This window comes from Alligator mississippiensis, chromosome 1 (assembly GCF_030867095.1).
Source record: "Alligator mississippiensis isolate rAllMis1 chromosome 1, rAllMis1, whole genome shotgun sequence".
Taxonomy (NCBI): Eukaryota; Metazoa; Chordata; order Crocodylia; family Alligatoridae; genus Alligator; species Alligator mississippiensis.
Window position 1 is genome coordinate 459,187,007 of NC_081824.1, and position 72,089 is coordinate 459,259,095.

The 72,089-nt window shown below is 43.5% G+C and overlaps 2 protein-coding genes across 11 annotated transcripts in view; one reads left to right on the forward strand and one right to left on the reverse strand.

Annotated features, from left to right (window-relative positions):
• Positions 1-378: 378 nt before the first annotated feature.
• CCDC83 (coiled-coil domain containing 83) lies at positions 379-36,577 on the reverse strand. 4 transcript variants are annotated; one of them, XM_014605885.3, is made up of 12 exons: positions 36,493-36,577; positions 27,622-27,744; positions 19,805-19,889; positions 18,636-18,804; positions 17,031-17,198; positions 13,121-13,212; positions 10,971-11,039; positions 7,944-8,065; positions 6,542-6,633; positions 4,836-5,017; positions 2,391-2,571; positions 379-713 (listed from the first exon to the last, which is right to left on the reverse strand). In XM_014605885.3, exons 2-11 carry the CDS (start codon positions 27,705-27,707, stop codon positions 2,401-2,403), a joined length of 1,236 nt encoding a protein of 411 aa, XP_014461371.1. In that variant the 5' UTR covers positions 27,708-27,744; positions 36,493-36,577; the 3' UTR covers positions 379-713; positions 2,391-2,400. The 4 variants fall into 4 exon arrangements, with proteins under 4 accessions (XP_014461371.1, XP_014461372.1, XP_006267568.1 ...); XM_014605886.3 differs by lacking the exon at positions 36,493-36,577 and adding an exon at positions 36,207-36,416; XM_006267506.4 differs by lacking the exon at positions 36,493-36,577 and adding an exon at positions 36,192-36,416.
• Positions 36,578-52,442: 15,865 nt separating this feature from the next.
• Positions 52,443-72,089, forward strand: part of SYTL2 (synaptotagmin like 2) — an 84,665-nt gene continuing 65,018 nt past the window's right edge. For 2 of the 7 annotated variants that reach the window (XM_019488277.2, XM_006267505.4), the window contains exon 1: positions 52,444-52,538. The gene's annotated coding sequence lies outside the window, so the exon portion shown is untranslated. Of the gene's footprint in view, positions 52,539-52,611; positions 52,718-60,009; positions 60,048-72,000 lie in introns of those variants that run through there. The other 5 variants (XM_059721981.1, XM_059721984.1, XM_059721961.1 and 2 more) reach the window with 5 other exon arrangements.

Genomic DNA, 72,089 nt, shown 5'->3' on the forward strand with positions numbered 1-72,089 from the left:
TCATAAATGAGAATAGAACACAGCTCTTGGTCCCAGAGCTGTGCTGGTTCTCTGAAGCACACAAGTTGGAAGTAACATTAGTTTTCCTTGCTAATGTGAGTGTGGCTATGCTAATATGCATAAACAAATAACCACCACAAGTGGGGAAGGTGAGTAGGTGTTCTGGTCACCAAAAGCAGAATTGTACCCCCAGAGCAAAGTTTATCTGTTCTAAACTTAGAGCTGGATTCACATGCTGTGACTGGGGTGATGTAGTATATACTCCATTTAGTTTAATGGACATGCTGTCACAAAATTGCAGTCATAGTGATGAATTGTGTCCCTGACTGGTTCACTTCCTCATGGCAGCTGCTAACTGCTCCAAAATTAAACCACACATTTGCAGTTTCCATGTATGACTTTATTTTCTGGAAAGATTAAACTGGTTGAGCACAGGGAGGAGGATTTTCAGAACTAAATTTGCCTGTAGGTCTTCCTCAGACTTGGTAGTTTCTTCCTAATTCCAGTTGTCTTGAATTAAATGTTTGGTGAGGACTATTAGTAGAGTCTGTTGGTGGTTTCCATGTATTATGCCTTCAGCACAGAGTTTGAACTTGCCATTGCTGTGATGAGGATAGCAAAGATGGACTGAGGATAGCTAAGATGGTCAGGAACAGGTCAAGTTGATGTTCTGGGAGGAAAAAGAGCTGTACCAGCTGGCAGAAGGATTCACTCTGGAAAGGAAAGGGCAAGAGCAGTGAGGAGAAAGGCTTCCTTTCTTCCCACTGGGTTCCTACTAGTCCAGAGAGAGCTCAAGAAGTAGCACCCCTATATAGCACAATTCCAAAGGTGCCAGATGCAAGCTTTCACAGAGGTAACAAATATTAGCTATAGAATTAGAATTTATGATTAAACATAAAAATGAGTAAAAACAAATTTTTTGGAAATGCATTGGGTAAAAAAGTACCCAAAAGCCTCTTAACTCTGACCACCAACTACAGAGGAATCTATCAAAAACCAAGAGAAAATCCAGTCCTAAACAATGACCATATTCAACACAGCAGTAACTCAAAATGGAGAAATAACATAAATAAGCCACATTATTTCCAGTGACAGTCTCAATACTGCAGCTTTGAAACTGGTTGGCTTTTCTCTCTTAAATCATTTGGCAAACGCACTCCCCTTCCAGTACCAGGCAAAACCACCAGAAAGAAAGAATATTTATTTTTCCTCCCACAACTCTCAAGAGTAGCTACAATTACAGCACAGGGAAGTAGTTAGCCATATTAGTCTGAAGTCAGGTAGGGTGAAATTCTACTCTGCTTTCTGTCTATAATTAGAACAATCATTTTGTTCAATTACCTAAAATTATACAGGGCTGGATGGGTGCAAGTATTATCACTGTTGCACAGTACCAGCTATCTTACCTGAGATTTAACAGTTCTCAAAGGACAGACCAAAAATGAAGGCATTATACTTCTACCAGGAGAATTGTTGCTCTCCTGGTAGAAACTAGAAGTGTACAAACATTTTTCAATAATATTTTGGCCAGTAACTAAATATGATTTGGTCACTGCTCTCATAGGCTTTTGAAGGAAGGAAATGCAAAAGCCACAAGCCTGATCAAGTGGTTGGTGTCTGAAGCAGCATATCTCACTCTTGGTCTAAGGGTGGAAGTAATAACAGGATTTTGCCTTGCAAGTGTCAAGGGCAAGAGGCTAAACCTCTGCTGGGGCATGCCTAGAGTCAGAAAAGGGCACTGACATAGATAAGTGCATGACAATGGTATGTAAATGCAGTATGCATGGCTCACTTTTAGAATCCTTCTCTTGAAGGCTGAATCTACATTTTCAAGTGCATTTGCTGGTTTTGTGATTTTTTTTTTTTTTTAATTTAAATTTCTGTCACTTTCAGTATCCAGGTGCACATTTGGTGCATAGAAGTTATAACCATTCAAGTTTAAATATTTTAGCCATTTATGTGTGAATTATGCTCAACAGTGATCTGCATTAGCTAAGTGGTAAGTACTTAAACTTAGGCTGACACACAGAAGATGTTTTCTGTTCAGTCTCTTGCCATTAAAGAGAGAACACAGAATTTGGACCTGGACTTATAGTTATGTATGCATCTACTTCAGTGGGAGTCTAAGATGCTCAAGAATTGTGCCCACAGTCTCCAGTACTAACAAGAACAGTCTTTATATTAGCAATCTAGACACTCCTATTTAACCCGTCCAGCTGTTTAAGTCTTCTAATAATTGCATCTAATGCTATAGGCACATGGAGAAGACCTTTTCTTAAAGACTTGTGCTACAGATTGCCTGGAAAAGGGAACAAAGGCTGAATGAACTGAGTCTTACATTTCTGCGTAAGCAACAGAAGTTGTAACATCTGCATTTAACTGACCAGTACCTTTTTGCTCTCAACTAAACACTGATTTGATCATCCGGTATGTGATGTGACTTTCTGGCTGAGTGATACCAAAACAGCCTTCCAAGTGGCTTTTGCTTGGAGTCTCTTTCAAATGAATAGGCATTGCTTTTCCCACAGCACTCATCAGTTTTATCTCCAGTGGGCCCAATTTTAGGTATTCCTTAAAAAGAGAGAATATTATTTTTCATCAGCAACTGCATACTAAGAGGCAGAGTTGTTTTATAAGATGACTGGTTTTCCTTCAAGTCAGCTCTGTCAAAATACTATTATGGAGCTCCATAATTTCCATATCAGTGTGTCTGGTTTACAAGTAAAGAGGTTTTTCCTCACACCACCAGCTTTGTTGACTCAGCCTGGGACTGTGGAGTCCAGCTGTGGGATTTCATGGTCACAGTTAAGCTGTTTCTGCAAAGCCATTTAAATGATGGCTGCAGTTACACCCATGCAACTCCACTGGTGCCAGTGGGTTTAAGGAGCTGTAATAGTTTGAAACGTAACCAGAGTTAATGAAGCACAAGCAACTTGCTGGATTGCCTTCTCCCCTGTGTGTGCTCTGCACGACTGACAGGAGTAACAAGAAAAATCTATTTTGTCACTTCGGTGACTCAATGAAGCTCTGACAGAAACAGGTCTATCAAGCAGGCATCTTTCCTATGCTTTTCAGAGTAGAACCACTCCTGACAGTCTTGGCAGATCAGTCTTTTTGGAATTGTTTTTGGCTAAACTTCCCTTATGCTGTTGGGAAGTGTTGCTCTTACAGCCCTGACCCAATACCTTCTTACATTTTGAACATTTTTCAGTAGAACAGTCTGAGAAAAACAAAATTGCTAAGGAATATCTTTCATGTGGAGACCAGATATTGGGGACTGCACCAGCTGTATCTGAGCTCCCTGACTCCTGCTACTTAGTTATGCTTGTCTGTTAGGGTGTTTCTACACGGCAAAAGACAGAGATGCTTTGAGCTATCTCAGGACTATCCAACCTTTTCTTTGGTGTGTGTACAGTGAGTGAAGCCTGGCTCTTCCCTTTACCCTCTTTTCCCAGCGAGACATGTTGTATGGGTAGCTCCCTCGCCTGCTGCCATGTGCACAACCCAGCACCTCCCTTGCTATGTGCACAGCATGCAAAGCCTAGCTCCTTTCTTTGCTATGTGCACATCATGCACAGCAGAGGCACCCTGGTGCCCCTGCCATGTGCACCGTACAGGCAGCCCAGTCCCCCTACTGCGCTGCCCTGCTCCCAGGAGCAGAGGCCAAAAGCTGGAGAAAGGAGCTCAGAAAACCCTGTCCTCACTGCAGTGGGAACAAGGGGGAAGGAGGGGAAGCGCGGTTAGGTAGCAGCTTGCAAGCCATATGTGACCTGTGGACTGCCAACAGAAGAGCCCTGAGCTAGCTCAGGCCAAGCTAGATTCTGTGCCAGAAGCAGTAGAGCTGCATTAGCACAGGACTGTGGCAGTCCCTTCTGACTCTATAACCTAGTCAGACGATGCTGATGCTGTTGTACTGCCTCAGCTATAGATGAAGTGCCTGCAGGCCTGGGTAGAGTATCTCTCTGCACTAACATACAGATAATCTCTTGCTGAGCAGAAGCAGTTCTTGGAACCTTGCATGGCAGTTTCCCGCTTGGAAAAGAAATCCATGATGCAGCCAGGAATGTTCTGAGGTCACTTGTTTCCACTATGTGCTCAACCCCATTTCTTCATACTGGGGACAAGATTAACAGACAGTGCACATCCCTGCAGACTATTTTTAGCCCTGCCCATGCCTGCTTTTCCTTCAGGCCTGGAGAAGAAGGCACTGCATTTGAAAACTTGTCTAATGTATTAAAATAGGATGGCATAATAGCATCAACCTTCTGACCTGTTACACTGCATCTTTGCAGCAGTAGAATTGCCCTATTATTTTTCTGCAGTCAAGAAATGAGTGAAAGTTAAGCTGGCATTTTCTGAAGGGTACCATGAGTCAAGAGAGAGAGAGAGAGCCATCCCTCTAAGATTTCTCTTCTCTGCACTTCATAAAAACCAACTGCTGAAATACATCTGAATCTGCTTTCCTCCTTCAGCCCTTCACAAGGAAAACTGTAGCTCAAGCTTCTTCTCAGGCAGCATGTTCTGGAAATGGCATGCTGACCATTTGCTTTCCTTTCAGCAGCTGCTGTATTATGCACGATAGTCAAAAAGGACTGGGGCTCAGACAAAAGAGAACCTGCACTATTCACTTCATGATAATTCCCTATTGGCACCTGTGATTGTGAGGATAGTCATCCTTGGTGCTTATACATTGTGAACAATAAGGTGCAAGCCATTAACGCTTTAGACTGAACTACTGAAAGCTGAACCAGTCCTGATGGTGGTTTGCTTCCCTGATTACAATATGCTAATGTCATGCTGAATAAAAGAAGCCCCACTGATTTTGAAACCTATACCTGGAAATCCTTTTCATCCTCGTACAACAAGCTATCGAGAGTCGGAGGCATTGGTATTCCACACAGAAACTCGTAACTGTCTTCCATCTCGGACTGGGTATCTGACATTGCTGCCTTCTCCATGCTCCATGCTCCAGGGAGTTCCATGCTCTTGGGACATTCATTTTTATCATCTTTCATTCCTTTACAGAAAAGTACAATGATATGTAAGGGGTTATACTTTGAAAAAGTCAAAATTAGAACTTATAAATGGACATGATCTTTATCATTTGGGTGGCTAGAGACCCCAAAATATGTATCATGAATAAAAAAGAACTAGTTCTATCCCATAGTGCAAAGGTGGCCAACCTGCAGCCTGAGTGCCACAAGTAGCACATGGCAGACTGGGGAGAGGACAAGCAGCACAGTGGCAGTTAGGGCAGGGAGCAAAAGCTGAGCAGCAGACTGGATAAGAGAGAGGGATCATAGTGGCATGTGGAAAGGGTGCAGCATTAATTTGGGGCACACTGTCCATCAAGGTTGGCCTCCACTGTTCTAGCTTACGAGTCCCTTTGCACAAGCACAGAGGCTCCTCAAATGCTCTGTAACTATAGTGCGTTGGAGCAGACTCAATTAATCAGTAATTACTGCACTCCAGCAGACTCCTGTGTCTCGTGTCAAACAAGCTTTAGTTCAAGTATCCTGCTGCCATTTTGAAGCATAGGGACGCTGATACATGAGACACTGCAGCCAGCACTTTAATTAGAGCAGCTCTTGGAGCCACTCTAATTAAAGCACTGCCCCCCACCCCCCGAGCACGTGTAAAAGTGCCCTATGAGCCAAGCCACTGAGGTACTGCTACCCTGAACACAGCATATCTGTATCATACACTAAAACTGAGTAACTCCCGAGCTGATGGTTAATTTGGTACCTTTTCTTGGAAAATTATTTAGTTTCCCTGGAGGGTCACCTGGCCAGTGAGAGCTGTTCTCTTCTTTTGCTGAGACAGCTCCACAAAGGAGCCAGAGCAGGAGATGGATGGCTAATGGAAAATACAAGTGGTGCTAGGGGGCCACCTTGACTTGCCTGACTGCAGGTGTTCTAGGGCCTACTTCCTTCTCTGACTGGCCAAAACTTCCACTGCATTTGGCTATATAACTCAATGTGTTCATGATTTCCAGGCTTTTTTATTATAACTCATTTCTTCTGCTTCTCTATTTCTCTTGGTTTACTTTTTCTCTTACTCACACACAGAATTGGATTAAATTGAATACTTGACTATTTGACTATAGACTTGGAAGGAAAGAGGGGAGATATTGTTCAGATTTCTGGGTTTTTTATTTACTGCTTAAGACGTTTTGTTCCCTGTGCGACTGTCACCATGGTTGACACATGCCAAGGATATGTCTGCGTTGCAGTGACATCAGTTGGTGTAGACATACATGAGCTAGCTCAGGCACTACTAGCAATGCAGCCTGGCCAACTGCCCAAATAACACCCTGCTTCTTGGGTGGAATTTGCTAACTAAGATGAGCTTTGTGCTACTGTAGCCATGCTGCTAGCAGTACCTGAGCTAGCTAATTTAAAAAGCTAGCTTGGGCATGTCTATATGTGCTGCATTTTGTTACATTAAGAGATTATTGTTGCAGCAAATTCTTCACATTGCGAAGACCACTGTAATGCCTCATTACTCATAATGTTCTATGGAGTTTTGGCACAGGTAGTACCTGAATGCTCTCCACATGCTAGTCCTTCCAAGTTTGCACTAAGCAGTTCATCTTCACCCTGCAGGCCCGCTCCCTGGGTAAGAAATAAAGGCCTGTGGAATTAAAACACAAACAACAGAAAATTCATATTAAGAGTTCTGAACTTTAATCTAGCAACTAGACTGGGGACTCCGCTGTCCTTCCTGAAGAGACAGTCTAAAAACTGTTTGACATTTAACCACAAGCTCAGAATAGTGTAGAGGTTTAAAATGCAATGGAGCAGCCAGCTAGATCAGTGGCTAATGCACTGCTTTTTTTTCCCTTAGGGCTTTTGTTCAAGTCTGTCCATAAGACCAAAAGAAAACAAATGTTTAGTCTCAAATGACTTCACAATCCAAACCACAGCTGGCAGCCTTTACTGAGAAGCAGTCCAGGTCTCTTAACACAAAATGAGCTTGTCATCCCTTGTGTGGCTAAAATCAAGAAGGTGGTGCACAACAGCTTGCTGGTCACAGCACTTGCAAAGGAAGTTGGAGACCTAAGTTTTAGGCTTTCCTGAGCCACAGATGACTCAAACCCACACCTGTCTCCCAGATGAGTGCTCTAACCACCAGGTTAAAGCCTAGCCTGGTGGAAACACCTGCCACCCTTCCTGTTGAAGTTGAACCATTGTGCAAGAGTGCAAGAGTGATGGGAACCAGGACTGCACCAAGCAAGAGGGAACCTGCCTCTAGCAGTCAGAACACAGCTGGGAGCAGAGGAAGCCCTGGGTTACAGTCCCTGCTCCAAGGCCTGTTTAGGAATTTTACATTAGACCAGTGGTTCTCAACTTTTTTTAGACTTGAGGGACCCCTTGGAAAATGCCAGCTTAGTTCTTACTTGTTTCTTTAACTACAAAAAAATACTAGAGTAATTCTTCTGTTGCAAAGAATCCAGGAAGAACACAACAGGACAGAATGTTTTTAACACTATGGATTCGTTTTTGAAATCTCTGGTTTCATCTTGTGAATCATTTTTGTACACCTACCAGTGCTAACATTGTGTGGCACTCTGTAGCACCTCAGTTGCAAATCGCAACATGAGACAGCCATTAGTCAAAAAACAGAAATAACACTAGCAGCAGGGACCCAAAACCCAAGCCTCCCATCTCAACAGCCACCATGTCAGTTGGGTATCTACCTCAAAAAAGAACTGGGTGCTGTGGATCCTGAGTGGATGGAAGCAGGGCACCAAAGCTCTGGAGAGAGGCAGGAGCTCGTATACACCCTTGTGCTATTAGCTAATTGCAGGCAGCTCCCCACTCACCTTCTGGGCTCTTTGAACCACCCTCTGAAGTCCCCATTGCCACAATGGGGTGCTTAGATGCCTACCCCAGTGTCTTTTAACTATCTTTCTGCGGCTAGTTCCATGGAGCCATTTTTACCTGGATATTCTAAGATTTTGCAGTCTGCGGTCAGACAGTATCTGTATCATATATATATTTTCTTCTTCTAGCAGCTGAGCAGAGGCTTCCAAATCGCTTACTTCCTTTTTGTAAACTTCAACCTGTTAGAGATGAGAAACTAAGAGGCGTAGGTGCCAACCTTTATTTTTGCTGGGGGGGAGGGGCTCTAAGATGATGGACATGTAACCCCTGCCCACAGTGTGTGGGGAACAGGGTGGGTGTGTGGGGAAGGGAGGTGGGCACAGGCAATGTGTGGGGGGTGGGCAGGTGATGTGGTGGGGGAGCATGTGCACTTGTACATGGCACCCCCCCCACCGCCTCCAATCGCCCTCCCTGCTCCCCCCAACCCCAAGCAGCTCCTTGCAGGCTGTAACACTGCCAGCCTGCATGGGGAGACCCCCAGTTTCCCATGGTTTTTTCTCTGTTAAAGGAGAAAATCCACCTTTTTCTACAGTGAATGGAAAACCCGGATCCCTGACCTCAGTCATCATTCCTAAGAAACATTACATAATTTTTCTCAGGTTTGGGCCCTGACATCCCTCTCTCTGAGGAGGGCCAGGGGCTTGGACCCCCATGTACTTGGCGCCTATGCTATGAGGTAATCTAGGAAAGAGAGAATGAGAGAGATGAGGTAATCTGGGAGGGAGACAAAGAAAGAGAGGGAAGGGTTGAGCTGTATACACCAACAGGTTTTGCTATCCTATCAAACTGGTCCTTGCACAGATGCCACTATCCTGGCAAGATTGCTTTCACCAATACAGTTTACACCAGATCCCTGGTGTTTACAAAACACCTTTCACAGATAAGCCTATGAACTTCACAAATCTACTGGATACAAAAAATCATGGACTAAATACAGACATTGGATTTATGACACATTATAACCTGCCTGCCATCCAATAACCCCAGGTGACCTGTCTGCATTTTACCCACTACATTCTCTCACCAGATCAACCTTCCCATTTCCCGCCCCCCCAACTACCTGTCTCACATATATCATCTCCCATCCCCACTGATCTTCACTGCCATGCATTTGCATTTTTACAGACCTGCATTTTGCATATTGATGTAAGCTTCTCTTCTACCCAGAAAAGCACACAAACTCTCCCTAAGCCTGAAGAAGGTTGTTTGTGCCCGAACACTTGCAAAAAACAAACTGTCCAACTATTTAGTTGGTTTAATAAAAGATATCACATTTACCCAAAGAACTTTTTCTGCCAAAGGTGTATAGTTCTCCACCTTGGGAGGAAAAACCTGCAGCATGCTTATAGGCTTGGTAGTGCTAAGCTGGTTAGCACTACAGATGAAAGGGACTTGGGGGTCATGGTTGGCCACAAAATGAACATGAGCCTTCAGTGTGATGCTGCGGCTAGTAAAGCAAGCAAAACGCTGGCTTGCATCCATAGATGTTTCTCAAGCAAATCCTGGGACATCATTCTCCCCTTGTACTCGGCCTTGGTGAGGCCACGGCTGGTGTACTGCATCCAGTTTTGGGCTCCACAATTCATGAGGGATGTGGAGAAGCTTGAGAGGGTGCAGAGGAGAGTCATGCGCATGATCAGGTCAGGAAAACAGACCTTATGATGAGAGGCTGAGAGCCATGGGGCTCTTCAGCCTGGAAAAGCGCAGGCTCAGGGGTGATCTGGTGGCCACCTATAAGGTTATCAGGGGTGCTCATCAGGATCTGGGGGAATGTCTGTTCACCAGAGCCCCCCAAGGGATGACAAGATCGAACGGTCACAGACTCCACTGCGACCCATTCAGGCTGGACATAAGAAAGAACTTCACTGTCCAAGCCCTCAAGGTTTGGAATAGACTTCCACTGGAGGCGGTTCAAGCACCCACTCTGAATGCCTTCAAGACACATTTGGATGCTTTTCTTGCTGGGATTCTATGATCCCTGCTGTGACTTCCTGCCTCTGGGGCACGGGGCTGGACTCGATGATCCTCTGGGGTCCCTTCCAGCCCAAATGTCTAAAAAATGTCTATGAAATCAGAGAAAACCACGATTCCTGGTCATTTTGAAGCCTAATCCTACCCTTCAGAGGACCTGCTATTTCACACAGTTTAGTGTAGTATTAGGTCAAATGGAATGACACCACGGCCACCTTCTCCTCCAGAATCTACCACTGAAAAAATGCAAAGAGTTAACTATTAAAATGTGTTCAACCCTTAAACCAAACCAACTCATAAACCTGCAGGAAGGAGCACGCCTGCTACACTTCATCTCTGTTTTTATCAATGTCCTTGTTCAGTCCTGAATGGGATAGAGAATCGGTGTTGAGCAGAACAAACAAAAACAAGGGCTGGGAGTCTTTCACCCTGGAAAATTCAATCTCCGCACTTAGGTCAGAAAAAAATTAAACACAATTTATGTAGGCTTCAACTGTAACCTGCCAGAGCTTAGTTATAGTCCATTAAGATACGAGCTAGCAAGCACCAAAGCCACAAAGTAACTAATAAAACTACCAGATAACACTCTGGGTTTCTGTTCTCCTGTACACTAAATTACAGTTTTTCTACTCATCTCCCATGTAAAACTAAGATTCTTAAGACCCTTTTTCCAAAACCACATCTGACATCCATGTCTAACATTAATACGTTTTCTTATAGCAGTCAACATTTTACATACTTTAAAATTACTCTGTAGATGTTTGCTAGATGATTTGCTAGATGTTTGTAGATGAACCCCTTAATTATATCTTTGAAGAGAACATGTTATTACTTATTTTTTAAAAACCTGATGTATGGAGTGCCACAGTCTGTAGTAAAAACTGAAATTAAGGCAGAAAGGTAGGTAGTACAACTGTGAGTAAGAATGTTCACCTTGAGATCTTAATGCCAAATATACAAAACGTATTTTTCTCTTCACAGCTTGTAATTAAAGCAAAATTCTCTTCACCTTTTTATTCATCCTTAGTGGTCTACCTTAGATAGCAAACATCTACAACCTACCACTAAGTCAAATGCATCTTGTCATGGAGTAAAAAATTGGGTGACTCTTACCTCTTCTTTTAGCCATTCATTTTCTTTAATTTCCCTGCAACTGCTTTTGTCAATGTGTTGAACAGCATTCTAAGAAAACAAACATCAGAGAACTCCTCTGAAGATAGGATTTTGCCAATAGTAGATACTTGTAGAAGACATTTCCAATAGGCAGTTTAGTTCCCTAGCCAAAAAACATCAACCCAAGGAAACATACCGATCTCTTGCGGACACAAAGATACTTCACCACGAACGAGTAGGAGGTTTAGTTCCAAAAATCAGCCATCCTTCCCAGATCATCCCAACCAAGGCACATTATCTGATTCCTCTTTTTCTGTATCTTATTTTTCCTCCCCAGCTTTCCTTTGACTTCTGAAGGTGGGGTAGAGTGGTACCTTCAAGACTAACTCATTCAGAAACCTTCCCTACCATCTGCTTGACTTCAAACTAACATGTCTAACTATCTCTTTCTACTCCTGAGGTACCCTGCACTGATGTAATAATCTTGTATTTGTAAAATCAGACTTCTGCAATGAGAATGAAGCAACACTACAAATACTGCATTATAACTTGATCCAGTGAAGCTCCTCACTTATGCAGAGGCCCATGCTAGTTAATTTGCTGGCAGAAGCTACAACTTCATTTCTGATTCAAGTAAGAGGAGATGGAGACAGGAAGGAGCAAGCCATTGTTTAGAACAGGGATGTCAAAGATACAGCTTACAGGCTGGATCTCAGCCATGGAACTGTCTCATCAGACCCATGGGGCTAGAAATTTGGCAACAGTGTTACTGACCCACGGGCTAGATCTGGAGTTCAGAGCTATGTCATCTGGTCCGTAAGGCTGCCCATGGGTTAGAACTTTGGTGACGGGATGAGCGGGGGGGGGGGCTGCTGTAGCTCCCAAAGCCGCAGCAATTAGCACTGCCACTACTTGCCCCACCACCACATTTCTGGCCCTACAAACAGCCCCATGGGCCAGATGATGTCTCTATGCTCTAGATCTGGCCCTATTCTTTGGATTCACCAGTGGACCACACTGCACTACTCATCCAGCCCACAGAAATGGATGAGTTTGACACCCCCTGTTTAGAATTGTAAGTACATAAGCTATTAGTCTGATTCTCTTCTTGTACCACTGAAAATGAAGAGTGACCTTCTGAAGTCAGCGAAGTAAATCCCTGATTGCTAAAGGGATTCAATGACAAATAGCATTCCAATGATAAATGTGCATAGATCTCTGCAAAATGCTTTCTGAAAACTGATATAAATGAGAACAATTTGGGTTCAAATATGAATGAAATGTATGTTTGTCTTTAGATTACAGAAAAGGTAAATGCTTTTTCCTATCTTTAATCACTTTTGTCCACATTCTAGTCAATATTCATTTTTGAAGGAAAAATTAATGTATAATAAAACTTTAAAATAAAACACACTAAAGCCTCAATCTTGCAAACAGTGTTCACTTGTTTAATGGCAGTTGGAATCCTCCCATATTTTTAAGTAAAGAAAACGTGTCAGTGTTTGTGCAACAAGACTTGTATCAATCACTACCAGTTTTGTTTCTCCAGACACTGGCCTTGCAGAAATTTAAAGATTTTTCTTTTTTAAATGCAAAATCCTGTTAAAATTGACAAGCTACAATTCTGAACTGGCACTAAAGAATTACATTTGTTTTGTTCCATGTTTATTTCAAGAAATAGCAATGCTTTGGCATTTTCAAAACATGCTTCTAAGTTTTAAAACAAAATGCTCATTTTTTTTTAAAGTTTCAAAATTTAATTCTACAAGGAATTAATCATAGTACAATCATAGTAGATTATTAATGATTTTCCCAGTCTGTGATAATATCAAAATTAAATTCATAGGAAATATGTCAAGTTCTTGGGCATGTCACTTTACCTCTCTGGATGTAAGCTTCCCAATCTATAAAAACTGTGCTACAAAAGTGGTAGATATTATTGCTACAGTCCATTAAAAATAATGAGCAATACAACCCTGGTCAATAAAAATATTATACAGTTATTTTATTCACAACTCTTACTCATTTAACATCCTGTAATTCACTTGGAAATGTTCAAGCTTGTATTTTTTTAATCTGGTTGCAAATGCTACTAAGTATAAAAGCAAAAATATACATTTCTGTGCATGCATAAACACATACACACATACCTCAGTGGCCCATTCCTTCTTTTGGCTCTTTTGTTTCTCAACCATTCTGTCAATTTTATCTTTTGTCATTTGCAAAGTGCTTCTATAGAATTCTGTAAAAACAAAGCAGAATTTTTTTAAGGACCAGATCCAAAAGAGAACCTGGGTGCTCATGCTGTATTTTACATTATATTTAAACACTGAAGTCAAAATGAACGTTGCACAAAAACCCTACTTATCTTAGGTACCTGAGAATAGGTAGATGCCTAAAGTTCAGCTACTGCATATGCTCAGATCTGCTGCCAGCTTGGCCAAGCCAAACATTTGGATATCTAAACTCCATGTAACGTATATGGCATTCATAAATTAGGCCTTCCCCTCTCCCTCTACTTAGTGTACCAAAATGTTTTGAATCCCAGTCCCTCAGAACCCAAATCTTTCCAGTTAATGTATATGGAACTTAGGATACTCCCTTGGGCTTGTGGACTTTGCGGCTGAAGCAGAGTACCTACTTCTGGGGATGGTGATGTTCTCTTTTGGACCTGTGCCTAAGTGACTGAATCCCTCTGACGAGAAATTGATAACTGGTCCAGTATTCCTGAACTCAAGCTAGCCTTTCTAGTCATGGCATCAATATTTTTAACAGACCTGAATGTCTGTTTTCAGAGAATATATTCAATTGAATCTTAGCATACTCTTGTTGTGTGTCAGCGGACTGATTAGCACTAACGGTTAAAATCAAACTGCATTCTACCCTGGGCTGGTATGCAAGAGAGATGCAAGGAAACAATAATCTTTCTTCCCATTGTAGTCTGGCTGACCACTCTCTCAGTTCTTCCATTTTACGAGTCCACCCTTAGGGAAAAAGGGAAGAGGCAGGCAAAGATGTGAAGTCCCTTCCCCTGCACTGACCTGTAGAACAATTGGTATATATGAGACCATGCTACAGAACATTGTACTTTATGGAGTACAACAAAGGTTGCTCTTGCAGCCTTCATTCTGAAGGTACAGTGCATGAAGCAAGGAGAACATTTCTGCAGACTCCTGCTAGCGCCCTGGGACTCTCTACCCTCTCCTGTTGGCAGTAGTTTGTTTCCCATGACCTTAAATACACAACAATGACTGGAATATAACAGCACAGCAGCAGATTTAGAGCATCTTTGTCTCCTAAAATTCTTCTTCATCCCACAGGATATTAATGATAACTAGACTGTATTCAGTTATCCTCTGGTGTATATCAGACCTAAGGTTTATTTAATCTTTAACCAGCTATAGAACTGATAGGAGAAGTCATCTCTGAATAAAAATTAATTAAACATTACTCATAATTCATAAATGTTAGAACCCAGAAGGCACCACTAGATCTTTTAGTGCTACCTCCTGCATACACAGGATATCATTGCATTTCAGCCGATACCCAACTTGATTTGAAGACAGCAAGAGACAGAATTCCACTTCCTTTGGTACTTTGTTCCCATAGTTAATCATGTTCACTCTTAAAAAGGTGTGCCTTTGTGTCATTTTAAATTGTATGGCTTCAGCTTCTACCTATTGGTTCTCATGTCTTTCTGTTCAGTTATTTCTGTACTAGATTAAAAAGCCCATTAGTACCTGGTATTTTCTCCCTGTAAGGGTGGTTATATACCACAATTGATCACCTTTCAGTTTGCTGATTAAACAGAGTAAAGTCTTTAAGTCTCTAGCTCTCAAATCATTTTTGCAGATCTTTACATCTTTTGTTTAAATACAACATCTTCTTTTAAACGTTGACACCAGAAATATTTATATTGTGAGTCTCTCCTCTCCTTATATGAAACACCTCCCTGCTCCTATTCCCATTTATGTGTCCAACAATCACATTAACTAAAGGAGGTAGTGGAATCTCTGTCACTGGAAGTTTAAGCGCAGGTTAGACAAACATTTATCTGGGACGGGTTAGACAAGAATGATCCTGCTTTTAGCAGATGGCTGGACTTCAATATCTTCTTGTGCTGCATTCCATTCCTGTTTCTCTATGATTTTGATCCTTTTTGCCATAGCATCACATTAGGAGCTTATGAGCTGCTTGTCCAATATGCCCCCTAGATCCACAGGATGCTTTTTGTTTGTTTCTAACAGAGTAAAGAGTCTTTTCATATCCATATAAGCAATATGGTTTTCACATTGTTTCAATCATCTAAGTAGATTGTTCCATGTCCTTCTGTTTCCTGCCCTTACCCTGGAGTGAGGAGAGGCATGGTGCACCGCCCACGATGATGGGGACACTTGCAAGGCACAGTGCAAGTGGAGGGAATAGGAGAGGGATATGGCTGGGGAGTTGGGATGGGGGACACCTGGGTGTCTGCACACAGCATGGTGCAGTGAGCAGGGGGGCAGGGGCATGTCCATGGGACCCTGGGCCCATGGCTCATGCTGGTACTGTCTGCATGGCATGTGGTCCTCATTGCTGCAGCTCATACGGCATGTGGGTCCCAGCCACTTAGACATTTGACAGCTCTGGCCTAGGTTATGTAGGATGTCAGGCTGTATGGTCATATTGTCCCTTCTGATCTTCAAGACAAAGGAGTCTGTATTCAACATGTTCTCTTTTTTATTAAGCACCTCAGTTGGCCCAGTAAAGATTTAAATTTATTGCAAACAGGGGAAACACAAAGTATCAGGCTTTCCTAGAATAGTTACTTAAGTGAACTGGCACAGGAGTAAGCAGTGTGGAAAACAGTTTAGATCTCAATCAAGATCAAGTATGTTTTCAGAGCTGTTATCCTAGGGCAGACAAAGAGAGTAGCTGAATAGCTCTTATCTACAGCACTTGATGCTTGGTAATGGTTGGCACTGAATGTATGGAGACACTTATATTGTTGTCACTGCCTGTCACTACTGGCTGCTTGGCTCTGGTAATGAATACAGAGATGCTTATAAGGGAAGCAAACCATGTCTTTTTTTAATCCTAAAAGTTACACAACAGCTAAAAAAACTAGCACATGATTTTAAAATCAACTGTGTAAGCAAATCTAATGGTTTTACTAAATATAGACATTGGATTTTTGACACATTATAATCTCCCTGACAACTGACTCTGGCTTCTTTACTTTTCATTCCATCCAGGAAGAGCACACTAACTGCTGAAACTTCCTTAGCCTGACGAAGGGTTTTTGAACCCAAAAGCTTGCTTAATAACTATTCTCCAACTATTTGGGTTGGTCTAATAAAAGATATCAGATTCACCCAAGGAACCTTGTCTGTCTAATGGTTTTAAGCACCCACCAACACGATCACTAAGCTCTTAATAGCTTTTAATTGTGTTCTGTTGCTTTCAGTTAGAACTGAAACAGTTCCCAGAACATGAATACTTTAGTCCTGAGGATTTTGCAAGCCCTTGCACCCATCGCCTTGTAACCAGTATACTATACTCAGATCTTGGGGAATGAGGTGCTGCTCTGTTTGCTAGAAGAGACTGATACCTGCCTCCACAAGCTCTAGATTTAAAGCACCATATTACATTCAGATTTCATCAGCTCCAATTATGTGAATTCCTGTGAATAAGGAATTTTGAAAAGGAAATTTATAGAGGATGTAGTGATACATCAAAACAGTAAGAGCATAGCAGAATTGATGAGCACTTTCCAAATTGAGGCCCATTGTTAGGCTCTGTAATCTGCACTTAGACAACTAAATAAAAGCAGCTTGAGTGTCCAAAGTACCAGGCACGTGTAACATCTAGACATCAGTGGAGCACCTCTGAAAAACAGTTTGCCTGAATTTTAACTGCCTAAAACTAGCACATGAAGCTTAAGTTCAGGCAACCAGATTTGAAAATTTTGACTTTAATGTATGTAATTAATCTGATCACAAATTACTTTCTGCAAGTTAAGAAAGTAGCTCAGGCATGTGTTTACATGGGGCATTGTGTGTATTTACATTTGTAACTGACCTGTCATTTCATTAAGGTCATCTTTAAGTGCCTGGATGTCCTTTTCCAAGATCTGGATCTGTTTGGCATGATCTCCACTTCCCACATTTTTGTATTCCAGCCAATAATCCTTCTCGAGCTCCCTTACTGAAAGTTTCTCATCATATTCACTTATCTGGGAGTTCAGATCTATTGAAACAAGATTAAAAGATAACATTATTTCCCCTATTACTATGTACATTTCTTTAGTTAGGAGGGTTTCAGTGGCACTGGAGATAGACAAGCTCTCACTGCAAAATATTACACAGGCTGGCCCTACTATCCAATGAGGTGGCACTATCTTTTCCAGAAGCAGCTTGGATTCACATTGGAAACAATGGAAGACAGCTCATTTTGAAAGGCAGTATCTCGCTCAAAGGCACGTTGCCTCAGTCTCACTGGGTGCATCTACGTGTTCTATTAGCATGGAGCAATAAATTTGGGCGCAATTCGCACTAGAGTTTGTTGCTCCTGCGCACCACAGTTGCATGTGTGCCCAGATCACAGCGATCACAGCATGCTGAGTCAGGTCAGAACAGCCCCAGCTGGCAGGGGCCCAAGGGGTCAACCTGCCAGCCTGGGGCTGCTCCGATCTGGCTCAAAGTGCTGTGGAGGGGCTGGCTGGGGCATGAGGGTGCTTCAGTGCAGGGTTAGCCAACAGGTAGCCCCTGTGCTAAAGTATCCTCATGCCTCAGCCAGCCTTATCAACATCTATACGTGTGTTGTGGGACAGTAAATGTCGCCACCACAGTACACTATTTGTTTATAAGTACTAACCTACAGCAGCATTTATTAGTTTAGTGCACCCTAATATGGGTGGACGTGTAGATGCTGAGACTTTACGGTGGAGCTAATTAGGCAACTCCATAGTAAACATCTCATATGGCTGCACCCACTGAGAACGATGGCAACCAAAACTACAAGTTATAATGGCAAAAATACCTGCTACTGTTGTTGTTGTTATATAAATATGCCAATGTAGCTAATGTATAAGATTTCAATGAGTTTAACTCTGAGGGAAATGTGAAGAGTCTGTACTATTTCATCATTAACATCATGTAGGAAAAGGGGGGGGGGGGACTTCTAAAATACAGTGTTGATTTCTTAAAGGACCCATTTCTAACTGATCTAATCTATCTAATCGATTGGAACAAGAGAACAGGAATTGGCTCCAACAGCTTGAAGAAAAAAAGAGTCCACAGGAAGCAAGCAGCAAATAAACCACCCAATCATGATGCATACACTTGCAACTACTGTCACAAATCATGCAAATCTGATTGGACTATTCAGTCACTTGAGGCATTGCAAACCATCTACACTACAGCCTGCAATATCCACCGTCTCACAGATGAAAAGATGCCAATCACAAGGCACTGGTAGGTTTTCATATCTAATAAATTTTAACTTGAACTATTTTACGGGTTTAATTAAAAATTCCCAGAAGACTAATTCTATATGCATAAAGTAGGTGCTTAATCTGGGAGTGGGAAAGCCATGTTCTTTTGTAGGTGATGTAGTGGCTCAATCTCTGCTTGAAGTGCAAAATTCTACTCCACCCTAGCTGTGGACCTGCAAGCTACTACTCACCTTTCAAAAGCTGTTCTTGGTCCCTAACATACTGACATTGCTCCTTCATTGCCTCCTCTACATCATCTCTGGTTACAACCTCCTTTTCCTCAAGCAATTTTTCATGTTTTTTGAGGTCATTTAGTAGATCCTTGATATAACCCAGCTGTTCCTCCTTCAGCTGTTTATTCTATGAAAAGAACAACAATAAGTTGTGCATTACTGGTTTTTTTATCTATTTTTTCAAAAATTTAGAAATAAATAGAATAAGACTTGGATTAGTGCTAGGGTGCTTTGCAAAAATATCCAGCTAGACAGAGCTATGTTGCTTATTTGAAAATGGCTTCTTTTAGGGAAGTGGGGAAATCAGTGGAAGAGATTTGTATTTTTTGTTAGTTTTGTTAAGTCCTGAAAGTTTCTAAATAACTTCCAGGCCATTGTCACAAGGTAATGACTCTGATACTCTTCTTCCAGGCATTTCTATTGCATAGAATCTACATATTGTTTTAACAATATTTTCTTACTTTGTTTTATAAGCCACATTTTATAGCTGGCAAACTCAAACTTAGACAATGTGACCTGCCACAGCCATAGAAGAGAATTTACCAGAGCCAGGACTCCTAACGGGGACTAGGGTGACTACCTTTTCAAAATGGAAAGATGGGACATATGCCTGCCTTTCCCCCGCAGTGGCACAGCAGGAGCAGAGCCAAGAAGACCCCATGGGCAGGGCAGGGGCAGATGTGGGCTGCCAGGAACTCTGCGCCATCCACACCACCATGGCAAGGTGCCCCCTGACTGCCCAGCAGCAGCAGAGACAAGGGCAGTGGCAGTGGTGGTAGAGTTGTCCCTCCTGCTGCGAGCTGTAGGCACCCAGCTGGCATGGGGCTCCTGGGGGGAAGGGCAGCAGGGCAGGGAGCCCCAAGCCTGCAGTGGGCAGCCCGCATCCACCCCACTCCACTTGGCTCTTCTGCAGCCATGCCGCTGGTGGAAGGGGCAGGAGGAGAGGTGAGCATGTGTCCCATCTTTCCATTTTGAAAAGCTGGTCACCCTACTTGTAGGGCCTGAGGAGTTTGATACCCTTGGGCAATACAATATGTTAATGCATTACAGGAGATACTAGAAATTATAATGCCCAAAAATTCAGCTCAAATACGGTTACGTGTAATGAGACATTCATACTTATTTACCCTTTCTCGATATTTTTCATTCTTTTCTTCCAGTTCCTTGAGTTCTAACAGAAGCCGATCAATTGCTTCTTCCTTTATCTGAATTCTGAGAAAAAAAAAAAGGAATATATGATGAATTATTACAGAACTCTGGCAGAGAGTGGGAGGGATTATTTTAGAATATATTAGCTATATATTAGCTATATATTAGCTTTTTTTATCTGTGATCTCCCAATTGCTCTGCTAAGGTGGATCGGCATTGTTACCCCCATACTTCACATGGGGAGACTCAGAAATGGAGCAGTGAAGTGACTTCTATAAGGTCTCAGAAAGAGGACCAAGGTCTCCTGACCCTGTACCTCTGTAAAGGATATGGCTAGGACCATGCTGCCTCCCTGATAGGCTAGTGCTTCCCAGTGCATGTTTTTGAGTGCAAGATGGGAAACTCCATGAATGTTAATTTGATTTATCCAAACTGTCCTGTCTCCTGCAGCACTGGCAGCCTATTTGACTTCCTGAGGCCCTTACAAACTATTCACTCTCTGCTAGCAGCTGTACTGTTGTCCGCTATGGTCCCCCAGTGCTCTGGAGGTTTGTTGTGAGGGAGTTACACAATGATTTGTGCTAAAATGATTCCTAAGCAGATATTTCATCAGACAGTCACTTGGATCAGAGGGAATCATGCAAAAAGGTTGTTCCCCAATGTGACCTTCCCTCCTCAGTGGTAGGAAAAAGCTTCCTTGATTTCAGAGGCAGGGACAATAGAGAGGAAGCAGCAAACTTCCTGTATTCTCCCTCACCTCTACTATTAAGACATAAGTAGGGTGGAACGTGACCACGTACTAGGTAACTTCCCAAATCACAGGAGGTTATGGTTTGCCTACTAAACTGCCACTATGCTAAAAGGAAAAAGAAGCATATAAGCAAATCCAGGGCTAATAGCACAGCCCTTGAAAATTACTACAGTATATAGTAGTTTCAGAGTAGCTAGGGTCAGGAGGGACCTGAACAGATCATCTAGCCTGACCCCCCTGTCACAGGCAGGAATGAACGCTGGGTTCATAAGAACCCAGACAGATCCAACCTCCTCTTGAATTTGCCCAAGGTAGGGGTGAGGACCACTTCCCTGGGAAGTTGGTTCCAGATTTTGGCCACCCTAACCGTAAAATATTGCCTTCTGATCTCTAACCTAAACCTATTCTCCACCAGCTTATTACCATTGTTCCTCGTCACCCCAGGTGGTGCTGGGAGAAAAGGGCTCTACCTATTTGCTGTTGATCTCCCCTGATGAGTTTGTAGGCAGCCACCAGGTCCCACCTCAGCCTCCTCTTGCTGAGGCTGAACAGGTTCAGGTCCCTCAGTCTCTCCTCGTAGGGTCTGTCCTGCTGCCCTCTCACCAAGCAGGTGGCCCTTCTCTGAACCCTCTCCAGGCTGGCCACGTCCCTTTTGAAGTGCGGCACCCAATACTGGATGCAGTACTCCAGCTGCTGCCTGACCAAAGTCACATAGAGGGGGAATATCACTTGTCTGGACCGGCTTGAGATGCACCTTTGGATGCATGACAAGGTATGGCTGGCCTTGCTGGCTGCGGTCTGGCATTGGCAGCTCATGTTCATCTTGGAGTCCAATAATGACTCCAAGATCCCTTTCCACCTCTGTGCTTTCAAGAGGGGAACTCCCCAGCCTGTATGTGTGCTGTGGATTCCTTCTCCCAAGGTGCAGCACCCTGCATTTGTCTACATTGAACCCCATCCTATTCTCGTCTGCCCACTTTTGTAGTCTGTCTAAATCTAGTTGCAGCCTCTCTCTCCCTTCAAGTGTGTCCACCTCGCCACACATCTTAGTGTCATCAGCAAACTTGGATAGCGTGCTTTCTACCCCCTCGTTCAAGTCGCTGATGAAGTTGTTAAACAGTGCAGGCCTGAGAACCAAACCCTGGGGTACCCCACTGCTCACATCTCGCCATCATTCACTTTTATTCATCGTTCCTAGACAGAAAAGGGATAGCCCCTCACAATGATCTAGTTTATCATGGGCCAGATTTCCAAAGGACATGGAAACCAGCAGCTCCCACTGCAATGCTTACAGCAACATTTTCCAAGGAAATACATCTATGGTATAGGGTATTAGGTACTTTGGTGCTTAAAACCTAGCACTGGGAACCAGCTCACAACATATGTGCTGCTTGTTGATTGATTTTTGTAGTGCCCTTTTGTGGGAAAGCTGTTTTTTCAAAAGAAACTTTTTCTTACAGTGTGGCTTATTTAGATTCTCTCAAGCTCTCAAATCTCCTTCCATCAGTTATGTTGGTTTGTCAGTGAAGCTATATTCCAAAATCATCATTTAATCTATTTCCTATCTCTTCCCAGAACTCACTTACTCTAGGGCACAACAGAGGCATGTAGAACCATTACCATCAAACCCTCTGCTGTTCCAATATGTATCACTCCTTGATTATGCCTTCTTTTTTGTTCCTACTGATGTTTATTAAGTTGAAAAGAATTTTTTTTTTCCTGGAGAAGTCTGAGCTTTAGATCATGCAGGGATTTAGTCATGTAAGTTACAAGTTATTAATATTGCATCCTCTGGTGTCAGTGTGCCACTGGATAGCTGCTCCAAAGCATTTTTCAGTTTTTCCTTCAAACATTTCAAATATATGAAGTTGAAAGGAGATGCTGAAAATATGGAGTCACAGGCCATGGCAAAATTGTACTAAAGATCAGAAACAGGTTATGACTTGGCAGTATATAATGCTCATTTACTAAGCTGTTTTTTTCAGTCTATGTTACTATTCTGCATACTGATGCTACACTTTATTTCCACCTTAATGGGTGAAAGAGACTTCTATTATACTGCAAGGCTATCTATTTGGTGGTATTAATGCACCTCATTTTGGTGGTATAAATGCAGAAGCTGTGTACATGAGGTTTTCACCATTTTGTTGCTAACTGGAACTTTCTGATTCGAGTTTTCCAAGAAAATCATCAGATTCAAGGAGTTATTGTTCAGCTTGATTGATACTGTATTTCTGAATTAACATATTTTGGATGCTATTGTTTATAATACAAAGAACCCCTTTAAACCACATTAAAATTAAACTTTAAAATTAACTTGAAAATTACACATTAAAATATGGTATCCAACCTTATATTATACACTAGTATCCAAATGGTTTGGTAACTCCTCTAGGGGGCATTACTGTTTCAACAATTCATTACAGTGCTGTTTCTACCCATTGCTGAAATAGAAAACTACTACTGACAATGCAAGGAACAGAAAAACACCAGGAATAGCAACAGTTCTAGTTTCTTCAAACAACAGAAGGAAAAACAGCACCAGGTGTTATGTGCCACTTGACACATTAATCCTTAAAATACACTTAAGAGGTCAGTTCATATGTCTCATTACGCCCATTTGTACAAATAAGGGAAATGAGGCAGAAAGCTTTACAGAGGTTGTGAATAAAAATTTGAGATGCACATTTGATATCTTCTACTTTTGTACTGGGAAATAAACAAACCTATGCATAAGTAGTACAACCCCAATTGAATGGAAGACTCTCCTGATAATAGTCTTTTGCTTGAATGCTGAAATATCCAAGGGAGTAAACTGACCATAAAGTTATGCTACTGGGCAGCAAAAACATTCTTTGATTATTCCACAGTGGGATGATATACTGCTTTATTTGTTGTTTATAGGTCAATATATATCCCCACTATGAGACAGCTTATATTAGGGGCATGTGCAGCCTGCTCCTTACAAAATGCTAAATGAGGTTCATACCAGTCTACAGAAATCCCACACAAAGTCCTGCACGCTGCAGTAGAATTGTATGCAGCTGCTATTCTGTTGTCTGGAAAAGGAAATAGAAAATGAGGCCGGACAATGAGCTAGTACTTGTTCTTCAAATGCTCATTTGACTTGTTGAATTTTGATGCTGCTCCAGTTTATCCTTTGAAATTAAATCTATTTGATAGAAGTCACAGAGCAAAGCATTAACTTTTCTTCCCATCATGGATCTAAAGAGATCTGTCATCTACAGTCAAGTTACAAATGTTGATTATTTCTTTCTTTCCTGTCTTCAGCTCCTTCACTTTAACAGTCAACAGAAATTTGACAAGTACCCCGTTTTTTCTTGAGGATGAAATAGCTTGCCTTGCTGTACAACTACAGTTCTTAATCATGGCTATGCTAGAGGTTCAGTCATACAGTAACTGATGACCAGTAATACACTTCAGTTCTGTGTACACACCATCATCATAGCTGTGCTTATGTGGCCTCATCTACCAGGCAGCCTTCTTGTGCCTACAGGAGAAATCTATTAACCATTTTAAGTTGTAGCACCAGGGAACAGCATGCTGAGGCACATGTATGCAGAACAGGAATGCATACAGGAAGGCACAGTGCCAGGAAGTATAGCCAGTCAAACTGTATACACGAGGCTGGTTTGGGAGTGTTGTCTCCATTAAAGAAAATGCCATGCTGGAGTGGTTACAAGAGCCTAGCTAGGCCTCTGGTAGGGAAAAAATGCTATTAACTGATGTAACCAGACTGTAAGCACGTGCATGCCAACACAAATCATTTTTAAACTCTGCCAGTGACTGGTTGTAGTCAATGAGATACTGTGTAGACTAGTGGTATCCAACTCATGCAGCCCTATAGGCTGGCATGGGGCTGCTCTGCAGGCCCAATCCAGTGCACGGAGCCAGTTAGTTCTCCTCAACAATTAACACTACCACACTTCTAAGCTGCCCAATTTCTGGACCCATGGGGAATCCTATTGGCTGGATAGCACAGCTCCATGGGTGAAATCTGGTCTGTGGGACATACTTTGATCACCCCTGGTGTAGACAAAGCTTTAGTCTGTTCTGGGTCTATGCCAGCAGAAGCTGTTATCTGTCTGGTAAGTAGCGCTTGTTTAATTTTGACATTATTATTTGGCATTATCTGGCATAGCTCAGGAAAGGTTTGGTGCCCATCAACACACAGAATTCTTGTACTACTATCCAGTCACAGGAACCAACAACTACACGTGGCAGGGGAATTGCACAGTTAAGTGTTACCAGTTAGTATCAAATTATTAAGTGTGCTGCGAGCACATCAATCAGTCCATTAGGATCATAGGTTCATCAGAAAATAGGGCTGAAAGTGACCTCATGAGGTCATCTAATCCAACCCCCTGCTCAAGACAGAAACATCCTTGACTAAATGATCCCAGCCAAGCATCTATCTAATCTGCTCTCAAAAATTTCCATGGATCAGGAATCACAACTTCTCTAGGTAACCTGTTCCAAAGCTTCACCACCCTCATAGTCAAAAAGTTCTTCCTAATCTCCAATGTAAATTTCCTCTGCTACAGCTTGAGGCTATTGCTCCTAGTCCTGTCCTTTGTGGCCACAGAGACTAGTCTATCTCCATACTCTGTATAATCTCCCCTCAGGCATTTGAAGATTTATCAAATCCCTCCTTAGCTCTTCTCTTCACTGTAGTTCATTGAGCCTTTCCTCGTAAATTGTGCTTCCCAGGCCTCTAATCATTTTTGTCCCCCTCTGCTGGACTCCATCCAATCCATTCACATCTTTCTTGAAGTGTGAAGGGGCTCAAAACTGGACACAATACCTCAAATGAGGCCTCACGAGTGCTGAGTACAGAGGAAGAATCACTTCCTTTGATTTGCAAGTGACTCTCCTGTTAATACAAACCAGGATGCTGTTGATTTCTTCTGCAAAAGAGCATACTGTTGGCTCATATTCAATTTATTCATATTTAGCAAATAAATATTCAGTCACCCCCAGGTCTTTCTCTGTGGTGCTAGCCAATATATTCCCCAGTGTATATTTGTGCATGCAATTTTTCCATCCCAAGTGCAGGACTCTGCACTTGTCCATGCTGAATTTCTTTTGGTTGATTGCACATCATTTCTCCAGTCTATCCAGGTTATTCTGGATCCTAGTCCTACCCTCCAGAGTGTCTGCAACTCCACCCAACTTAGAGGTATCCTCAAATTTGCTAAGCAAACACTCGATCCCATTGTCCAAATCGTTAATGAAGATGTTAAATGATACCAGCCTCAAGATAAACCCCTGGGGAACCACACTCGATACCTCCTTCCAACCAGACACTGAGCCATTGAAGACTATTTATTGAACACAATGATCCAACCAGTTTTCTACCTACTTTACAGTACTTTTCTCAAGTCTGCATTTCCTTTGTTTTCATGATATTCTCATTAACAAACTGTGTCAAAAGCCTTGCTAAATTCAAGGTATATCACATCCACTGCTCACTTCCCAGCCACGGAGCTTGTAACCTTATCATTGAGGGAAATTGGGTGGTTCAGGCATGCCAAGTGCCTGTTATGCCAAATGCCTAATGTCATTAGCCAATTGTGCTGTCAACTTACATCCAGCTTTTTATCTGTTTCTCAAAAGTCAGGGTGATTAAGGCTCTGTATTATTGTACTACAGATAAATAACTACAAACAAATGTAAAGCTACAATCTTGCCTAGCACGATATCTACACAGAATAGGGTAAATTGGACTGCTAAGAATTTTTTCTTTCCGTTTCTGATCCTACTTTTAATTCATTTGTGCCTTGAAAAACTAATTATCAGTAACATTCAGACAACCAGTAACATAAATCAGTATTTGAAAAAAAAAAATCTAGGGGAAGCAGAGGGAAGGAAGAAAAGAAAGTTCATGTCAGGCTTATTTATTCTGGGAGGTAGGCTAATGAGAACTATCAGGGTCCTTGACAGTTTGGTTGTTGCTGTATCATAGCTGGGACCACACTCCTATGAAACTGATGGGAATAAATCAAGGAATCCATATTATGCTGATTGACTTCTCCAATGAAAACTCTTCAGGTCTTTAAATGTAATAAACAAAAGCATTGTAAAGATTTTACTAAACAGGGATTCCAGGTAGAGTGAAGAGAACAGAACAGAGAAAGTACCTTGGGCAGGGGTTTTTTTGGAAAATTTGGGTTCATTGAGTTTTAAAAGAGAATTTCTGTCCTCAATTCTAATCTCTATTACAATCATCTTCCACTACTACAACTACTAATTTTAACTACAGTAACTTCTCACTTGTACTGCTGTAACTGAAATCAGAATCAGGTCCTTTATAGGAACTTAATATTGATCCCACTCAGGCTGATTTTTGCCTTAACGTTAATGTAATCTGGTCAACATAAGACAGGGATACCCTACTGGTGCAAGACAAGTAAGAACCCTTGAGCCTAGACCAAAATGTATCCTGAGGGTCTTTGGTAACTGGCACAACTGGAAGCAGCCACAAAGCTGCTTGGGAACTGCCTGGTATCTAACAACTTGAAGGCTTGAGGAATCTAAAGCATCTTTGTGCCTCACCCCAAGCCTGCATCAAGAGGATCAGTCTTGGAGAGATGGCTTATTAACTTTTCCTAGTCTTTACATGGATTTAATTTCAGAAGAGTATAATGACCAGAACCAGGTATCAAATTCAAACTTCAGTTTACTGTACTTAAATTAAAATCTTTACTATTAGCAGATAGAAAAGGTTGTTTTGGACAAGTGTTTCCTTAAAAAGAGAGCCAGAGAGGTTCCCAATTTCTAACTTTAAGGAAAAATAACGCTTGACCCACTTTAGATGTTTCCTCCAGACACATTCACTTACAAGGTATACATTTCTGGAATATCCCTGAAAACAAAAAACAGGTACAGAATAGTAAAAATAACAGCTATTTTCATTTTTATAATGTAGCCAATACTCCGAGTGGCTCAGATAAGAGCTAGCTGCAGTTTGTTTTGTGTATGACATGTTTTATATTACTGAGATTTTAAATTAATTCAACGTACTGAAATGCCAGCAAAGCTTCTGGGAAAGATGATCTTGCTTCTTTGTACAGTTGTTCTAGATTCTCTTTTTTCTTCTTTTTCCCCATGTTTTATGCTGAGCTTATGCTGGCAACTGGAAATGAGCTAAGAAAAGCAAACAAGAGAAATGTATAATCTTTTTTAAGTTCGTATTCTCACGTGGCTGTGTCTGTGCAACAAACAGATCTGAAATAGAACAAAAGGGTTATTTTATCAGTGGCAACAGAAATACTGAAAAGGAAACTGCAGGCTAAAATGGATCACTTTTCCAAAGAAATTTCACATTTCCAATTTCAGGTAAGCTATTGATTACAAATATTAATTCTAAAAAAATATCCTGAGATTAACAATGGTGTAAATTTACTTACTTATTTTACAAATAGCAGTACTAGACATCTAATCAACTTTTTATTTCCATCTGGACAATGCAAATAAGTTTATTGCATCTTATTTTTCCTATTTCATTTTACTATCAAAAACTTACATCCTGGTCCAATTTAGGGCTTAAGTTTCAATCGATTCAAATAACTGTAGGGTGAGCCTGTGCCATTTTAAAGTTTTAACTGGGATTTTTAACAAATAATTCTCTGAAATATTTTTATAAGATTTAAACTTAGGACCTTTTGTTCAGATAACTGAAATGTGCTCTAAACTCGTTTTACTGTTGTATTTGCACTGTTTGCAACCATAACAAAGGAGTGCTGTGCAATGAGTTCCTGACACCAAAGCTGAAAAGTCACCTTTCATTAATCAAATTGAGAAACATGCAAAAACTAAGCAGTATGGATGATGAAAAATAAGTTTTAAGTGATTTAAATAGGCTTACTTTATTTAAATAAATGTGTGAGTTCATCCTTCGAGAGCGAAGATGACCGCATCCAGCAGGGGAGGCAGGGAAAGGGAGGGGGAAGAGAAGACAGAAAGGAAGCAGCAAAGGAAAAGTGGGGGAGTAAAGAGAAAGAAAGAAAAGAGAAGAAAGAAAGAGGGAGTCGGGTGGAGGCTAGGTTTTGTGGGTAAGTAGGTGACTTATAACCCTAATCTTTGCCCTGAACAATCTGCTGCAGCAGAGGCAGGAAAGCAACGACTGGACATGAGAGGTCCTCATTTTCCTGGCCACGCACTTCTTCACTGCCTCTGCCACATGCTGCTGCTCGACGGCTAGTGCTCTACTCTGGACCGATGACCTCCAGGATGGACGGTCATGAGCAATTTGCTCCCACGACTCCGGGCTGATGCCGAAGCTCTTTAAGACCTTTAGGATGACCATGTACCGCTTCTTTGGTGCTCCGTGAAAATGTACTCCATTTGACAGTTTGCCATAGGTTTTCTTTAGCAGGCGAGTTTCGGGCATTCTTGAAAGGTGTACGGCCCATCTTAGCTGTGTCAGTTTCAGTAAGGTGTGGATACTGGGGACAGCTGATCTTCTGAGCACCTCAGTGTCTGGAATCTTGTCCTGCCACTTGATCTTTAGTATCTTTTGCAGGCAGCCCAGGTGGAAGTGGTTTAGTTTCTTGGCGTGACATTGGTAGACGGTCCAGGTTTTGCAGGCATAAAAGAGGGTCGGGAGGATGATGGCTTTGTAAACTTTCAGTTTCGTTGACATTCTGATGCCTTGGTAGTTCCAGATTGACTTACAGAGTCTGCCAAATGCCATGCTGGCTTTTGCTAGCCTCGCATTGATTTCATCATCGATGTGGACATCAAGGGAGAGCGTGCTGCCTAGACAGGCAAAATTGTTGAGCATCAACAGTTGTTGGCCTTGAACTGAGATGTGTGGTTCCTGGGGTGTTGTGCCAGGCACAGGTTGCACTTGGCACACAGGCAGCTCAGGGCTTTGGGTTCCTTTCTACTGGACAGAAGCAGCAGTAGAACTCGGCAACCCCGAGTGACTGAGCAGCCCTACTCAAGACTACCCTGCTCCCCTCCCCTGAGGAAGGGGCTAGAAAAGGTGCCCCAAACATTAAATAAATGCACACATATGTTTTATATTTACATTGCAATATTTTATATTAATTTAAATAATATAAGTACAAAATATACATATAACATGCAAATATAAATATTGAAATAAATATAAAATATTATAAATACTGGGAGGCATTTTAATGGCATACTTTTTTAATCAGGTAATGGGCCTGCTTATGTCAGCTCTCAGTGCAGAGAACTCCCACTAATCAAATACATCAATATATCATCAATAATATATAAATAATGGCAGGACTCTACAAACCTACTCTGATGAGCGTAATGCTTTGCTGCACTGACCTTAACAGGACAAATGATGATGCCAACCACTAGGCTTACCTGGAAATGCTTTCCAGATCAGGTGCGGAATTCAAGAAAGACCTTAAAACACCCAGAGAGGACTCCCCCTGTTGAGGCACTTAACTAAAGCATGTGCTTTTGTCCCACTGACTTTTAATACTTAAATACTGTTCTGAATAGGGCTGTGTTCTTGCATAGGGATCTATGTCAGCAGCTAGTAATTGCATTCCTCAGCATGGGTAGAATTTCACATTCTCACAGATCCAGCCAGCAGTCAGTCATTTCTTTGCTAACCATTTGTTTCGTGTCATGTTTCTCTTCAGCAGACCCCTTCTAGCTCCCTTGTTAGTGTGTATTTTGCTTGTCCTTCCCTCTCTTCTATTAAAACTATGAGTGTTTGTTATTCACTGCAGCTCTGATATCCATTTTGATTGTCATGGCTGGGAATAAAAGGGAGATGCATATAAACACACCTAAGTGTGTTGTCAATTGCACTGTACACCTCAGGATTCTGTAACTAGACTGACAGCACAGACTTAAAAAAAACCCCAAAGTCACACTAAAAAGTCACCTAAAGAAGATTCTTCATTATTACATGAAATTTCAGAAAATCAGATATCAAATTCAGGCTGCCTGATTTCGCAATGGAGTAGAAGATATTACTGTCTCATTTCAATATTACATTTCTGAGCTGTGCGAGCTCCGATAGTCAGGTCACGTTCGCCTGCTACCATAATTTGCAGTAGATGGTACCTGAGACTGTTAACACCGAGTGTTGGGCAGCGGTTAAATAACCTGACAACCTCTAGGGTGTCAATAGCTTCAGGCAGAAAAGCACCTTAGAGAAGGGTACCAGCCTTAACCCTGGCAGAGGAAATGCCCCAGAAGATGGTGGAACTGGGGTCCATTCCATGATAGGGTGGACTAGGCTCTTTAACCCTGGTTGGCAGCCAGTCTAGGAGTAGAAGCCTGACAAACAGACAAAGAGAAGATGTCCTCTGCTCCAGCTGCTCCTACAACCAAGCTGGCTCCAAATGTACTGGCATCTGCCTTTCCTTTGAACTAAACCAGCAAGGCCAAGAGAGGGAAACCGGTGTCCATATATACTATCCCAAGCTTTTGCACCCTGGCGAGGTAACTCCAGCTTTGCAGCCGCAGTTGCACAAGTTCAACGAGCTGATGCCTCACTCAGTGCAAATCTATTGTTTCATGAGACAGGCAAGATGCCTACGTGTAAACTTTGAATGCTACCACAGACAACTACTATAAAAACAGGGTTCCTCCTAGTTAGTGCTGTAAAACAAGCAGCATTACAGATAACAGGATAGATTCTGTCCCAATTACAGCTCATACAAAAGAAAGAGATGTAAAGCCAAAAAAGCAAGGAAAGAAAGGTAAGCTAACTCTTCATACCTTTTATTCCTCCACCTATACATTTCACTACCATCTACCACAGACTGCAACAGGAACTTCAACCAGTGCTTCTCCATAACCCTCTCTGAGACAATATTTTTCTCCTGAGTCACTGTATATGTCTGATTCAATAACTCTGTTTGGAGGAAGTTGTTTGGTAAAAGGTGTATGTAGGAGCAATAGCAGGGTAGTATTCCTGGTGGGGCAGAATTTGGGTTGGACAAGATAATAAAAATCACTGCCTTTGAAAATCCCTTCCATAATATTTAATCTAAAAACAATTTCACCTCCCCAGGTAAACTGCATGTCATGAAATCTTTTTTCTGTTGGGGCTTGATAAATGGCTGTATTACAAGATCAGCTGTTTTAAATCTGATGCTAGTAAGCCATTGCCTTATCTCAGCTAACTGTTTTTTCTCTGAGTGACAGATCTGTTTCTAACAGTGGAAACTTCAGAATCCCAGCCGGGACCTGGCATCCTGGGAAGGAGCACAGATCAACATGTTCATAGTTGTGTATCACTTGAAAATATTTTCACTGTGGAACCTCTTTGTGATGATGTTACAACTATGTAACTGCACTGTATGAAGAAATCCTTTTGCTCTCTCACAGCCCCCTTAAGGCTTAAGCTCTGATCAGTAGATTTGTCCTTTATGTGTGTCCTGCCATTATTAATAAAGTTCATAGATTCATAGATGTTAGGGTCGGAAGGGACCTCAATAGATCATCGAGTCCGACCCCCTGCATAAGCAGGAAAGAGTGCTGGGTCTAGATGACCCCAGCTAGATGCTCATCTAACCTCCTCTTGAAGACCCCCAGGGTAGGGGAGAGCACCACCTCCCTTGGGAGCCCGTTCCAGACCCTGGCCACTCGAACTGTGAAGAAGTTCTTCCTAATGTCCAGTCTAAATCTGCTCTCTGCTAGCTTGTGGCCATTATTTCTTGTAACCCCCGGGGGCGCCTTGGTGAATAAATACTCACCAATTCCCTTCTGTGCCCCCGTGATGAACTTATAGGCGGCCACAAGGTCGCCTCTCAACCGTCTCTTGCAGAGGCTGAAAAGATCCAGTTTCTCTAGTCTCTCCTCGTAGGGCTTGGTCTGTAGGCCCTTAACCATACGAGTGGCCCTTCTCTGGACCCTCTCCAGGTTATCTGCATCCCTCTTGAATTGCGGCGCCCAGAATTGCACGCAGTACTCCAACTGCAGTCTGACCAGCGCCCGACAGAGGGGAAGTATCTCCTCCTTGGACCTATTTGTCATGCATCTGCTGATGCACGATAAAGTGCCATTGGCTTTTCTGATGGCTTCATCACACTGCCGACTCATGTTCATCTTGGAGTCCACTAGGACTCCAAGATCCCTTTCCACTTGTGTGCCACCCAGCAGGTCATTCCCTAGGCAGTAGGTGTGCTGGACATTTTTCCTCCCTAGGTGCAGCACTTTGCATTTCTCCTTGTTGAACTGCATTCTGTTGTTTTCTGCCCACTTGTCCAACCTGTCCAGATCTGCTTGCAGCTGTTCCCTGCCCTCTGGCGTGTCCAAATCTCCCCATAGCTTTGTGTCATCTGCAAACTTGGACAGAGTACATTTCACTCCCTCGTCCAAGTCACTGATGAAGACATTAAAGAGCATCGGTCCAAGGACCAACCCCTGCGGGACCCCACTGCCCACACCCTTCCAGGTCGAAACCGACCCATCCATCTTGACTCTCTGGGTGCGACCCTCCAGCCAATTCGCCATCCACCGGACTGTGCAGTCATCCAAGTCACAGCCTCTTAACTTGTTCACCAGTATGGGGTGGGATACCGTATCGAAGGCCTTCCTGAAGTCTAAGTATACGACATCCACCCCTCCTCCTGTGTCCAGGCGTTTCGTAACCTGGTCATAAAAAGAAACTAGATTGGTCAGGCACGATCTGCCTGCCACGAACCCGTGCTGATTTCCCCTCAGCATAATTTGTCCTGCTGGGCTCTCACAAATGTGAGCCTTGATAATTTTTTCAAAGACTTTGCCAAGGATGGAGGTGAGACTGACTGGCCTATAGTTGCCCGGGTCCTCCTTCCTCCCCTTTTTGAAAATGGGGACCGCGTTGGCCCTTTTCCAGTCCTCCGGGACTTGGCCCGTGCGCCACGAGCGTTCAAATATTCCCGCCAGTGGCTCTGCAATGATGTCGGCCAGTGCCTTCAGCACCCTTGGATGGAGCTCATCCGGGCCTGCTGACTTAAAGGCATCCAGTTCTTCCAAGTGACTCTGCACCACCTCAGGATCTACGTATGGAAGTCTGGCGCCTTGCTGCTGCCTCTCTACAACCCCAGTGAGAGACTTGTCGTGCCCCTCGCTTAGGAACACTGAGGCAAAGAACTCGTTGAGGAGTTCAGCCTTGTCCCCCCTGTCTGTCACCAATTGTTTCTGCCCATTTAGCAGGGGTCCTAGGCCTCCCTGGGCCTTCCTTTTACTCCCTATATATCTAAAAAACAATTTCTTGTTGTCTTTTACTTGGGTTGCCATCCTCAGCTCCATGGTAGCTTTGGCCCGTCTAACTGCCTCCCTACAAGCATGAGCAGAGGAGGTATATTCGTCTTTGGTGATCTCTCCCTGTTTCCACTTCTATTAAATTCTCTACTTGATCAACATTTTTTAAATAAGAAAGGCAAGGTGTTGATTTTAAGGTTGATATTTTCCAAGGGGCCTACAAAGTAATGTAATCCCTCTGGAACTGAGCATGTAACTTCAGGAGCTTTTGAAACCACCAGCAAGCTGCTCTACAAAATTTCGCCTTTTCATTTCAAAATACAGGACTAAAGATATAAATGAAAACCCATTTCCTCTTTCAATCTGTATAACTATTGTACAGGTTTTTCTAAGAAACAACTGGTGGCTTGTATCCTGCTCCTCCATTCCCCAATACATGCATAGTTCAGAACTCTGGGCTTCGCTCTAAATGGACAATCTGGTCCTGTGCTTAGTGCTGAACAAAGAAATAAATAGAGTCAACATTTCAAGCAGTAATTGGTAATATTTTGACAAAAGTCTGTTCTTGAGATCAGGTGAGCTTCAGTGATTTATTTGTGAAATTCTCCCTGGGAAGGCAACACACAGTTCTCCGAACTGTGGATTGGGGTGACTGACATCATTAGTAACAGGTTTACTAGATTATGCAGGCTGCCCAGAATATACAAAAAGGAGAGGGCGGGGAGCAGAGAGTTGATTACACATTTCAAGTGAGCAGGAACAATTTACAAGGGGAGCAAGACTAATTAATCTTCCCTCAAATAAGAAACCACTAATCCTAGCTTAAACACAGACCACTATCATTACAAAAGCTTCAACAATCAGTATAGGTATAGCCCCTTGCTACTACGCTACTATTAATAGTCCCATTGAGCCAGACCCAACCTCCTGCGACTGCTACACTCTCCTGGCACACCATGCCAGCAATTAACAGCTGAACCCTATTCATGGTGTTAGCAGTCACTGTAACCACTGCCTGGACAACTCCCTCTTACAGTGGCTCACTCCCTCTTCTCCCAGGTGCTGACCGTTACCCCCCAACCATTAGCTCATGACCCTCCCTGCATCTCCTATCCAGTATAATAAGCTTGTGCCCTCAGCAACAACTCTCTTCCTGCCTAGCACCATCACTGCCCTCACTCCTAGTGTCACTTCCTGCATCTGCAACCACCAGCATCTCGGCTGGGTACTGTCCACACTGCCTGTAGGCCAGCAATCCTTGCTTTTGCTGTTGATAGATGCTGCTCACTCACACCACTGTGCCGCACTGCACCTTCAGCCACTATCACCAGCACAGTCATCCTCATGCCACCCCTCCACTTGTAGCCACTGCTGTATTCACCCATTCATGATGTCAGCTGCCATCGCCATTGCCCCCATGCCTCATACCTGAACCACCGCCTGCATGACCCCCATGCCTCATACCTGAACCCCTGCCAGCATCACCCCCATGCCTCATACCTGAACCCCCGCGCGGCAGCATCACCCCCGCGCCTCACACCCGAACCCCCGCCAGCATCACCCCCATGCCTCACACCCGAACCCCCACCAGCATCACCCCCGTGCCTCACACCCAAACCCCCGCCAGCATCACCCCCATGCCTCACCACACGAACCCCCACCAGCATCACCCACATGCCTCATACCTGAACCCCCGCCAGCATCACCCCCGTGCCTCACACACGAACCCCCACCAGCATCACCCCCGTGCCTCACACCTGAACCACCTCCAGCATCACCCCCGTGCCTCACACCCGAACCCCCGCCAGCATCACCCCCATGCCTCATACCTGAACCCCCGCCAGCATCACCCCCATGCCTCACACCTGAACCCCCGCCAGCATCACCCCCGTGCCTCACACCCAAACCCCCGCCAGCATCACCCCCGTGCCTCACCACACGAACCCCCGCCAGCATCACCCCCATGCCTCATACATGAACCCCCGCCAGCATCACCCCCGTGCCTCACACACGAACCCCCGCCAGCATCACCCCCGTGGCTCACACCCGAACCCCCGCCAGCATCACCCCCATGCCTCATACCTGAACCCCCGCCAGCATCACCCCCATGCCTCACACCTGAACCCCCGCAAGCATCACCCCCATGCCTCACACCTGAACCCCCGCCAGCATCACCCCCATGCCTCACACCTGAACCCCCGCAAGCATCACCCCCATGCCTCACACCTGAACCCCCGCCAGCATCACCCCCGTGCCTCACACCCGAACCCCCGCCAGCATCACCCGGGCACCCCTTAGGCTTGCCACCTCTCTTTGAATCTACCCTGGGACGTTTCATCACAAGACACAACGACATGAATGACTTTACATCAGGAAGGCAACAATACACACAGACTTATCACCTTTTAAAAACCCACCGGCCTACGATATACATCAGATTCAACGTTTCATATTTCTTTGAACGAATGCCCTCGCATTTATCTCCCGGGTGATTTCAGCACTCTCCTGGAGATATACTTCTCACTTCCGGAGACGCCAGGGCTGTCTGCAGGGTTGGCACCCCTGTGCCCCCCGGGCACCTCCGCTCGCTGCCCTGGCTATTGTCGCTCCCTCCCCGGGGCCCCGCTCCCCAACGGTCCCAACCGCCGCTCGCCCCCGCCCCAACGGTCCCAACCGCCGCTGCCCGGGGGGGGGGGGCGTTACCAGGGCTCCCCGGCCTCGCGCTGCCCCCGGCGCCTCAGCGCGCCCAACGTTCCCCGGTAACCACGGCAACGCTCCGCCCCCGCCGGCGGCCTCGCATTGGGCGGGCAGCAGCGACCCCAGGCGGCCAGTGCGGGGAGCTGCAGCTGTGCGGGCCCCAGCCCAGGGGGAGCTCGGAGCAGCTTTGCTGCAGCTGCTGCTGCTCTGCCCCTCACCCTCGTGCTGCGGGGATTGCGAGTTGCCTCTGCCCTGCCCTGCGCTGTGCCTGCTTGCTCTGCAGTGAGACCCAGCAAGCAGTGGTCAGGCTAGCCAAGGAGCCCTCCCACACCTTGGTGGGTTGCGAGCATTTGGCACTAAAGCCTTTTTGCTGGGGGCTGCTCCAAGCTCCTGCAAAGGGTGACTGCCATGGGACAGGGTGGGTGGCAGCATGGGCAGATCTGGGATTTTGAAAAGGAGGTGGTGCACCCTCGCCCTTGCCACAGCAGCTGTTTGTCTGCAGCAAGCTAGAAGCTTTCCTAACAGGCCAGGGGCTTAGGATTGGATCAGATGGAAACAAAAAACAACTTGAACTTCCTTGGAATGAGTTAAAAGTAAAATGCCGGGCTGTGGACCAGGAGCTGCATGAGCCCAAGCAGACAGCTGCATGGCATTACAAAGGGTAGCTCCGCTGGTGGAGTACAACGTTTCAAGTTACAACCTTTCGCACTTACAACGTTTATAAATTGACACCCTGTTTCAACTTTAGGACGTCAGTTTCGACTTTACAATGTCAGTTTCGACTTTACAACACTGGATGCATGCCACGCCTGCGAGCAAGTTCACTGCATCGCTCATCTCCCTGGAGAACATCTGTCCAAACTTCCTTGGACACGTCCTTTAAGAAAGCAGACGAGACTCCAGAAAAACCTGCAGCCAGGACTCCCGGGAAGACTGCAGCCAAGAGCCCTTCAAAAAGTCCAACCAAGAGCCATTCAAAAAGTTCAGCAAAGTCACCTCAAAGAAGTTCTTCCGAATCAATATGATTGCTATTTACAATATAAATACATTCACGTAGATACATTACTCATCTATAATTGATCGAGTACAAAATTCTGGGGTATTTTTGGTGAAAATAGGGTATCAGGCCTTGGTTCAGGAACCAATCCTTCACTTATAACATTGTTCCTTATGAGAAATTGGTTCCGAGTTACGTTTTGACTTCAGACGCGGTTTTCAGGAGTCAGTTGTGTCATAAGTCCGAGGACTGCCTGTATAAAGAGGGTTAAAAAGGAGAGAAGGTTGTTAACACCTGTGGCATGAAGAGTTTAGAAGGGATCAGGTGGATGATAATTAATCAGCCATTAGCACTGCCTGACTAGAAATGCTGCTGCCACTGCCAGGCAGTTGGTTGTAAGCTTTGGGTGGAGCAGGAATCAGAGGGGGGTGCAAATGCACCCCCTGGATCTGCCCTGGGGTGACAGGGCTCCAGACCCAACCCGCAGGACAATGCCACAGCTTTAGGACTTGTTACTGCTCCTTAACGCATTAGTGCCTGTTGCAGGGATGTATTTGGTAGTCGTGTTGGTCTGAGACAAATAGAAATGCAAAACTCTAGAACTCTTGGTTCAGAGATGATGCCTTTTATTAGATCAACTAAGAAATCACAAAAAAATTATCTTCTTGTACCTATTGCACACCCATTAGGGCCCAGTGTGCAAGGTGCAATACACACACAGCACTAAGAGGGCATCTCTGCCAGGCCACACAGGGCTTACGGTCCACATAAAACACACACGTTAAGGATGAGTACTAAAGTAATCTAAGAACAGAAGCAGCAATAGGGAAAGACTAATGAAGCATATTTGCATATCCACCCCTGATTGCACATTAAATAGCTCAGGCAGAGCTCTTGCTTACTACCCGGCATCCTGGGAAAGCAAAAATAAAAAAAATCACAGGTGGCATGAGTACATATTAGCAGTTACAGATGTCAAGGAGAACAGATGAGCGTTGTTTATCAGCCAGTTACTTTGTGATTATTGTTCGTGTTCCCAGTCCTTGAAAATGAGCATAAGGGGCTTAGTGTAACATAAGCATTACTAAGAATTGAAGTGGGATTTAAGTGGGATACAGGAATTGTTCTGGCCCTGTACCCAGAGGTAATTTCACCCAGTCATTACAGTGGATGAATCCTACTTCACTCAGTGGGACCATTCCTATAAGGGCTATTCTCATTAGAGAGGGTTGCAGGATCAGGTGCTGTTGACAGCCACGCTGAAATGTTTCGATATTATGATGGGAAGGCAGTAGCTGTTTATTTGCACATAGTAGCTGTATATACCTGGTCAGGTGAGAAAGCAAGGAATATAATTCCTTTTAAGCCCGCTTCCTATAGTAAGGATCCAAAGACTGCCATCTAGGTATAGTATTTACCTGGTGCATAACATAAGCACTCAACAGCATGAAAATTGAATAGTTAGGAACACCCGATCTTTGCCAGCTCCATAACAAACATAAACTGCATTACTAACCTCCATTAGGAATAATTATGCAATACAAGAAGCTTAGATCTGACCCAAAACCCTGCTATGATACAAAAATAAGTGCATGTAACCATGGATGGGGTTGACCTATATTTTTTTGCCTGTGTGGACATAAAAGATATGTGTTTGTTAGGAAGTCACATATTACACCTATGAAGAGAAAAATATATTTTAATATTTCCTTGGGAGTTCACCATGTATGGTAGACTATAATAAAAGCTATAGTTACTCCTTGAACTTTTTTTAAGACATATTTGTTAACAACAATATTATTTGTTAAAATATAATAGGAGGAACCAGGAGAAAGAAGAGGAGAACAAATATGGAAGGAATTTTTTATTACTGTTCATAACAAGTTTCTGAGGCTAGAGCTGAATACTTCCTTCATTATAGCTTGTAGGGATTGTATCATCATCATCTGTATAGTAGTAGTAGTATTCCAGTAATGCTTTAGGAACCCCAGTTTTGGGCCCAAGGCCCACAGCACTGTATAACACAGAACAGAAATCCTTGCTCTCTGTTTACCATCTAAGTATAAGACTAGAGACGACAGACAGTCCAACCATTTTGAAGTTCTTGCAGAAAGAATTAATGAAACTGTTACTTGGCATGGCAGACAGTGGTCTCAGCAAAGCAGCAGCTTAGTTGTCATCAAGCTTTTCTGTAGATATTTCAGGAAAGGAGAGCTTTAAGGAGGTATTGGAAGGAAAACACTGAAGTGGCTTTGTGGATATCTGTGGGGAGTTTTGCCCACAGGAAGCATGGGAAAGCACAATGGTGCTTGTTTGCACTGCCTTACCCAGCCGTGGGAGCCAGGCAGGGCAGTGCCTCATTGAAGTCAGTGGGAATAGTGCCATTGATTTCTATGCAAACAGGATTTTACCTTATGGTATTGTAGCTGTTAGGTTTTAGAGGTTGCGTGTTCAAGCAGATAAAGCAGTGGACTGGGACTAGAAATCAAGATATGAGTGACATGAGTTTCTATTCCCAACTTTATCACTGACTTACTGTTTGACCTTGAGTAAGTCGTTTCCTGCTCTATGGTTCAGTTTCCCTGTATGCAAAATGGAGATAATGAGACTAACATCCTTAGTAAGACCTCTGAGATCCACTGATATAATGCACTACATAAGAGTTAGGCATTAAAATAATTGCTTTAATATGCAGAAAGGTTATTACATACTATGTGATGAACTGTAGCAATAATGGGAACCGTACAAGCTAGATCCGTGCTCATGATAGTCGCAGGACACTCATCTCATGGTCTTTCTCGAACGCAATAAAAGGTTGCACAGGGTTCATAAATAATGTGCTTCATTGTAATTTTTCTTCCATATTTATGTAATTTTTTTTGCTTCAGTCTGATGATAAAAATGTGAGTGACTGTTGCTGACCTGTTACCCCCAGCTCTGAGTGGCAAAATAGTATGTTCTGAGTGTCCGTAAACTCAGGCATATGCTGCAGTTAACCCACTGTTAGGGGCTGAGTGAGAAGCATTTCTATTCGGCTTGTTGCTGTATTTTACTGTGGGCTATAGAAGGCCGCCACTCAGTCATGGATATTCTTTGGACTATAGACTGCTCTATAGAGACATTTGACCCACCACACCCCATATCTATCTATCTATCTATCTATCTATCTATCTATCTATCTATCTATCTATCATGCAACACTGAAATGGTTTAGATTCGTATGTAATAGTCATTTGGAGGGCACACAAAGATCGTTAATAAACATGTTTAAATTGGTTAATTAACTGAATTATTTAGTTCAAGGAGTATTTTCATGTAGGTATGAGGGTCTGGTAGAGGAGAGCTGACTTATGTTTTTGGTTCTGCCTCAAATTTTTTGGATGGTTTTGGGCAAGTCACTTAATCTAGTATGTTGGTGTTACTAACTATAAAGTGTAGATGGGACTCATGTCACAGTGCTGTAAGGAGGCTTTCTTCATTTATGTTCTTTAAGGCTCTTTGAGGTTCTCAGATGGAAATGCAAAGTTTATTGTTGTTCTTTATTATTCAGTCATTAACTCTCATCATTTTAGAGTTTTCAGGGACACTGGCAACACCTTTTAGTGAGTTTTAACCGTGGGTTTAACTCTCTTTGTAATTCCTTTGAACCTACTTGATAACAATAATAACAAAAATGTTTTAATCCCAGTTTTCTTCTGGCAAACATTACAGTCCTGCAAAGTGTTAAGTTACTCTCTGCTATACTGACACCCTTGGCTTCACTGGGTGTTGACCTTGAAAGGCATTCAGTGCCTTAGGGTGCCCGTACACGAGCGTGGAGGTTGCTCCAATGTGCTGTAATTACAATGTGTTGAAGCAGACTCAATTAATCCTGTAATTACCATGCTCCAGCAGCCTCCCACATCTCACGTATCAGCATCCCTGCACTTCAAAATGGTGGCGGAGGCACTTGAACTAAAGCTCGTTGAATAAGCTTTCAAGTAACCCCGCTACTGTTTTGAAGTGCGGGGACCAGCGTTCCCTCTAAGCTGAGTGGTGTACACAGATGCGCAGGCACACTCAACCCATGTTGCCAGGCGCACCTGTGCAACCATGCATGCCACACAGCTTAGAGGGAACAGTGGTGGGGACACAGATACACGAGGCACTGCAGCGCTTTAATTAGACCAGCTCTGGGAGCCACTCTAATTAAAGCACCGCCCCTCCACCTCCGGAGCACGTGTAAAAATGCCGTTAGACATCAGGTCCAATTATTATTTTGCTTTTATGTGACTTCCTGATCCCTAACCATAAGGTTGTGAATTAATGGCCTCAGCCTTGCCAAGATCTACCCAAGTACTTCTAACTGTAAGCATATCAGGGAATTCAATTAGCTTGTGAGAAGTCTTGAATTGAATTCAATGGAAATATTTATGCTCAAAGTGAAGCATATGCTTATGTCTTTGTAGTGATTGGGGCATGATCTGAAAAACTGACTTAGGTGCTTAGCTTCAACCTATAATGATAACAAAAATCCAGTGAGACACCACTGTGATCCTTTGGTTACTGTCTATTCCTGGGGGCACCTAGGTTTCTGCTGGTAAAGTTCCCTAGGCACTCGATTTCTGTCAGCAGGTATGCGCAAAACTGTCTTGACATTGCTGAACTGTTCGCCTATCTAGCCTCTGGGACATGATCCAGTGGGCATTCTCAAAGCACTGATTGGGCTGGGTTCAAAAGACTTTTGGGGGCTGGCTGGCTGTGTCCTACATTATATTAAAAAATTAGGACATGTACTTGGGATTGGGAGATGTGCATTCAAGTTACTATCCCAATTAATATTTTTTATACAAAGTAGAAGAGAATTTCTCCAACGAGAGAGTGAAAAGCGTTGTCTGGTGTGAGCCTAATAGCCAGGTATATAGGGTACTTTCCTGACTTGTGAAATTCTTGGTCTAGTGACCTGGATCTGAATCAGCGAGAGTGGGAGGAATTGGAAAATATTCCTCCACCTCCCAGGCGAGGGCCCTAAACCACTAACCTACTACTTATAAGTGTGGGGCAGTTGATTTCTTTAATTTTGCATGACCTGACCTGACCGGAGGGTTCATGGCAGAAATAAACACCTTGGCTACCTTCACTGGGCAATGTTGGCTACCCCCACTGTTAGAGCCATGTGCAAAATCTACCCTCCCACTGAGCTACTGTGGGGGTTTGAAAGAAGAGCACTGCCTAAGCAGCTGCAGGGTTTCCATTTCCCTTTCTGAATAGTGAAGTTTTGGGCTAGAATTAGGCACTTAGCTGTCTTTCAAGGTGACGTTTAGGCACCACTCTTCTCTTTGGCATTTCCAAATCTGTTAGCAGACATTGCATTAGACCTAGTCCTGATTGTCCTGAGTTTTTTGACCCAGATCAAAGCAGGTCCAGCACAGTCACATGCAACCCTTTCAAGCTGCATTGATTCTCCTCTGTCAGTATGTGGCTAGTGACACCATACATCCTGGCCAGATTGTTAGGGAATGAACTTCAATAACCTTACTGATGCACACTGTGGTGTCCCTGGAAAAAGCGATAGTACATTTTCTCTCTCATATTTGGTGGGATTTGAAGTGGGACAGTGGACGTGTATGTCTGTAGGGTCATGAGACAAAACATATTCTCCCGGAACAAATGTGACATCTATTTATGGTGCAAATGGCTACCCCAGATGGGTCTCTGCTTAATTTGCTGACACCTGTGCCTTCTTCAGCACTGAACACTTCCCAGGCAGTGCACAGAAGGCCTGGGTGCCTAAGTGCAGATGGTCTGAGTGCCTGACTAAAGGCTGAGGATTCCAGTAGGTGGCAGGCAACTAAAAGTTAGGTGTTGCAATGCATATATCCCTTTTGTGGATTTAATGTTACAACGCTCCTACTCTTCTTAGTTAATTCCCTTTTAATGCACAAACATTACAGTGAAATGCAGAATCCCTGGCCCCAAAAAGCATCCTTTTAAAGGAGAACACTTGTTTCCTTAAGAGCAAACCCCTGGAGCTTCTGTTTAACAAATTAACTGAAACAATATCATTCCTGTTGTTAATACAGCATTAACAATGGTACTATCCTAACGAATGTAGGATCAATTGCCGTTCACAATTTATACATTCTACCTTTGCCCCCCATCCTGTGCCTGTCTTGCCTATTGCAGGGTAACCTCTTTGGGGCAGAGACAGTCTATGCCCCTGTGTTTGCACAGTGCTCAAATACAGTAGGGCCCTTATGATGTCTGATTAATAGCCCTGATTTAAAATTCTAAATTATATGATGATGTAATGCAAAAATGGTAAATGCAAATGACAGCTATTTATGTATGCAGTGGAGTGGTTTTAGCAGAAGGTCCTTATACTTCTATCCTTCTCTAGAGCAGTGATTCTTAACAAGGGTGCCATGAGATTTTTTGAAGGGTGCCAGATAGATTCATAGATGTAGGGTCAGAAGGGACCCAAGTAGATCTTCAAGTCCGACCCCCCTGCCCTGGGATGGAGAGAATACTGGGCTCAAATGACCGCAGCCAGGTAGCTGTCAACCCTCCTCTTAAAGACCCCCAAGGTAGGAGCCAGCTATCACTTTCCTTGGAAGTTGGTTCCAGATCCTAGCTGCCCTGACTGTGGAGTAGTGCCTTGTAAATGTCCAGCCTGAACCTACTGTCTAACAACTTATTGCTGTTATTCCTTGTTACTCCGGGAGGTGCTCGGGTGAACAGGGTCTCTCCCATTCCCTGCTGGTCCCCTGGTAAGTTTATAGATGGCCACCAGGTCCCCTCTCAGCCTTCTCTTGTGAAGGCTGAACAAGTTCAGGTCCCATAGCCTCTCCTCACAGGGTCTGCCTTGCTGTCCCCAGATCATACAAGTGGCCCTCCTCTGGACAACTCTCAATGCTGGGAAGTGATAAGCAGATAAGGACAGGCTCAGACTCTCCCTGCCTGGCCACTCCCTACCTCTCTGCAAGGAGGTAAGTGGGAGGAGGTGGTGCCAAGCCCCTACCCACCAACAACATGCTTAATTTGTTCCACTTGCCAATGATATACAGGTGCTTTGGGTATGAAACAGGAGTTTGGAGTAGTCTAGGACAGGAATTAGAGAGAGTGTTACACAAGCAGGTAGACCTGCAGGGGGAAATTTATGTAGGCAGGATGTGGTCACCACTTATTAAAAGTCTTGTGGGATATTTAATGACAACAAGAAATGAGGAATTCAGCTTTACATCTCGACTGAACAGTGGTACAGTGCTGATCACAACTGAATGCCCAGCACTACTTTCTGTACTAGCTCAGTTTTCCTTCCTTCCTTCAAGTTCAAATCTGTCCTGATTCTGCTTAGCTGATGATAAGCTATTAGATCACAGTCCAAGGCAACTAAATACGAGAGAAATGGGCCTGCTGCAAAGACCCACATGGGTAAGTAAGAAGCTGTTTCTAATTTGGGATTTCCCTCAGCGATTCAGTTGAGCATCGCTGTAACTGGTTTAAGATGCAAACTGTCCTTTTCAAGAAGAGGTGCCTAAAATTCAGCTCCTAAATCCAGAGGTGTAGCAAGCTCATTGAGCACCTAGGGTGTAAGGGGGTATGCTGACCACTTCAGATGGGAGGAGAGGGGCATGGGTGAGTGGAAGGGAAAGCTTGCCTCCCAGGGCTACTGCTGTAGCAGCATCAGGTCCACTCAGGTGACAGCTGCCCTATGGCTGGGTTCTGCCCTTGTTCATCCACCACCCCCATTACATACATACATACTGGGCAGAGTGTTGTACTTGCTCTAGCAAAGGCTCCCTGGGGGAGGGAGCAGGGGGATCACCATTCTACTCACTCCACCTTTCCCACATCCCCAAGATACACTGTTCAGTGCAGCACTGTCCTGCTTGGCTCTTATGGTTGGGTAAAGCAGTACAGGGCTACTCTTCCTGTAGCAAAGACTCCCATGAGCAATTCTGCACCCACTCCTAGTCAGCACCCAGGGCTGTTGCCCCTCTCACCTTGCCCTAGTTATGCTACTGCCTAAATCCATATTTAGGACTTGAATAAATGTCCTGATTTTAGAAAAACATCCCTATAAAGAGATGGGGTAGGGGGGAATGGCAATGGAGAAAACCATTCTTGATTGAGGAAAATAAATTAAAAAAAACAATAGTCACAAGAGTATTCCAGAGGTCCTCTCCTTCTGTTGCACTCCAGCAGGTAAAAATGTAAGTGATGTAGAAAAAAACCCATTTTGTTTGTATTAGCTTTTATAAGCCAGCTTTTTTATTTTTATTGGCTTTGATAAAAACTTCACACACAATTTTTAAGGGCATTGACAAACAACTGTGTTATCATGCATAATTTAATGCAAGATCTTAATGCAGTGAGTTGCAAATTCACAATGATCTCCTATGATAATCTGGTTGAGGGGAAACCTTCTACAGAGTTAATACCTGATAAAGAATATGTTTAAAGGTAGGAATGTCCTGCTTTCAGAAAGGAAGAGAGTGGATGAACATATGGACACAATGGCCTTTAGTCCAGGATTTAGGAGACCTTAGTTCAAGTCTGTGTTTTGTCACATATTTTCTGCATTAAGAAGTAATTTAGGAAATTTAGGGACAGAGAGGCTCTCTGTAAACGGAGAGAGTCACACCTCCCATCCATGGATGTTGTGCAGTTTAGTATGTTAAACCTTGTGAGGAGCTTGATTACTGAACCGGGGGGGGGGGGGGGGGGAAGAGATGACTTAAACTTGTTGTAAATGGGGTAGACAATGATCTACTGTTAGGTTCTGTTCATATAGCTATTTTGCTTCTAGAAGCAGGAACCCTTCAACATGTACACTATCCCATTTTCGGATGTATCTTTCTTATTGCTGTTATGTTTCCACATACAAATAACAAAACATGCATTATCTTTCTAGGAAATACTATATACACTACATATTCCTTATACACTAAGGAAAATATCAGCAAGGAAGATGGAAAGTATCTGTTCCTCAGTCACTTAGAAGCCTTAAGAATAACAAGATGGGGACAGGCTTTACAAGCAGGTATATGCTAAAAATTTACATAAAAAACAAAAGGTATCATAGCTTCTGTTTCAAACAATTGTGATTTTATGCCATTTTTCTTTAAATCTTTCAAATATCACAACTCATGACTGATGTAGAATGTGTGAAAATTCAAGGGAAGGCAGTACTGGAGCCTTTTCACATGTAATCTTTCCTCCACTCCTCATTTGGATCCATTCAGAATAGCCACTCCTCCTCACCTCACATACCAAGTTTTTGACAAAATAAACATTTCTCTAAAAAGGCCTGAACCCCTAGTAAATGGGGCTCAGGACTGAATGGGAGGAAACTTTATGGCTGCAATGCTTCAGCATGAGTCACCAGCCAGGTGACTTGGGTTAGGTCTGCAAACAGATGACTCAGAATAGGTTGATCTAAGGTGCTAGAATAAAATATTTATTGACAAAGGACTGACAAATTGAATATGAGTTACAGCCTTCTAAAAAATGGAAGAGCCATCAAAATTTAGGGTATCAGTCCCTAAGGTAACATTGGAGGGTTTTTTTTTCCCCTTGCTCAACCATAGGGCCAACCATAATGTGTCTCTTCCTGAAGCACAGGTCTCCCTAAATTGTAACTTCAGTTCAGCAAAAAAGACTGTTGAATAAGCTCTCTGTCATGAAAGTTATTGAAGTCCCTTCCTAGAAAACATTAAGCCAGGACTTCAATAACTTTCATGACAGAGAGCCTATTCAACAGTCTTTTTTGCTGAACTGAAGTTACAATTTAGGGAGACCTGTGCTTCAGGAAGAGACACATTATGGTTGGCTCATCTAAGAGCAGGAGAGCCAGGGAAAACTATAGTCATATCTTTGTCCATTATTCTTCATAAGGAATCCCTTTATAATATTTTTTAGTGTCAAGGCCTATTTTTTCACCACTATAAGGAACTCTACATACAGCAAAATTACTGTTATATTAAGCTTACACAGCACCTGAGCTCTTTATTTTTATTTATCCATAGTGCAGTAGCAACCAAAGGTCCCAGTCACAGATCAGGTACTAGGTGATGTATACAGTACAAAAAAGATGGGAAGAGTCCACAAAACCCTATGATGCAAGTGTAAGGCAAGAGACAGTAGGTGAATATGACAAACATTTCCTTGGCTTCCTATATCTGAGGGGACAAGATCAGTCAGTGGAGCTGATTGGAAAACCAATTTTTTCCCCATTCAAATTTTTTTCTAGAAAATTTTGGGGCTTTCTGAAAGAATTTTCTAAATTAATTAAGGTTTCATTTGGTTCAAAACACTTCATAATATCAGAACAACATGTCAGAGTACCTCCCTCCTCTTTTTTCAATTTTTTTCCACTGGGGGATTGGGGGGGGGGGGGGGGGAAATCAGTGTAAAAAATAAAAACTGAAGCAAAAAGCCAAAAGTGTTTTACATTTCAAAAATAAAAATTAAAAAATGTTTTAATCGGAAAACAATTGAAAAATTGTTTTCAATTAATATTTTGAAATAAAATTAAATGTTTTCAATTTGAATTTTCTGGTTGGACATTCAAAACACTTAGATAAAACTGACAACAATATTTTTCACCTAAAAATATTCTGTGGTTCAAAAAATGTGGCCATCTCTAATAAAAAACAGTATAAGCACTGCATATCCTTTGCCTAATGATTGTCAAGTGTTTTGGAGACCTCAGAGAGGAGAGTTAAGCTTGAATGTGAAGGAGAACAAGGAGATACACTCAGTAAGAGCTATGAGGCTAAGGGGCAGCAAGGAAGAAAGCAGAAAAGCGCTTCTTCAACAATTTGAAATGGATGATGAAGGCTGGCACACTGACAGTGCTAGTGGGACCCTAGATCTAGTGCAAACCCTCTGGCTAATGTGGAATAATTCCAGGAAAAGGCAGATAGTTTCTATTTGATGCTGTAGAGAAGGGGGAGCTAGTCAAGGGATCAAAGTGGGTAGTGATGTGGTCCAAGCAATTATCAAGGGAAATGAAGTACACAGTGAAAATTAGTTGCAGCTGAGCTAACAGGTGTCTCACTTCAGTCCCAGCAAAGATGTGGTGGGTTGTTTTAAGGAGATCTATATTCTCTCTGGATTAAGCTAGAACAGAGGAATCTACTTCATCTAAGTGTTCGGTTCGCTGGGAGCTATGCCAAAGCACTCATTTATCTCTCTTTGACAACAAAAATGCAAGGTGGGGGGGAACAACCCATAGGGAGTTTGCCCATGGCCAGGGGTGCTGATTACCTAAAACTGCATTCTAAATATTTCAGAAGAAGCTGGGAGCAAAGATTTCTTATGGTGATATCTTTTATTGGATCAACTGCATCGTTTGAATAGTTAGACAAGCTTTCAAATGCAAGAAGCTGGGACATCTCATCCTAATGATGCGCAGTCAGGGCTTCAGCAGTCAAACAATCAAACACAAGCACAGCTTTAATGCTAGTAGGAAAAATATGTCCCATGGATCAATAGTATCATCAAGTGCCCCACTTGATCTATATCTAACTTGCTGTGATTTGTTTCTTGAGCTGCATCTGTCTCAAGTTCAGTACTTGTGTGTGGACTGGAGTAGGTGATAGTTCAGCCCTCTTCCTGTTTACTTCTCTCAGCCTAATGTGGACAAGAGGCACTTGAAAAAACAAATGTTACAGCTGAGTAACAGAGACTTAGGCCTTAGTAAGGTCACTCACTCTCTCCTGACTCACTTGAATGGAAATGAAGTCTTATCAAACATCTAGAATTTTATGAGATGACGTATAAATTGTATTATAATCATTGCATTTCTAATATGGGGAAGAATGGAACTACTGGAGGTTGTAGGTAGAAGTTCCACAGTTAAAAAAAGAGAGAGAGAGAGAGAGAGAGAGAGAGAGAGAGAGAGAGAGAAAGCAGCATTAGAGATAATACTGTTTTACTTGTTCTAAAAACCGTTTACTCAGTATTAGGGGAAAGAAACTTATCTCTGGTTTTTTTTCCATCTGATGAAGCAAGCCCTCTGCTTACCAAAAGCTTATGCCATACATCTCTGAATATCTGGAGGGGATAATTTGGAGAGTGGTTGCTAGACTACTTGCAAATAACAACATTGTTCCATTTGAACTCTGCATTCTTCTTGCAAAAAATATTGATAAACTGAGTTATTATGAGCTCTTACAGCACTGTAGCTTTCTACTTCTATTATTTAAAGCTTGTAAATATTTTTCTCTGAAAACTCAAACCCTTAACATATTTTAATCAATATACTTCCACTTTAAACCTAATATCTCAAAGGGTGAGCACATGTGCACATACCCAAGTTTAGGAAAGCAATTAGACTTCTCCCCCCTAAAAAGCTACTGCATTTGTTTTTGCTTGTTAAATAGATTTTATAAGGCAGCAAACTTCCAGACCTGTGGGGAGCCTTGAAGGCTGGATGACAAACACTCTGAGCTGAATTCAGCCCATGGCCTGGAGATTGAGCACTAAGCTAGAGCAGAGGTTTCCCAACCCCCAGGCTTGGTGGGTGGGCTACTGGACTGGAAGCGAACTGACAACCAAGTCTTTTTCATACCGAGTATAAAAGGGTTGGCTGCTGGTCCGCAGTACACCAGTCACTTCCGGACTGCAGTTTGCCGGTCCATGGTCACTTCTGGTCTGTGGACTGGTCCGTAGTCTAAGAAGTTTGGGAACCACTGGGCTAGAGCATTTCATATTCCTCTTCAGGAGGATAATTCTGCCTCCTTCATGATCTGAGGTTCAGTATGTTCTACTAAAGCTCTTATGCTAACAGCAGACTACCAAATACAACTACTGTTTTTCAGTAAGATTCACTCTTTTTGTTCAAAGGGCAGTCCAACATGATCACAGTACAGACCTGTAACTGCTTATTTACTTAAAAAAAAAAAGAAAAAGGATCTTGAATGATTGAAGGTGATGTTGAAGGAATAGAAAAATGTGAACTCTGCCATAAATAGCCCATTCATAACATCTGACAAAGCAGGCTTTTGCCTATGAAAATGTATGCTTTTCTGAACAAGCTAGTCTTGAAAGTGCCACTCCACCCTGCTTTGTGAATGCCTAGTATATGCAAATGAGAGGTCTTTCCTTATTACTGTCCTAATTTATCCTTCCAGAAAACATAGAATTGCCTTGACACAGATATACAAACATCTTCAAAATGTTCTTGTTACTTTTAAAGAAAATTTGTGATGCTTAACTCCAGTTCATTTCAGATCTCTGGCCTAATTTCAATTCACTTCACCATAATGGAGGCAACTTTGTTACCCTGAAGCACAATTATTCCCTGCTAATATAAATGACATCACTTTCATTTCCCTTTTCCGATAGAAGCTAGATGCTCATTATCAGCTTGATTTTTTTTATTTTTTTTTTACTTGCATACCAAAAAAACTCAGCTCAAATATCTCAAGTCTACACTACTTCTATATTAGTTCAAACTCAAAAAACTTCAAATCTGCATACTATATCAGGTCAATTATATAATCTATTAATGCTTGGTAAAGCATCAATATGGATATAATTTGAGGACTTCTTGGAAAATTTGCTTTAGCTAAGCCGTGCTTTAGTTAAACCAGTTATCAACCTCAATACAGCAGCAATTGGATGAAACTAAGTGGGTTGCACTCTACTGGAAGTCAGACAAAGTGATCTAATGAACCCTTCTGGGTTTAACCTCTATGAATAAGTTCACCTACTTAAAACTTGGCCCTCACTCCACAAACACTTAAATACAATAAGACTGTTAATTTAAGCCGCTTGGGGCATTGCATAGAGAATTAAGACACAAAACTAAACAGCCTAATTGAATTAGCCCTCAAGAAGAATGTACATGATCTGAAAGTGCCACCATGAAAGCCCTCAAAGGGTCACGGGACAGTGCTGTTGCGCTGCCACTTAGGACCTCAAGCCAGGCATGCTACAAAGACAGGGTGCTCTGTGTCACCTGCTGAGCCCAGCAGGCTCTTCTGTTGTGCTGAAGATGTAGCTTTGCACTTAAAAGCTGCTGACCCCTAAAATACCATGACCAGGGACTGGCCAGATGACAAGAGGGGAAACTTGTTAGGAAACAGGAGCGTGTCACAGTTCTGATAAAGGGGCTTTAGCCACTGAAATTATTTTCAGTGGTGAAAACAAAGCCCTCCTACAATCTTGGCCTACGACCGAGTTCCTGCTGCTGCTGGAGCCCGCTCCCTCTCCCGGTCCGGCGAAATCACCCCAGGCTCAGGCGTAGGTGTGACAGGACTCTGTTATCAATAGACATGGCTAAACTTCTTTTGGTCTGACGCTCGCGTACAGACAGAACAATATTTCCATCAAGTCATCCATATTTATATACAAGAGATGTAAAAAAAATAAAATAAATAAAAATAAAATCCAGAATGGAGGTAAGGAAATCCAGGGCAAGGTGTGCCAGGAAGGGGGTCGGAGGGGGGTAGCCCGCTGCCGCCGTCCGCTCCCTCTACCCAGGTCCCAGGCAGGGCAGGGGCCAAAGCACTGCAGAGGTCAGGCCAAGGCAGGCTCCACAGGAGTTCGGAGCTGGGCAGAGTGAGGGGCAGCAGCACTGGGGTCCCAGGTGCTACCACCCCCAACCTGCAGGGCCCCAGCTCCCGCACCAGCCACCACACGCCTGTACATACTAAATTCATTAAAAAGAAAAAAAAAATTGGAAAAAACACCCCTTGTTTTGTGCAATTCTGAAAAGGTCAGTGGATAAACATTGAAATTAATGCTTTAAAAAAAAAAAAAAGACGACAACAACAACAAAACCCATCCAGACGCTGATTTTAGCTGTGGCAATTAAAAGCAAACCAAACCCCGCGCAATCTGGCGAGCTGCCTCGCCCTCAGGCCAGGGGCCTGAACCTGATGCGCCCCGGGGGGCAGTCGAGTCCCCTTCCCACGAGCGCTGACTCCGCGCTCCCGGCCGGCCGGGCGGGCACCGCAGCGCCCGCCCCAAGCAGGGCGGGCCGGGCCGGGCCGGGCCGGGGCCGCCTCCCCGGGGACACTTGGCTGAGGACTCGGCGGAGGCCGGGAGCGCAGGGCAGCAGGTGAGCAGCGGTCGGGGCTTCCCCGGGGGCTGCTGCTGCAGCTGCCCGTGCAGCGCGGGCCCGGGGGTGTGGTGCAGCACCTCGCCTAGCCACGGCTTCCCACCTGGAAGCCCGGGGGAGCCGCGCGCTCTTCTTTTCCCCCAGGCGGAAAAAGGCGCGGAGAGGACGCTTATCCGAGGGTGAGGCGATGGAGAACAGCTGTTTTAGGCATAATGGCGATTTACAGCCGTGTTTTCCTTCAGGTGACCTGTCGCTCGCACCTGGAGGCAGGTTTATCTCACTAAGGCACCGCCTAACTCATAAAAAATGTAGATATATATATATATATATATAACTTTGGGCGTGAAACTCTCTATGCTTGTCCTGCTTCAAACAAGCGGAAAGGCAGCCGATTAAGAGTGCCCTAAACAAAACCGGAGCGGATACGTGGGATTGCTCTGCAAGTCTCTTGTGCGTGGAGTCTTTGGTGGGTGGTATATTTACTGATCAGTCTTGTCTGCCTTCTGTGTAGATGTAGATGCTGTCAAACCTACTGGTACTAGCCAAAAGTAAATTTCAACTAAACATATAACTGACTTCCTATAAACTAAACAAATCTGGTTGGGAGTTGAAATCCTCTTTCCCTTGTGAGAGAAGTACATGTATTTAATGGAGAGTAACTGTTCTAGGAACAAAGTTGTTTTAATGTCCTGGAGCTTTAAGAAGATGTTAGTCACCCCTGCGCTGCTGGACACATTTAGGAAACAGGGTGATGAGGGCAGCGTAGGAGCCTGTGGGAGTTAAAATTGAGTTTCTAAAGAAACCTGTTCTTAATCCCTGTTGACTCTTAAAGGGAGATTTTATAAGGGTCACTAATGCCATGTAAGGGCGAAGTTGAAATCTTTAATAGAAATGCTACTGTTTGAATGAGAAGGATCAGCCACTCGTGTCAGATTACCCAGACTTTCTTACAGGGCAGCACACACCGCTAGGGAAGCAGGCAGCACACTGGGATTGTTCCACATTGCATGGACTGCAACTGCCTCTGGGTTTGACACACCAGCTAGTGTCAGTCACTCAGTCCCGCTTCAACTCCTCAGTTGTTCCCATGATTATCTATATTATCCTTTTTTAGCATCTGTATTTATTCTCTTGCACTGTCAGTATGTGCTGGAGAACTGGAAAAGGGCCAATGTGGTCCCCATTTTCAAAAAAGGGAGGAAAGAGGACCCGGGAAACTACAGGCCTGTTAGTCTTGACTTGGTCCTGGGGAAGCTCTTTGAGGAAATTATCCAGGAGTACATCTGCGAGGGGCAAGCAGGGAAGATTATGCTTAGGGGCAACCAACATGGGTTCATTCGAGGCAGGTCCTGTCAGACCAACCTGGTGGCCTTCTACGACCAGGTCACAAAATCCTTGGACTCAGGTGTTGCGGTGGACGTAGTCTTTCTGGACTTTAGGAAGGCCTTCGACACTGTTTCTTCTCACCCCATTCTCATTAAGAAATTAGGCAACTGTGGCATCGATGCCTACACAGTCAGATGGGTCGCAAATTGGCTGGAGGGCCACACCCAGAGTGGTGGTAGACGGGTCTTTTTTGACCTGGAGGGACATGGGCAGGGGGGTTCCCCAGGGCTTGGCCCTTGGGCCCGCAGTGTTCAACATCTTCATCAGCAACTTGAACAAGGGGGTGAAAAGCACTTTGTTCAAGTTTGCGGATGACACTAAGATGTGGGGAGAAGTGGGCATGCTGGAGGAGAGGGACAGACTACAACTAGATCTGGACAGATTACAGAGGTGGGCAGATGAGAACAGGATGGATTTCAATACAAACAAGTGCAAGTTATCGCACCTGGGGAGGAAGAACCAGCAGCACACCTACAGGCTGGGGAACTCCGTTCTAGTCAGCACAGAGGCAGAAAAGGATCTTGGAGTCATTATTGATTCCAAAATGAACATGGGCAGCCAATGTGAGGATGCGGTCAGTAAAGCTAAATGCATGGTGTCATGCATCCACAGATGCATCATGAGCAGGACCAAGGAGGTGATCCTCCCCCTCCTTGCGACACTGGTCAGGCCGCAGTTGGAGTACTGCATCCAGTTCTGGGCGCCACACTTCAGGAGGGATGTGACCAGCACAAGGCAGGTCCTACGAGCAGAACCTGAACCTGTTCAGCCTCCACAAGAGAAGGCAGGGGGTGGATTTGGTGGCCGTCTACAAACTAGCCAAGGGTTACCAGCAGGCATTGGGAGATTCCCTGTTCCCCCGAGCACTACCAGGAGTAACAAGGAATAATGGCCATAAGTTGACTGAGTGTAGATTCAGGCTAAACAGCAGGAGGCACTACTTCACAGTCAGGGCGGCTAGGATCTGGAACCAGCTTCCAAGGGAAGTGGTGCTAGCTCCTACCCTGGGGGTCTTCAAAAGGAGGCTGGATAATCACCTAGCCGGGGTCGTTTGACCCCAGCATTCTTTCGTGCCCATGGCAGGGGGTCGGACTTGATGATCTGCTCAGGTCCCTTCCAACACTACCAACTATGAAACTACCTATTCTTGTTGGTCTATTTTAGTTGTACATTCACTTTGTATCTTTTTGCTCCTTTGCAGTAGACTGCAAGAGATGTCTTCTCCTGGTGTTAGAATGTAGTCAGCTGTTAGAACGACATTACCTAACCTGCTTTCTTTTTATAAAACAAAAGAAAAATGGAAATACTCTGCTGAATCTTTAACTATTTCCAATGACACTTTCAGTTATTAAGGAAGTATTTCTCTAGCATCTTTGCAGCCCAAACACTGTGGAATTTGAAAGCCTCAAACTGATACAGGTTTCCCTCACTATGCTGTACATACATTCCTGGAAAACAACGTATAACTTGACTTTGCATGAAGAAAACCCACTTTACAATGTAACAAATAGGGATACATTCCAAGACCTCGACTGTACTGACCCCCCAGGCCCATTTCTACCACTCTTACAAGATAATTTTGGTGCTTGCCAATCGCAGATAGTACACACAAGCACAGGGTGGTGGTGAATGTGGGGATGGTAACTACAGAAACATGTGTCGCAGACAACAAGCGAGGAGCACAGATCCACACAGGAGACTATATTTTGGTGTGCGTCACTCCCACAATGCACCGCACAAAGCAGCTGACTGTGGGCTTCCATCACGCTGATCGCAGAAGAGTGAATTTACCTTGCATATAACGAGTTTTTGGTATAAAAAGGGTCATTGCATAAGAGTGAATTCACACATACAGAACCCGCATAAAGTGAGGGAAACCTGTACTGACTATAACAGAAAAATGATTTTGTCTGAGTTAAGAAGATCAAGATTAAACAGCACCAGTAGGTCATCCAGTCTAAGTATTTTAACTCTTTTTCCAAAGATGAATGTCTGGAAAAGTGACAGTTTTTCTCTGATCTACTTCTGGTCTGCAACTGATGATTCAAAGTTCTAAACTAGATTAATTTTGTTTTACAAGCCAGGACTTGCCAGTTTCCTAATAATATTCATAAATACAGTTCCAAGGTAGTATTTTGGAAAAAACCCTTTGATGCTAGTGCAAAATGTGGAATCTTAAGTGTTGCAGCTTGCAACAGAGATTAACCAGGAAACTAAACAAAGTGAAGTAAAAAGAATTCATTGTTTTTTACCTTCTATCAAGTTTCCTGTGTTTATGACTAAAAGGAATCTGGTCGGCCAGTGATGAATAGAGCACTTTTCTCTGCTGTGAAGGTACTGAATGCATTCTTTTAAGTAATGCAGACTTAAAACATCACACATCTATTTATCTAAAGGGAGTTTAAGATGATGGTTAAGCAGTCAATGGAAAAAATGTTTTCTTGCATATTTAATTTTACTACTTTTTCCAGCTGGCATTTGGCATCTTCTGCAGAACAAAACTGATCACTAGTTGTTATAATAAAGATGTGGTCTCATACCTAGCCAGATGGTGCTCTTCATCATGATCCCAGATGCTAAAATAGCAAAAGAATCCAAAGGCAGTGGTTTGCTTTCTCAGGATTAAGCTGTGTGCTTAAACAGTTGGAAATGTAGTTGAATGCCACAACAATGTTATAAAACCCCTAGATCAGGGTGGGCAAAATGCAGCCCGGGGGCCAGATACGGCCTGCCAGGCCATTCTATCCAGTTGCGGGGCCCCTAAAAAATTTAGAAAATATTTATCTGCCCTGGGCTGCCTGTCATGTGGCCCTTGATGGCTTGCCAAAACTCAATAAGCGTCCCTCTGCCCAAAATAATCGCCTGCCCCTGCCCTAGATCCTAAATTCCAATATTAGGATTTTTTATATTATTGTATGTCAAGCTCATGATAGATTTTGCTACAGTAGGTTAGCTGCCTTCAGTTCCCTGCTTTATTTGGGCTTCAAAGGTTTGGCTGGCTGACGGCGTTGGTTTCCAGCAGACTGACTGAACAATTCATTCCTGTGATAGGGAGTCATCTGGTTTCACCCAGGTACAGCAACTGGCTGCGCTGGTTTCTTGCCTCATCAAAAGAACATGGTTTTCCTTTTTATGTATAATCTAATGCTACTTGTTGCATCTGGAGTGGCAAAAGGAGGAATTGTGCTGAACTCTGAACAGACTGTTAGCACCCTGGGTTTTGCTGTTACTGAAGATATTGAGAGCTCTGCCACTGACATCAGTGGGCATGGGATGACTGTTACTTTTAATCACTATTTGTTTTTATAGAGGTAGCTTCTAGCTAGGACCAAGGACTTAGTTGTGCTAGCTGCTGTACAAACAGGCTAGAATTTGCACTTGTTAAACTAGATTGGTGATTCTCAATCAGGATGCTACAGCACACAGGGGTTCCCAAAGATCCTTTGAAGGGTGCCCGGAGGTGTGAGGAGATAAGCTGCTAAGTTCAGGCTCTTCCCTGCCTGGCTGTTCCCTACCCTCATGGCCAGCTCCTTGGCAAGGAGGTAATGCCACTCCATTCACAAAAGTTATAGAGGAGTGCCTTGAATCTTGTGAAGGGTGCCTTGAGACTAAGAAGGTTGAAAACCACTAAACTAGACAAACTCCTTCAGAAGTGCAACAAGCACTCTCTGCACCATAGGCAGTGGCCAGGCTGGTGATGGCAGCTGCTATTTCTGTGCCACCTCAAAATCAGGGCTCATGCCTCAGTTGCCCGCTCCTAGTTACACTACTGCAGTTGTTTTACTAATCCTAACTGGGAGTGATGGGGGATTCTCAACCTGTAGTACAATCCCTGGCTTGCAGTTGCTGGTATGTAAATTGGGTTTATTGGAACAATAATCCATTGTAAGTACAATCATGAAATAGCCATGTAAACTTCTGAAACTCAGGCTGTACTAAATAAGTGTTGGAGAACTACGGGATTAGAGAACTACTTTAGCTTTGCAGAATTAGGAAACCAGTTCTACATTCTCCCCCGCCTCCCCCCTTGTATCTTATTAAAGGCAAATGGTTTGTGTCATATAGCTTTCAAAATGGAACAGAAGTTGCAAAGAATTCAGTTCTCACTGAGATGTGGAAAGCATGGGCAAAAGATTGCATTGCATGTCTGGGCAGCAGCGTATAATACTCAAACAGTCGGTCCCAGAGTGAAATGTTCACAGCTGAGTGCTATTCTCATGATTTAATATCAAGGTTAGGAGGACTGATGTTGGTTTCGGCTCCTTTTTTTTAGCCAGAATTAAGTTATCAAATTATGAATACAGGAAGCACAGATGTGTTACTGTGCACCAGTCCTTTTGGAAGGGACTGTGGCTGATCGTGTATTGTATTGTGTGGTGTTAATTTTTAATTTCTGAAGTAACAAACTAGTTTACAGTAAACCTAAAGGTCTGTTTCTGGTGATAAAGACAGAATTGTCCAGGAAGCAGTTCTTTTATACAGCCTGTCTGATCTGCTCTGATTGAAGAAATCTTTCCTTCCTCTCCCTTGTCCTTCCATCCTTCTATTTTCCATGTCAGTGCTGAAGCCATGAAGACAATTACTGTATAGTTTTCTTTGCTTCCAGCACCCGATGTCCATTGCTAACTTGGTCCTGCTGTTAGAACAGGTCTGTAGTTGGGCTACCAGCACTGAGGACTTGCTTAACTGATGTTAATACAGAACACATGCAAGGTACCCAAACTACATGGTGCTAAGGCTTGTCTGTTAGAAGGATTATCTGTTGCTGATAAGCATCTGAGGCAGAGCTCTACGTGCACTTAAGAAGGGGTGTCCATGGTGACTAGTTGGTCAAACGCCATCCCACAAGAAGGAACAACCAGAGAACTTGGTTAGTCCCTAGGCTATTTGCGTGCAGTAGTTATCAATTAGAGCAGAGCTATAGATACAGCAATGGAAGCGATGACCACAGCTGCAAAGCAGGGTAGCTATAATGACAAGCTAAAATCTGGCGATGAACCACGGCTTTCTACACAATTAAATGTGTCTGATGATGACAGATTGGCCTCTGGCAACATAATGCATAATCTCTGTTGAGTGCAGTGCCACAAGCAAAACCATTGAGCTGTAATAGTGAGCGCTGTATGCTGAACAATAAGGTGCAAAGCAACACCATTACTTCCCTTGGGGCAAAGCATCTGGAAAAAGCTGCTGTTTTGATTTGGTAGTGATTTGTGCCCCACTTGCACTTGACACCACACAGGTGCAAAGCTTGCAGTGGGGCACCTCCTGGGAGCGGGGCAGTGTAGCAGGAGAGGGTTTGGCTGCCTGTGTTGCGCATGCACACATGGCAAAGAAAGGAGCCAGGCTTTGCCTGCTGTTCATGTGGTGAAGGAAGGAGTTGGGCTGTGCATATGGCAACAGAAGGGGTGCTGCCTGCATGGTGTGCTTCCTTCCATGGCGGGAAGTCCTGTGCATGTGGCAGGGAAAGAAATTAGGCTTCATGCACTGTGCATATGCCAAAGAAAAGGTCTTGGGCTACCTGTGTGATGTGCCTGGCTGGGGTGGGAGTCAGGCTGCCCCTACTGTGCATGTGGCAGAGGAAGGGGGCCTCCTGCACGGTAAACAGTCCATGTGACTCCTGGCTTTGTAGACCAGGTAGTGTATGGCCCCTAGCAGTCTCTGTTAGGCAGCCCTGCCTTATGTGGACAGCTTGATATTGAAGTTTGCTGAATTCAAGTGGGTTTAGGTGCAATACCTGCAGCAGTCTAAGACTTATCTAGTCTTTCCAGTGTATTCCAAAATTGCATTTACATTGCTAGATACCATAAGGCAAACATGTTCCTGGCCTCTTTATCACAGTTTCCATTATGTGAGTTTAATAGTGTCACCCTTTTATTAGAAGACCCATTTCCTAAGCAAATAATGTAGACTTGGGTTTTCTACTTTGACTCAAAGTGACAATGTAAGCTTGAGCTGATTAATCTCCACTGCACAAAAAGCATTTAAAGAACAAAAAAGCAGGAAATGTGTCATTTCCCAGTAGTCTCTGATAAAAAATCCCTTGATATAACTAGTTGACTACTTTTGGTTTGCATGTAGCTGTTCCTTACTTCTGTAGCTGTCAGAGTTTCTTCTGTAGTGGTGAGTAGAAGTGTACCTAAATATTAGTGAATGCTGGAGAACTGAGGGAATGGAAAAGGGTATTTCTGACAACATTTCAACTATGTAATGTTGTCTATTTTGGGGAGTCTCATAACTTGATAATCTGTTCCCAACGGAAAACTAGCAGATGCCATGATACTGTGGTAGCGGCTTTCTTTAAAATTTAAAGCATAAAAAATATAGGGTTAGATGCCTGTTTGAAATTATAAGAGTGTAGACAAAAATGAGAGACTGGGCAGGGATGTATATTTGTGTTCCTACAACTTTGGGAATGTCTCTTTCAGATGTGGTTTTTATCCTGCAGTTCTTAGTGGCTTTCTCCAAAAGTCTCCAGCACTTATGAGAAATCTAAGATGAATAAGTGAGCTATCATTGACTGGAATGCAGGGGATGGTGGCACCAGGGAGTGTGGTTTTCTCAAGCCTGCTGATCTGGTCTCACTGGATCTTGTTTTGCAAGTTGAACTTCTCCCAAGTTTTTCTTACATGTGAATATGTACTCACTGACTCAGTCTGGGCAATCTCAGACATTAGACCAGTATAATGACTAATAGTTTGGGCCACATTAGGATTAAGAAAGCATTATTTTGTGCTGAAGTTGGGGGAGGAGCAAAAGAAGAAAAGAGGCTGCCAATGAATTGAAATTTTCTTTCTATAGGACATTGTGGGAGGAGAGAGGAAGAACCGACCTTTTTGGTAGATGCTTTACAAATGTATAGTAAGGTACAATCTTTATATAAGGTGCTTGCAATGTACCTTGAAGATGCAAACAGGTAAATCTTAACAGGAGGTGAATAATGGTGATGAGATGATAAATGGCAAAGGCTGGTGAGTACACCACTCAATGAATCTGACTGGGAACATGTGGGTCCTTAAGTTCAGTTTGGCTAAGTTTGGATCCAACAATACTGATGTAGAGAGTGAGCAGCACCTCAGCTGTTGAGTGCAGCTGTCAAAATGAACCATTGCTCTCTGTCAGGAAGCAGCGCAACCTGGTGATGCAATAAGGGATGGTTGACACTATCCTGATAGGCACAGTATGGCTGAGCTGTTCTCAATTGAACTTTTAGTCTTCTCTGCTGGTAACTAAAATGCTGCTTATTATATTGTAGCTATGTGTGAATAGGAGCTTGAATTCTTTGCTGCTGCTGCTGCTGGGGTGGGTGGCAGCAGTGTTGGGAGGAGGGACTGTGGTAAATTTTGGGGTGGCTGTAGCCCCCCCCCATAAGCTCCCTCCCAGCGCCACCTGCCCCGAGCACAGCCCCCGGATAGCCCCACCTCCGGGAAGAGCCCAGCACCGCCCCTGGCCCTGAGCACGCAGCAGGCAGCTCACCCTCACCCCGCACACAGATCCGGGGGGCCCATGCTCCCTGTGCCTCCCCTGGGGTATGCGCAGTGTCAGGAGCCACCTCTCCTCCCCGTGCTCATTGGACGAGCCACTCGCAGCTCTGTCCCATGCCCTGTCCCGGCTGTGAAGCCCCAGCCCCAACCTCACTCACTCACTCACTCCCTCACTGTGGGGGTCTTGATTTCCACCCCCCCCCCCACACACACACACACCCCTTCCCCGGCAACAGACTTACCAACTGGTCACTGTTCTCCAAGCTGCTGGGCTGCATATTGGCAATCGGATCAGTATTGGCCAATATGGCTCATTAATCGGCCATCAGTATCAGCCCAAAAATCTTTATTGGTGCACTTGTACCCTATTCTTCTCTCCCTACCTGCAATTTGCCCATATAGGATATCTTTTGGGATGCACCCCTCTTCCATCCTGCAGAGATGGCCAAGCTAGTGTAGGCACTGCTGTTTGACTAGTGCAATGATGGTTGGCTTTGGTGATGACCTATGTGTTGGTGATTCTGTCTTGCCACTTGATGTCAAGGATGCAGTGTAGCCAGTGTAGGTGGAAACTGCTCAGCTTCTTTTCTTGATATGTATATGTTGACCATGTCTCACTGCTGTACATAAGGATGCTGAGGATACAGGCTTTGTACACAAGCAGCTTGGTTTGGATTGTGAATTTTGTATTGTTCCAGACTCATTTGGAGAACTTACTGAAAGTGGTAGCAGCCTTTCCAATGTGCACATTTAGGTCTTTGTCCAGTGACAGGTTGTCACTCACTGTGAATCAAAGGTAGCAGAACTTGTTCACAGCCTCAACAGGCGAGTTGTCAAGGCTGATAGATGGTGACTGGAGAGCACCCTGTCTTGGGACCACAGTCTTCTTAATGCTGGTCAGGGCAAACATCCTGCAAACATGGGAGAGGCAATTCACGAGTATTTGTAGTTGTGCGTCTTCATGGATGGTGAGTGAAGCATCGTCGACAAGAAGGAGCTCCCTAATGAGTATGTGCCTCACTTTTGTTTTGGCTTTTAGACATGATAGATTGTAGAGTATACCATCTGATCTTGTGTGAAGGTATGTGCCTTGGTCCAAGCTATCAAAAATGTAATGCAGCAGCATAGAGAAGATCCCAAAGAGTGTGGGCGCCATTGGAGCCAAAACTGAATGAAGAGGATACTCTCATCTTTGCAATATGTGTGGGCAGAGGCAGTAATGATCAATATAAATGTCAGCACCTTCAGCTCCAAAATTCTGTCACATAAGCACAGCCATATGAGTACATAAATATGAAATAAAATTAAAAAAAACAGGTGAGTGTCTAAATAAACTCCTGGTGCTGCACCTCAAATTCTTCCCTGGAGAAGAGGATATGATATTAGGCTGTTCCCTATGCTGCTGAAAAACATTCGGATGCTATGGTAATAAAGGCAGTATAGGCATCTATATAGAAACAGAAAATGAACGTTAACTGTGTTTCTCAGGAAAAGATCAGAATCATATTCTGCTTGGGAAGAATTTGTAGCTTTCTATAATTCTGTATTTTTTTTCTCTTTCTGCCCAAGAATTCAGAAATACCAACAAATGGTCCAGACTATAGTTTTCCATATAATAGTTTTAAAAGCCATTATTTTTTTTGAATAAATTGTCTTTTGGCTTTACAGGCTTTTAATCTTCCAGGCAGAAAACATGCTGAAGAACTGAGTGATCCTTTTCCTAGCACATATTTTACTGTTGTATTTGATGGGCAGTTGTGACTTTTCAGTAAATCACTGCCAACTTTGTTTTAGTCCAGAGGTTTCCATCTTGTAAAATAAATCCACGTCCCTTATACCTTGTTTTAATGGCACTGAGTTCTGTATAATATTCTTTTTTTGTAACGAGCAACAAATTTACACTTCATAGAACAGCACTGGAAGTGTCAGTATTTTGTAGTAGAATGGGCAAACCTCAATCTTAGCTTGTAACCTGTTTGCATGACTGTCTCTGCTTTAATTTCCATGCAAAATACCATATTTACTTGAATAGAAGATGACCCTTACTGTCAAATTACTCCCAATAATTAGATTCTACACATGAAAAACTTGTAAATTTATTACAATTTTCTAGGTATGGGATCTAATTATTTGAGGATATCTTAAATTTGTGCCTCCACTACTGCAGGCAGTGGAGGGAGAGATGAAGAGGGGGGCAGCAGGGCAGGCAGTAGGGAGGCAGTAATGAGGCAGACACTGTGGATGTGGTAGGACAGGCAGTGAGAGGCAGGCAGCTTGCCCCCTGCTGCCTGTTCCCGCCCCCCCTCTCCCCCAGCCTCAGATTTGCCCCGATTCCCTGTCCTCCTCTTCCCCTTTTCCATGCCACTTTTGCTACCCACAGCCTCAGGTCCCCACACACCTTCCTCCCATTTCCCTCCCCTTCCCCAAGTCTCTCCTCCCTACCCCCTCATCTTACCTTGCTGCAACATGGGCACAGAGCATGGCTCTGGCCTGCCCCTTAGCAGTAATGAGGAGCTGGCACTGCTGTTCTGGCCTGGGCCCCATAGCAGCAGAGAGAGAGGAAGGGGAAACAGGGGACTGGGGGCTGCAGGGGAGGAGTGGCACAGGATGCAGAAGTAGTGGGTGGGGGGGAGGCAGCCCTAACCCCAGCCCCAAACTGAGGTTGGGGCTGGAGCTGCAGCAGCTGCCTGCAGCCTCCCTCCTGCCTTCTTGCACCTCCTTGTGCTTGATTGTAAGGCAAGGGATGCTTTTCCTCATGTCTTCTAATCAAGAAAATGTGGTATGTACTAGCACAGAAGGGTATGATGCCAGTTGTATCCTTCAGGAACTACACTACATTGTTTAGCTTGTTTATTTTAATCCGCCCAATACAAAAATGATATGCTATACGTATTACAAACATATCTGTAGTATCTGTTTGCTCTTCACAGTCCAGGGGTCCCTCACGAACAGCATTTCACTTGACCTCTTGATAATCTGCTTTTGGCTGGAATCAAGAATTGTAAAGGAAGAATTATCTCAAACTTTTTCCTGGCCACCCCTTTTTATAGTCTGTAGTCCTCTTTTTATAGTCTACTTTGTTTTTGGAAGAAGTAGTGGACTGATTGATTGTCTTACCTACTTAAACATGGAAGGTATAAAGAGTTGCATTGTGAAAGAAATACTGGTAGTTTTTTAAAGATTTTTTTTGTTTTTGAAATGGGATAAGTAGTAATAATTGCATCTAAGCATACTGGATTAAGATGCAAGAGTCATGGACTGCTGAGGACAAAAAATGGTTGTTTCAGAATAATTGGCTGCAGAAAATTAGTTTTCTGGCACTAAACATTTCCCATCTGTTTTCCTTCCCTCTCACTGCATTTAAATATTTACCGTGGAAACTTGCTTGCCCCTGCTCAGCTAATCCTAAAGCCTCTGGTTGAAAAATATGAAGAGACTAGTGAATATTTGTCACCCAAGTTTTAATACCAGGGAGTTGTACTAAGGTCTTGGGTTACGAAATGTCAACCTCTTGTTTCTGAGAGAGATCTGTTCAACTTCCTTGACCGATCTGATGCCCTGGGCATCCAGAAGAAGATTCTTTGATTAATATAAACCAGTGGTTCTCAACCTTTTCCTACCGGCACCCATTTGCAAAGATCCGTGGGCTGTCCCGACCCACACCCCCTGGCCCTGCTGGTGCCTGAACCTCAGTCCCCTGCCTACCCCCCCGGGCCATGCTGGTGTCCCTCATTCCTGTCCCGCTCGGGCCGGAGCATGGTGGCTATGGCGGCTCCGGCTCAGGTGGGCAGCAGCAAAAGTGGGTCCAGCCTTGGCACAGGTTGGAAGGAGAAAGAGGAGAGTCCTGTGGCACACCCCCCTGCCCTGGGCTGGGGCTGCTGCGCCACACCAGGCAGCCTGGTCATGGCCCCTCCTGCCCCTCAGCAGTGTCTCCCAGCTGCCCTGCCCCTGCGAGCATGGGCACTGGCCTTGGTTCTGCCAGCCTGGCCATGCAGCTCTCTTCTGCCCCTTTCCCCCTGCTGGAAGTGGCAGGTGCCTTCCTGCTACCCCTCTGGCCTGCTGCGAGTTCACAACCCTTTGAAATATTCCTGCAACCCATTTTTGGTCATGATCCACAGGTTGAGAAACACTGGTATAAACTGCTATGGCTCCAATGTCAGAACTTCCTTAGCTTCAATTTGTACCGGCTGAGGTGTGGTCTTTCAGATGCTTATGCACATACTTAACATGACACAAGTAGTTGGAGTGAAGTTGGAGGGATTCCTTGCACATAATATTTCTCATGCATAAGGATCTTTAGGATGAAGGCCTAAAATATATAGCTAAACTGTGCCGAAAGGCATTTACCTATTCAAGATTATTTTTTGAGAAATTACACATCTTGTGATGCTGTACCCTTGAGTGGGATTGTTCGTTTTGTGTCAGTGCCTTACAGGAATAGTTGCAACATTGGAAAGATGGTGTTCTTGTGTTTCAGGGTTCTGAATTTATTGTTTCTCACTTCTAATTGTTTTATAGAGCTGTATGAGTATATACATAGGAATTGCTTTACTAATCATTGAAAGTGCTCTCTAACATAATGGCTAATACTTTCTACTAACCTCTCCTCTATATGAATAGTACGGATTTGTTAAGCCTTTTTGAAAGAAAAGAATGTCTGCAGTTAGTGTGTCAAAGAATGGTGATGGGAGAAATAGTAATTACCTCTCCTAGTTGTATGTTCCTTACTATCTAAAACTGACAGGTCTGTGATTCATTTCCTCAAATCAATAGCCTCAGGATCATATACTCTTAAATATGTATAGGGAGTAACATTCCAAGGCAGGGCAAAGCTGCCAAGTAACATCTAAATGTTAGTAGTAAAAGTTTCCTAGTAAAAGGAATGGCAGGTTGCCATAAATTTTGTCAGAGGAACCAAAACATCTTGTTATTGTCCCCTTAAGTATTTTTAAATTGATATCTTGTGTTGATCTTTTCAGTGTTAATTAACTTTTGCCTTCTGGTTTAGAACACTTTCATTACCCAAACAGTGGAGAGTTATTTGTCAGCTATTAACATGTTGAAAACTTTGATCTCTAACCAAACAATAGTAAATTGGGTTAGGCAATTCTGTGTAGCCCAGTGTAGTTAATGATGCAGAAAAAGAGCAGTTTTCCAAAGTGCTTGCATTGATCTGCTTCCATTTCCATTAAATTAGTGGCAGTTTGGCTAAAGCCAAATGCTTTTGAGTATTCCACTTCTGAAAGCCAACGTTGTTTTGTCCTACTGGCTTGTGCGTTGTTAGATTAAACTTTCCACAAACTGCAACCCATTACATATGGGCTTGAAACAACCAAACTAGTCTCATAGAAAGTGGGGAAGGCTGAGTGTTCAGTGTTACTCCATTATGGTGATCCTTGGGCTTACAGAGGAGAAGCTTTGCAGAAATATGTGTTTGCTCTGCATTATAACAAGTTCTGTGTGTAGGAGTTTTTTTAACCAAGACATTTAGAAATGGAATGAAATCACTTCAGTCTACTTGTGTTTGCAAGATCATCTCCAACTTTGCCCAGCCTTCTTCTGGCTATGGAGGAGACAGTGCTTGCTGTGGGAAGAAAAGACAAGTCTAACAGAATATTCTTTAGCTCCCTTTACTTTTAATATGTGTTTGGTTAATACTGGTCTGCAAGGTAATTGATGGCACTGTCAGTCAATTGCATAAGTAGGGCTGAGTGAGCAGTGCCCAGACCTGGCTGCTGGTTTAGAGGAAAAAATGAGCTGGGCAGAAGACCTGTTGCACTGCCTGGCCATATGAGCAGGGTTTGGGGATGCCAGGGGCAAGTAAGGCTGACCTTCCCCTCCTTTTCCCCCCTCCACCAACTCTGCACTCAGTACCCCCCACCCCCTTCCCACACAACAGGATACACAAGAGTTTTGGCTGGGGTGCAAAAATAGTTACAACTCCTGCTGTTATACTATGATAATGCTATATTGACATTTAGGTTTTATCATTTTACAAATGCTGTGAGAACTACTTCAGGGAGGCATAGAATCAGCTGGGCTGGCTACAGATATACTTGTATTTATAAAGATTTAGATGTGTAGATATGATGGGAAGAGACTTCTTGGGTTGCTGGGGTCAGAGCCTCTCTTACAGGCAACCATGTCATATAATCATTTTCATCAAATAACTAAGCTTCATTCCTGAAGTATCAGTTTCTCTTTTTGTCTGCAAATTATATTTCTTTGGTCCTGGCTTCCTCTTCCCTTAAATGTAGTGATCTCAGCTTTTGGCTTATCCTGGTTACTGGCCGTGGCATTTTGTGGAATGAGTAAAACAAAACTCAGAAAGGGGTTGCATTCATGCATTTTTAGCAACATTATTTCCCTCCCTTTTTTAAGGAAATCTGAGGGGCATAGGTGGTTGAGAGCATGACTAACTGAATATGTGCATGGTAATGGAGCTGCTTATCAGCTGGGGCTGCAAAGTGACGTTTCACGGTTACGAGTTGGCTGCATTGCATGGCAGCATCTGCCAAAAACCTGAGAGCCAGAAGGCATGGGATTGGCATGCAACTTTTTTTTGCCTTGAAAGAAGGCAGAGGCTAGAGGGAGGCTTTTCCTAAATGGAGTTCTTGCTGGCAGCCTGGATAAGACATATAAGAATTATTTGAGATGCTACAGTTCAATGTTAGGGTCTTCTAGTTTTTTGTGTGCAGGAGAGGTTGGATGGCACATCTCACAACATGTGGTAGGGATTAGCTTCTCCATTTCATATCATACTGGCAAAGTTGATATCTTTGGGTTACCACTTACGCTTCAACACATGCAGCAGGTAGAGACAAAATTGTGATGCATTGATACTGCATACTTTTTAGGTCTAGCACTTGTGTAGTGAAGTTAGGACTACGTTTATGCAAGAATACTCTCCAGGAGAGAAGTGGGGCAGGCTAGAGCTTGTGCTTCTTGTGTAACTGCATTAAGGGGCCCTAATACCTGATTAGGCTTTGAAAAAACTACTGCATGAAATCTTAGTTTGTAATGTTGCCAGCCCCTAAGCATTTAAAAACCAGGAGTCAGGTACACTGTTAAGTAGCTTCATCATGAGACATGAAGAAAATAAACGTGGGTGTCTTTTTATTTACTGTCTTGTTACCAAGCCTTTTAAGTTGTACTTGATGCATGTTTTAGGCTTTGCTTGGCTACCATGAAGACTGGGAAGTCTTTGAATGGAAGCATTTCTCAAATACTTGCATGTCTGTAAAAGCTGGGGATTCAAAGAAAAGAACCCAAATATTACAAGAGTTGGAGTTCTTAAAGTTGGCAACACTGAGGTCAGTTTCTTCTGTACATGTGGTTGGAAACTAGATAATGCAGTGTATCTCTCAGTTTCCATTATTTAAACAGCTTGATAACAGTGGTGACCCTTACTATATTAAGGAAATGAATTTTGGTTAAACACTAAAACTTTGCAAAGCTGTCACAAGAGAGACATGGTAGTAACTGTGTAACTTACTCAGCTGGGAGTCTTTGTGAGATGCATGTTGAAAGACACAGGAATTTATGTGCTTGTATCCTTATCGTTCCAATAACTCAACTTTAACTGGAGAGTTGAAAAGTGTGTGTGCACGTGCACATGTGTGTGTTAAGGGGTGGGGTAGAAATATAGAGCACTGATTCTCAACTGGGATTGTGCAGCATCCTGGGTTGCCTTGACATCCCTTCAGAGGTGCTGCAGGGTGCCAGGCTATGCTAACAGGGTTAGGTGTACAAACATGATTCCCAAAATAAGCCTAGAGTTTTCAAATAGGAATCCATAGTGTCAAAACTATTTTGACCTTCTGTGATCTTTCTGAGATCTTTGCAACAGTAAATTTGCTCTATTTTTCATATTAAAAAAAAGAATGAAAACTAAGCGCTGGCATTTTCCAAAGCGTGCCTTGAGTCTAACAAGGTTAAGAACCACTCATATAGAGCACGCAGCCACTGCTCTAGTATTTAAAGAGCTCTCTCTCTGTTTTCTTTAAGGATTAGTTGTTCCTGGTATTTGGAAGACCTTCTCTAAAATACTGTCTTCTTTCCCTACCTTTGCTTTTCTTAGAAAGGATTAATTGAAAACAAGCTTGAGTGGAAAGCGAAAGATTAAACTACAACACTAAATGAAGAGCTGGGGATTATTTTACCTGCATCAAATATTAGCCAGTTACTCACATTCCCCACCCCCACACCTCCTCCCAATCCCCCCCCCACTCTCTTTTTTTTTTCCTAGAACAAATAACGGTTTTTAGCAAAAGCAGTGGCTTGATACAGATATGACAGTATTTTGACACTGCATTGAATTTAGAAATCTAGTTTTAAATTATGGTGCACATAAACTCAAAGTTTTATGATTTGCTACTGGAATAAATGCCTTGTGTGTTTAGCAGCAAATTGAAGCCCTGCCCTAACCTGTCCTGAAGAGCCACAAACTTGGCCATGTGCACAGAAAAGAGTTTTATGCTTAGTCTAGAAACTGTGTAAAAGGATGTATTATGTGCTAGTTTCAGTTAGTGGTTGGCATGTGTCCAGCAAGCAAGCTACTGGGGAAAATCAGATGTTACAAATCTACTTTCTCTTTATCACTGGTTACTTATAACTAATCAATTTGGTGATTTCAATAAATTGGACCCTTGAGTATGCCATGACCACTCCTTTACTGATGTGTCATGCTGTTGTTGACCCGAGTACTGAGTGACCAGGGGTTTGAGCCCCCACCTTGGCAGGATCTTCAGCAAAGGAGGTGCTTGGCCGTTGACTAGAGCAGGGCACCACAGCTAGGCAGTGGGAAGAAGTGGCAGCAGCAGTAGCCAGGTCCTAGTGTCAGTCCATCTTTGACTCAAGCTGGAAAGATGCCTGCCTGCCTCTGGAAAACTTTGTTGATTACTGGGCTACGGATTTGGGAGGTACTAAGAAAGCAAAATACCCTGCAGATGCTCATTGTTTCCAGTGGTATGTTTTAGTAGGGGGTGTTCTGGGTCTATTTCCTGTAAGTAAGAACAGGATAAACTAATCCAGTTCAGGGAAGCACATCCAATTATGCTGTATCTTTGTATGGAGATTTACCAGTATTTTATGTTTCCTCTAAGAATAGAGTGTGACGTAGTGGGGTTTTGCTTTTGTGTATGGCTTGTAGTTACTGAGAGCTAAGCCTGTGCTCCAAGAGCTGAGCAGGACGGCATGATTCAGGCCTTGCCAGAACCAGTGTTTATTTTGGGGGGGGGCAGAGGTCCTGGCTTCCACTATTTTAACTAAGTTCAGCAGTTTCTGAGAAGGCAAGACAGAACTCAGCTTGCTGAGTACAGGGCCCTCTGCTTCCCTTTTCATACCTTAATGATACATAATGACTTCCAAAGGTAACACCTCTTCCTTTGGCTGCCTTCTAAAGATATTTCTTGGCCTGAAGCAGGCATGACTGATTTACATGACAATTACCCGATAATTCCATCCAGGAGCTGTCTGAGGTTCTTGACTACAATGTATTTGCTTTTACTGTTGGCAGATATGCACCTGCCAGTAAGCCAGTGGCCAAGGCTTGGGTTAACAGTGGAAATGCTGACATGGCTGATATATTATGACAGGTACTTTCCATCTGTGATAACTAAAGCTGATCATCTTTGTTTATTCCTCCACTTGAGTGGAGAACAGTAAATATGATCAGCACTGCTTCTTGACATTAGTAGCTGGAGCTGGACCGAGCACTTTCGGGTACTGGCTTACACTTAAAGAATGGAAATTCAGATTGTGTGGGGGAGGGAGGGGGTGGATTTAGATTTAAGTGTTCTAATAAAAAAAGTTCTGTCCAGGTCACTAAAGGAAGGATATACAACCTAAAAGACTTCCATCAATCCCTTTAGATTGCCCACTGATTATAAAGTGGAAATCTGATCAGACTAATGCCTGTAAAATGGTACCATCTTCCTTTAGGACTTGAAGAACATGTTCAATCTGCTTGTTTCAGTGTGGAAAGGGAACTTGAGCGTGATTAGTCGAGCCAAACCAACTGAGTCTTGTACCTCAGTGCATTGTGATCAGAATTGTTAGCTTAATTCCGGTTGCTACACTTGCTTAGTGATAGCAGTAAAAGGCTGAACTTCTATATTGTAGGTTGTTAGTACTTGCTATTATAAAAACTTTGGAACAAAACTGAGATGAAAAATTTTGACAGGATAAATTATGGCAGTCTAATGTCACTTTTCTGAATAATAGCCTGGATTAATTTAGCGCCTGGTGCCTTTCACCCATCTGCAACAAGATGGGTTATCTGTTGACATGAATTTTTTCCTTTGTATAATGCCAACAAGATTATCTTGCTATAATCTCATATTTGAGCTGTTTCCAGATTACATTGCTACAGTGAACAAACAGGGTGGTCAATCACATGATGTGGTTTAGTTAAAATGCCACAGATGTAGTTAAAGTGCCAGATGTTTGTGTTAAAGTGCAGGGAGATGTGGGGAGGGTGGAAGGAAGCCCAGAATGTTTCAGTGATAATTGTTTCATTGGTGTAGCTATCCTAAGGGAGGAGTCTGCTTTCCACCCAAGTAGATAAAGGCTGCTGTCTGCATGAACAGATCCAAGATCTCTGCAGTGGGGGTGCAGCCACAGCCCCTCCCACAGTGTGGTGCATGCCACACACCCCTTGCCAGGGTCCTGGATGCCAGTG

Excerpts from the sequence above, each read along its gene's own strand:
- CCDC83 (XM_014605885.3), bottom strand. The coding sequence starts at position 27,707 with ATGGGGAAAAAGAAGAAAAAAGAGAATCTAGAACAACTGTACAAAGAA. Across the intron at positions 18,805-19,804 it reads ATGAAAAATATCGAGAAAGG|AATAAACAGCTGAAGGAGGA; the intron begins GTAAATAAGTAT and ends TTCTTTTCATAG. Across the intron at positions 11,040-13,120 it reads AGAAGGAATGGGCCACTGAG|AATGCTGTTCAACACATTGA; the intron begins GTATGTGTGTAT and ends TTGTTTTCTTAG.